This window comes from Equus asinus, chromosome 20 (assembly GCF_041296235.1).
Source record: "Equus asinus isolate D_3611 breed Donkey chromosome 20, EquAss-T2T_v2, whole genome shotgun sequence".
Lineage (NCBI taxonomy): Eukaryota > Metazoa > Chordata > Mammalia > Perissodactyla > Equidae > Equus > Equus asinus.
Genome location: NC_091809.1, coordinates 104,516,853 through 104,588,941, shown reverse-complemented (window position 1 = coordinate 104,588,941; position 72,089 = coordinate 104,516,853). Strand labels below are relative to the sequence as shown.

At 40.7% G+C, this 72,089-nt stretch overlaps 1 protein-coding gene across 2 annotated transcripts; it reads right to left on the bottom strand.

Annotated features, from left to right (window-relative positions):
- Window positions 1–39,273: 39,273 nt before the first annotated feature.
- On the bottom strand, window positions 39,274–70,921 carry SLC17A6 (solute carrier family 17 member 6). Of its 2 annotated transcripts, none has more exons than XM_014841459.3 (12): window positions 70,011–70,921; window positions 67,129–67,381; window positions 65,559–65,677; window positions 54,504–54,618; window positions 53,319–53,406; window positions 52,699–52,785; window positions 49,776–49,918; window positions 46,976–47,125; window positions 43,101–43,233; window positions 42,573–42,683; window positions 41,973–42,100; window positions 39,274–41,263 (listed from the first exon to the last, which is right to left on the bottom strand). In XM_014841459.3, the coding sequence occupies exons 1-12, from the start codon at window positions 70,094–70,096 to the stop codon at window positions 40,928–40,930; spliced, it is 1,749 nt and encodes a 582-aa protein (XP_014696945.1). In that variant the 5' UTR covers window positions 70,097–70,921; the 3' UTR covers window positions 39,274–40,927. The 2 variants fall into 2 exon arrangements, with proteins under 2 accessions (XP_014696945.1, XP_044608861.1); XM_044752926.2 differs by lacking the exon at window positions 70,011–70,921 and adding an exon at window positions 67,572–67,690.
- Between the last annotated feature and the right edge of the window lie 1,168 nt (window positions 70,922–72,089).

Sequence of the window (72,089 nt, the reverse complement as noted above, 5' to 3'; positions counted from 1 at the left end):
GAAACATAACCAGATCTAACTGATATATTCCTCCTGTCAAAATGCAGGTATCTAGCCAGAAAGTATTGCACATTCTCAAGTCTCTTTAACAGTGAGTTTACCAAGAAAAAGTAATGGGGCATTAGTTTTGATGGGGCTTGAACAAGCCTAGCAAATACAGTGCTATTCCGAGGGGGCAGCCAACAAGGAGGCACCACGTGGGAGAGATTTTAGATGTTCAGACCAGCACGAGGCATTGAACAGTGGGGGTGCTGGAGGTGGAGGTGTGGATATGTATAGTCCCTAAGAGGAGGGAAGTTTATTTGTCTCTGGTCCTTAGTCCATAATTATCTGAAATCATATACCTAGGGCCAAGTTTATAACTTCTCTCCTGCAAGTCATTTATTATTCACCCCATTATTTCTAATAACAAGTGTAGTATTTGAAGATGAAGGACACACCTGTGAAAAATGCATCATTAACAATTAATACACGTTGCAAACCCTGGGGTAAAATCTTTCTGTGTTCTATTTTATTTCCAACTTGTAACAGCTCTGTACGGCAACCTTGAACAACTTAGTGGTTTTCTCAAGGTTACAGAGCCAAGAGGTAAAGGAAATGAAATTCAAACTCGGCTTCGTCTGATTCCAAAGGCCGTGCTCTCTCTTCATGTCCCCTATTATGCTTTCCTTCTAAGATGAAATCTTGAAATTGCCAATCATAACCTAGGGTGGGAAGAACCAGATAATAGTAATAATAAAATATATATATCTCCTGACTAATAAAATGTGAATTTTCAATGAAATCAACATGGTGAGCAACATTTTTTCCTTTTTCATACATACACCAAAAAACCCCACATCATCTAGGAATGTAAGATCCCTTTAATTTGTCCTAGCTTACCTCCTAGTCTCATCTCTTCTTCCCTGCACCCTGCACACTCCACAGACCAAGAGTTACTGATGTGCCATGTTTACTGGAGTGTACACATACTGTTCTTTCTGCTCAAAATATCCTTCCTCAAGTGCCTGCATTTTTGCTTAATCATTTCAGGGCAAACGGCTCAGTTCATCCTTCCCTTGACTAGCTCCCCACAGTGGATAAACTCAACACCCCCCACCCTTCGACAGACATCTAAAGTGTTTGTGTCCACCTCTGACACAGGCCCTTTCAGTCTGTGTTATATTGGTGGCTCACTTCTTTCTGCCACTAAAGGGCAAATTACGTGAGTCTAGAAACTGCATCTATTTGTCTTTAAATTTCAGTCCCTATCCAGCACCTGGACTATATTCAGTATCCAATAATTACCTGTTGGTGAATTGAACAATCATTCAGTAGTTTGGAAAACTAAAATGGTTTTAGCCAAAGCCTAATAAACTCAATTTAGTATATGATAGGATGTTTTGGTTAAACAAATAATCTGTTAAGAGATTATCTATACCATAAATGTTATCAAAGAACCATCATATCGTGAAATATATGAATACCGCACTAAACATAACTTAATTTCTCCTTGATGAAATGATTTTGGACATTATGATGTTTGGGGACATTGTAGGCCCTCCTTGGTTGTCATCAGTAGGTGTGCTTCAGCATCGTTTAATAAAGAGATCTGGTTAGCAGATGTCAAATGCCAGGGAACTTATATAGTGGTGTCACTGTTATTATTCCAAATATTGATTCAACAGTGTTTCTAAACCTAGAAAAAAAGCTTCTTTTGGAAGAGCCTGTAGAGATTATATTCAGTTGTTCTCTGAATATCTTAATCTTCTGATGCTGTCACCCTGATGCACTCACCTTGACAAGAATATCACCAATATCAATGTTGTCCTAGGCAAAAGCTTGGAGGCTAAGCCAACAACCTCCGGCCCATATATTCCCAATTTATTTGTTCTATTTTCATCATTCAAGGCACAACTCTTGGTTTGATATCCTGACTTGGTATCATATTTTCCCCCCTCCCATTTTATAACCTTCCAGACTCTGTCCCTGGCATTTAGGACTTCCGTAATCAGGAAGGGCTTTGGCTGTAGTCCCTCCTTAACCCTTAACATTCCCTGTTGCCTCTGGTGGGGACTCTACTCCAGCTCCAGCGGGCTTTTCCCTTTGCCTGGACCACTCCTCAGCTTCCTCCAGCGGGGTTGGAGGGGACAGGGATTAGGCAGGCCAAGTTTTGAGAAGTCTGTTATTCCCTTTTGCCATCACAAACATATGACCAATCTCTCATAAGAGGAACCCAGTTGACTCCTGGCCAACTTTGAATGACAGGCAATTAACACTGAAGGTTGCTTGGGGAAAAACTGTGGTCTCAGCATTTCCTAAATTCTAATTCTTACTCTGAATATTTGTGTATATGCACAGGCAAGACAGTTATCTTTTGTGTCTTAATGCCACTACCTGTAAAATTGATTATAAGAACAGCTATCTCCCAAAAAAGTAGATACCTAGATTAACTTTTGTTTGTGAAGACAGAATGAAAAAGGCTTCTATGTACTAGAATGCTGGTTCTCTCCTATTTCATTTGGGGCAACACCAGGAAGTCTTGACAGGATTTTAGTGTGTTCTGTGCATATGTGTGCAGTGCCATGAAATATTTGTATATTAAATTATGTCAAATGCACTAGACATAATTTTTTAGCAGAAAATATGACTCTATTATATGTCTGCCGTGAAGTCACAAGCATGGGTGTCCTAGGGTTGGGAGTGGAGCGGGGCAAGGAGTTAAAGCAAGCATGAATTTCCATTTCTCAGTTTTCCACATGCTCGTTCCTCAATCATTCCTTTTTTTTTTTTTTTAAAGGCAAGCTGTAGAAAGTATCAAATATCAAGAAATATATATGGAATAAATTTTAAAATCAGAGCCAATGCTTGTCTCAGAAAATCATGGCTCACTTTGGAAGCAGAATGTTCCAGCTTAGTTCAAGGAGCTCTTAATTTCCATACCAGAGTAGTTTCAGAACCACCGTGCTCACATCCCAAGACCAGCGTCTAAAGCAACTGTTCCCATTACTTTTTTCCTTAAAATGAACTGCAAGTTAAAATAATATGGTTTTACTCAGCTGGGGCTTGACATTCTAATATTTCCAAAGAGAATGAATCCAGAGTTTAGCATAAATACATAAAGCGTACATTTCTCATTTTTAATAGTCTTTAAATGTTAACATAGAACACTCACACTGCTCTCATTCACAGAATTGATGCCTAATTTGAAACATATTTTCCATTAGAGAGATGATTGTATATAGAAAAGGAAATAACTCCTTTAGTCCCTCTGTGTATATCGAAAGAGGAATCTGGAGCCATTGTATAGTTTATGCCTAAGTTTTATTAAAAGATGCCATGAAAATTGCCTGAGAGCTCAGCCCAAGGCGGAGGCTCTGGCTCAAGCATATTGGAAAAGGATTGGGTGCCCACATACCAGTTTTAAGTACCTTTTCTTACTGAAGTATATAATAAACAACTGCATGAATGTAAAAACCAGCAACTCCCTGAATAATGGTCACATCTGTTTTCCAGTCAAACTTAAATCCCCTATCTCTAAATTTAGTGAATAATTCATTTGAGAGCTGGAAGAGAATTTGGTCCAATTCCCTCATATTACAGATGAGGAAATGGAGGCACAGAGAGATTTCTCCTTAATAACCCCTACTAATCCTGCCAGCCTCAGCCTAAGAGTCACTCCTGGGGGAGCGTTCTCTGATTCCTGTCGCCCCCAAACAGTGAAGTCCTGCAATGACAGACTCACAATTCCATGGCGTTTTTCCTTCTTAGGGCTTAACATACTTGTAATTATGAAGTTGTGTGTCATGACTTTTTGGTTTGGTGTCTGTTAGCACAAGGGAAAGCTCCAGGAGGGCCCACGAGCTGGGTGCTCACTATCACATGCCAGGTGCATGCATGGTGCCCAGTAAATACTTAATCAATGTTAAGTGATGTGTAATGACACAAATATATGTTACTTCATTTAGAAAATGAGGAGTTAGACTAGATGGTCTTTAAAATTTATACCAACTCAAAAAATTTTTGAATGCTCTGTTCTTTCCACTATGCCACAGATAGCCGACGAGATGTGTCTTCTTACTATTCATAGTTGCTTCATTTACTATCTGTGTGACTGGGCAAATTTATTCTCTACATTGAAGCTCAATTTCTTTGATGTAAAAATAATAATAAAAACCTCTCTTCCAACCCATTTTTTAATGAATTTATTTTTTAATTGTGGTAAAAAATATGTAGCACAAAATTTACCATTTTAACTATTTTTAAGTGTACCCTTCAGTGTCATTAAGTACATTCACATTGTTGTGCACCCATCACCACCATCCATCTCCAGAAAGTTTTCATCTTCCAAAGGAGTATATTTCTATACTTCCTCTTTATCAAGCCTTCCCTCTTGCTCAGACCTACAATCTTTTCCCCTTTCTTACCTTTCATTACTCATCTTTAGTCTATCATCTATTGCTATGTGACAGGCCATTTATTAACTCACAATTCTGCTAGGCTGTTATTCTGGTCTAGTCTGGGCTCAGATGATCTTAGCTGGGCTTGCTTATGAGTTTTCAGTCAATTGGTCAGTTGACTGGGTCTTGGCTGGTCTTGGATGGCCTCACTTGCATGTCTAGCAATACGTTGACTGTTGGCAGGTGTGACAAGAATGACTGAGTTATGTGATTTTCATTCTCCCATTAGGATAATCAAAGCTTATTCATATGGTGGTGATGGCAGGATCCCAAGAGCACCAAGAGGTCAAGCCCTAATGCTCAAATGCATTCCAAGCCTCTGTGTATATCACATTTGCTAATGTCCCATTAACCAAAGCAAGTCAAATGGCCACAATCAGTGTGGAAGAGACGACTAAAGGGCATGGATGCAGAGAGGCCTGGACAAATTGGGGTAGATTACTACAACAATATATCACACCCTTGTTAACCAAACTGGATTCCATGCTCTATTATTTTACTTCTTCTTAAACATTATCAACTCTTTTTCCTAATTCTCTCGCCAAAGAACTCAACTGGAAAAAAATCCAAACTCTGCTCAAACCCAACAAATCTGTGTACTCTTGGCCTATATTGGAGCAATTGTACGTCACGGAAGAAAATCACCCAGACAGAGTGCTCTCACTTGCAATTCACGATTACAAATCTCATCCGGGTGCTGAATATTACTTATCAGTCCCACTTATTTTTCTGATTAATTCACTTTGTTATTCTTCTCGATGATGAATGATCATACTTCATATTGTATATCACGTATACACACACAGAAAGAGAGAAAGTATCAAAGAGTCATTTGGGTGTATCCTTACCTTCCTGATAACAACTCAAACGTCCTGCATCTATTGGCATATTCCTTACCTTCCTTCTAGATGCCTTTCAAATTGATTTTCCAGTCTTAATCTCTTTCTCGTGCTCCCTTCTCATATATCCAGCTGCCGACCTGGCATCTCACTTAGATGTCTGCTAGGCAGATCAAACGTAACATGCCCAAACAGAACCCTTGATTCCGTTTGTTTCTTCGCCACCACCCTCCAACACACAAACCTCACCTCTCTTCCAGTTTTCCTCGATTTATAATGAGACTTAACAATGTTGCTCAGGTCAGTAGCTGGGAGTCATTCTTCTTCCTCTTTCTCACTACCCCTCAGGGATCCATTAGCAAGTCTTGTCAGATACCAAAAATACATATCACATCCATGTGCTTTTTTATCTCTGTGCTTCTACTACCCCTGCCAGGCTGCCATCATCCGTCATCGCCTGCAAGATCTTCTTAACTGCTTTCCCTCCTCCCCTTGAACTCTTCAGTCTGTTCTCGACACAGCTGCCGGAATCTTTTAAGAACATAAATGATCATATTGTTCCTCTGCTTAAAACTCTCTAATGGTTTTCCACTCCACGTAGAATTAGATCCAAATTCTTTACAGTTGTCTGTGCGGCTCTGCTATGGTCCCTGCCCGCCCCTCCCCGACCTCACCTCCCACTGCTCTCCTGATTCTTATGCCTCAGCCACTCGGGCCTGCATTCTATTGCTGGAACATACCAGGCCTGTTCCTGCCTCCTGGCATTGGCACTTCCTGTTTTCTCTATCTGGGATGCTGTTCGTGTGCTGAGGCTTTGTCATAATTCAGGTCTCACCTCAGTTGTCACCCGGCAACCTTTCCAACATTGCTTCTCACCTACTCCCCACACGTGGTGTATACCTAAGCCTGCTCACGCTTCATCACACCATCCTGCCTTTTCCTCTCAGTGTCTGCATTACTTGAAGTTCTTTGTTCATATGTGTCTGTTCCACTAGAATGCAAAATCCGCAAGTGTCGAGGACTTATCTCTCTTGTTCACTGTTTGATTCCCAGCTTTTAGGACAAAGCATGAAAAATAGTAGGCATTCAATAAATACTTTCCTAATAAAGAGAATAATTAAGTTCTTTATACTGCATGGTTTCTGTGAGAAATTTTTTGAAAATGCATTTAAAAGACTCTGGTACATCATAGTAACTCAATAAATATTGTTCATCTCTTCCCTTACAGTTGAAAATAAGTATTTTTTTCCATCTTGTACCTAGATGGCACCTAGCAGTTTCTAGAAATAGTATGCATGTGATAATGATTTTTGTACCAAATCTGTGATTTCACAATAAATAGCATTAACTTTGGCTAGTATAGATTCCATAAGATATATCAATCAAGTCTTTTTTGGTGACAAGTAGTAGAAATCCACATAACTAACTTATATACAAAGGAAGAGTCATTATAAGGACAAAAGTGTCACCTTACAGATGCACGGAAAGTATAGCTATGACCTTCCAGGGCCTTGGAACCAGGAACCAGAAAATCATCGCATGCTGTAGTTATTTCCTCTGAGGTAGCGTGCCATCTTTGTCTGCATCATGCCCTCTCGGTAGATGGGCTCTTGCTCATTTTTCAAGCAACAGCTGTCCCAGCCCTGGCTTTATATCTGTTCACAGTTCTGGTGACCACACGAGAGTAAACTAGTGTCTGAGAATTAAGTTTCCAAATTCCTGTGGAGAAAATCTGGTTGACCCAGATTGGGTCAAGTCCTTATCACTACTCAAACATGGATGGCCAGGAGTTGTGGTCGTCCATCAGATGGCTTTGGCAGTCACACCTTTGTGTGTGCAGGCATGTGGAGGAGAAGGGAGAGTAGAGTTCTCAGAAACAGTGGATAAATAAATAAAAACAGTCCCAAATGCATCTACCTCGCAAGTCCTGTCAGTTCTACTTACAGAGGAGTGGGGACTCCGTCTCCAGTGGCAGATTTGGCTTCAGATCTGAGTTGATTTTCCTTAACTATGTCCCATGCAAACAGTGGAAAGTCCACGGAGAGGGGAGACTCGGCCCTGGCGTGTGTGGACACTTGGCCTTTGTTTCGGTTGCTAGTGAGACTTCACCCTCCTGAGGCCTTAGGGGGAGCCGGTGTCTGATCCGTGTAGTTACTGGTCAGATACACAACACACTCACAAGATGGGGCCAAGAAATCTTCTCTGTTAATGCTGAAGGAACCAATGTAATTGGCATTTTGATAAGGATACACATGTTCCCAGGAAGAACCATTGTGAAGCAAGCTACTCAGTAGATGCTGAAACTGAGATGCAAGTAAACACCACTTTCATCTTTGACCTCAGAGAAGCCTGATTTATTAAGAGCGTAGGAAAACAGCATAATCCAACTCCTGGTGTCAGCACAGGAGCTGTAGTAGAGTCATGCAAGGAAAGGAAAGTAGATTTGCTTCAATCTGTTTCTCCTTATCCCTCTACAGGCAAGCCTACAGGTTTCCCATCCGAAGAGAGAAGTGTTTATCGAGTTTTAGGGCATAATTCTTTTGCCTGCCACCTCCCACTCTGTCTCTCTTGTGAAGAATGAACACCCTTTGAGTTAAGAGACAGGCAAGAGTGAGAGAAAGGTGAAAATTGGATTGACTTCTTTGAACACAGAGAAACGTCAGAAAGATAAAGATAAGGATTTGTGACTGAATCCTGCCATGAGTTATGGAAAGTCTAGATTCTGGGGAAAATATTTGCTGTGTTCTTTAAGTTAGGTCCAGCTTTATTTTAGCACCAATCAGGGAACAGTAGTTCAGAAGGTATAAGTGTTGGATACGCCTAGGCTATTTCTGCCCTGAGCGAGTAAAATGTTATACAGAGATTATCATGGTTACCACTCATCCCTCAGACCTCAAACTTTACTTCACAACCACGTGTTCAGAGCCGAGATCGTGGACCAGGACAAGAAGACAGGATGCACACCAGACTCTATTTGTCATTATTCAACATGCCATCCAGCCAACCTCATTGGCCTTAACTCTGCCAGCCATTTTGAAAGGTCCATATATCAGCTGTTTGCAAGCAGCTACATTTTTAGTCATTCATCCATTCAATCTTGCATTTCTTGACATATTCATTTTCTCAAAAGACTTTTTTTGAGAACCTTTCAAGTTCTGGCTACTGTTCTAGAAACTGAGGCTATACTACGCAAAAAAAAAAAAAGAAGAAGAGGAAGAAAAATTAATTGGGACTTTGCAGAGTACGTTGTTTTATCGAGCACTCAATCTGAATGGTGGTTAATTTTATGTGTCTGCTTGGCTAGAATATGGTGCCCAATTGTTTAGTCAAATACTAGTCCAAATGTTGCTGGGAAAGTATTCTGTAGCTATGACTTAATGTTTATAATTAGTTGTCTTTAAGTAAAGGAGATTATCCTCAATAAATTGGTGGGCCTCATCCAATCAGTTGAAGGCCTTAAGAGCCAAAACTGAAGTTCACTGGGGAAAGAAGAATTCTGCCTCAAGATTGTAATATAGAAGTTTTCCCTGAGCTTGCAGCCTACCAGCCTGACCTACAGATTTCAGACTCAGGATCGGAACATCAACTCCTCTGAGTTTCCAGCCTGCTGTCCTGCCCTACAGATTTTGAATTTGTCAGCCTCCACGATTGTGTGAGCCAATTTCTTAACATTTCTCTCTCTCTCTCCTCTGTATTAGGCACTTTCCTAAAGCTTTACAGTTACTCGATATCTGATCTAATCTCTGTAAAGTCTGAAGGTAGTCAATTTGGGAGGCCTATTTTAAGAAAAACAATACAAAATTAGATACTAAATTTGAAGAAAATCTGTACAAATGAAGCCTTAAAATTTCTCCTTTTTAGTGTCATGGTAAATCCACCTCTTTTTAGAACAACTTGTAAGGTAAGTACTATTATTTTTATCTTTCCCAGCTGCTCTATGAGAGAAATGAGATTTAGCAGAGGGACCGGCCCATGTCTTAGAGCTCAGGATGGGGCAAGGGAAAATTCTAGGATAAGTTGTACGCCGTGCTTGAGGCTTAAGGCTATTTATGGTAAGGATGCTAGGCAGCATTTCAAGCAGGAAGCTTCTATTTCTGGTTCAAGAGAGGCACTTCTGAGAGGTCTGTGCCTTCCAACTCTAGCTCCAAAATGTACCACCACCACCCCTCACCAAACACACAACACAGAGAAACAAAGCACTATATACCCAAACGCTTGCAACCCCTGTGGGGCTGGAACATTAGGATTTATGGGCACAAAATGGTAAAAGTGCATTGAAGAACACTGAAGCAAAATGGAGTGCTTTTATTATTTGTGGGAATGAAAATACATTTCTTTTTCTCCTGTTCTTCATTCCCAATCGAATGTTGCATATTATATTCAGGATACTTGGCTTTAAAACAAACACCATTGTATCTACAATAAGCCTTATATAACTCAATGTTTTCCCATATTTGCTTCACAATTTCAAAATAAAGTATCACAGATAAAAGTGAAGCCACCATTGCATCCCATTCTCAATCACATTTCTCTCCACATCCACGACTATTTGTTGAATTAATGAGTAAACGAACTAACGAATGAATACCCTCGCAATATCTTCCCCCTTTCCTTCTCAAGAAAGCCATCCCCTAGTCTACTAAAACGCCAGCAAATGAACATACCCTGCCGATTTGAGTGAATAAATTTGAGGTGGAGGTTCCAATCCACCCAGAATGTCAAAGAACATCATTGGTAAATACATCCAGCAGTTATAAGACCCTATTGGGAAACCTTGAATCAACTCAGTCGTGGTCCATTCCTTAATCTGTGATCAACTTGCAGGCACTGGATGCATCTATCTTTTAAAAATTGCCATCAGAATCTCCCTACATCTATTTTTAGAATCATAGAATCACTTCTCTTTATTTGCTAGTGAGATCTGTACGTTTAGGTGAGGACTAACATCACTAAAGTTTATGAAAAATCAGCATCCATATGTGAAAGTTACTTTTAGCATGAAAGGTGTGATATTTTATACTCTGTTGGAAAGAGGAAGATGATATAGACGTAGGTAACAGAATCACATCAAAGCTGTGTGGCTTTCAACATCTAAAGAACTCCTGGCTTTGAGTTCTGCTCTGGCTTTCATGTTCGTGGAAGAATCGCGTACAATCTCTGGCTGGCCCTGGACACTGGAGAGAGAGAGGAGAAAGCTGTTCTCACCTCACCAGGGTTCAGAATTCTTCTCCTCAGTGAAGGGAGGTGGAAATCTGGTCTGTAGCTAAAAAGAGACTTTTATAAAATTAAATGTCCATCATAGTCAACAGCTTAAACTCTGAGGCTGGCAAACCTGGTTTGGTAACCTGGCTTTTCACCTGACCAGCTAAATGAAGCCTGCACAAGTGACTCAATCTCTATAACTTAGTCTCCTTATCTGTGACATGGAGGTGATAACAGTAACTCCCACATTAAGCTAATACGTAATTACATATTACATCTAACAGTCTTCGTGTTGTGAATGACACAGAGAAGTGCACCAAATGTACGTAACTTTCATTACGTTTTTTAAATTTGTTTTTTGGTGAGGAAGATTGGCCCTGAGCTAACATCTGTGCCAGTCTTCCTCAATTTTGTGTGTGGGGTGCCACCACAGGATGGCTTGATGAACGGTGTGTAGGTCCATGCCTGGGATTCAAACCCCTCAACCCCCAGCCGCCAGAGCAGAGCACATGAACTTAACCACTATGCCATCAGGCCAGCCCCTAATTAGTATTTTTAAGAACTAGGGACTGAACTGCCTCTCTAAGTCCCTTCCCCTTCTGGAAACTCTACCTCTACCATCAGTCATTTCAGGAGCCATCATGTGAATACATTATCACCTCCTTCCCTGGCCACAGTTGATGGTATTGGGTGGGCATCGGATCAGTCCTTTCCCGAGAATTTTGGAACCAGAACTGAGAGAAGCAAACTCTCTTTGAGTAACTTCTGTCAAAGAAGTAAAACTCAGAAGCTGACTTTCTTGTGGGCCATGATCATCTATTATGACTAAAATACTGATGTTCAGAGGGAGGGAAGCATAACATCCATGTGCAAATGGAATAGATATGAGAAGCAGCAGTGTCCTAATGGCATTTGGATTTCTGACAGCAGTTGGTTCTGAGATGCACCCACATCCCTGCGTTCTGGAAGGTCCTCATGCTCTGTGGCACATCCCAACAACCTTCCAATACATTGCCCGTTATACTTCACCGGCTTGAAGCTGAGTCTACATCTCTAGCTAACGATGGCAGCACTTTACGTATATTACCTCTTTGACTTTTTCAGTAGTGCTGAGAGGTAAACATTATAATCCACATTTTATAGACAAGGAAACTGAAGTTCAAAAAGGTGAGTGGTTGCCCAAGGTCAAGTCACTAACGAATGGTAGAACCAGGATGGGATGCGATCCCCCTGCCTCCAAGCCTTTATTCCTTCATCTCCCTTCCACCCATCATGTTCTTGCCTTTTGTCTCTGTTCTCCTCTCTCCCTTCACCTAACTTCTGTTGCTCCTTCAGGTGCCAGCCTATTGTTTCTTCAGGAAGCTTTCTGTGACTCTGAGGACCTGGTAAATGTTTCCATTCTAAGCTCCCTCACTTCTAGGCTTCCCCATATAACATATCACAACATGGATCACCTCGCAACCTGAACGTCCCTCTTCCTTTCTGTACGCTCCTCTACACTGTAAACTACCTCAAGGACGGAGGGGTCTCTTTTCCATCTTGGTATCTCATACCAGCACAGCCCCTGGCATAAAGCAGGCCCTCTGCACATGTATTTTGGATTGAACAGATACAGGATACATTCAGAGGAAGAAGAAGGTGAGTTCTCCAGGGCCCCAAAATCATACCACTGAGGGAGCCACCCACTTTCCCACACAGAAGATCAGCTCAGCAGTCAGAACCTTCTTTTCCTGGCCTTGGTGCTCCTGTCCTATAAAATAATACAAATCATCCTTGTGCTTCGCAGCTCCCCGTTCCACCCCCTAATCCTGGTCCTAATTCCCTGAGCTTTGCACCTCCGCTCCAATTGGGAGGAGAGAGCGAAAATAACAAAGAAAGACAATTTAAATGCTCTGTGTCATCTCATGGAAATTCTACTCATGGAAAAATGTGTCGGGCTAATAATGTTCATAAAATTTCTGGCTTTAAATTCAGTCATGCTGTCTCTGTAAACTTCAGGAATAGAAGCTTTGTTTTTCATTGTTTTACTTCAGAATATCAAAGTTTATCTGGTTTTTATATTTTTTCCTCATATCCAAGGAAATTTATGCATAAACATAGTATACACCCACCCACACACACATACAGAAAGAGAATGTATAATTAAAATAAAATAAAGTCTAAAATAATTACAATATTATCAAAGATTCTTCAAAATTAAATCAATCATAATGAAGAAAGTTGAAAGAACAATATTTAAGGTAAATTTTTAATGAGCATGGTCTGCAACTAATTAAATTTTTCTCCCCAAAACTGTTCTCAAGCAAAGGAAGAGCCACTGGAATGGATGCTAAAATGAGCCATCCGATAGGAGACTTCTTTTTGGTGTTTGACTTGGTGAGCCTCACTTCTCAGCTTGACAGAGAAGACAGCGTGTCTTTTTGTAAAGACCACACTGAAATGGTTTTGAATTATTAGGACTTCTGGTAAAATGTGCCTATTTTGGACAGGTGAACTGTTCTGAAGCTGTGAGTCTGTGACCATCCTCATTAAATAAAATCCCGAAAGATCAAATCCTCAGGCAGGTTGGGATCAGAAGGTTTCAAACAGCTGCTGAGCAGTGAGGGGCTTACTTTGTGGCCAATAGCCATCCCAGCTGTTCTTTGAAAGCTTTGTCTCCTAAGCAAATGGAAGGAAGGGGAGAAGAGCTCTTCAACACTAGAGAGGACACAGCAAACAAAGAGCAATGTAGTGTGAGTGCTTTCAGAGTAGTGCAGCTTAGCTCCAGATACGTGAGATGTCGCCTTTCTTCCTGCAGGTTGGGGGGTGGGGGGTGGGGGGTGGAGGGATGAAAGAAGTCACTGGGGCACAGAGGGTTAACGTAACCAAACCACAGCTCTCCAAATGTGGGGAATCGAGTTTGAGTGGAAGAACATGTTCCTCAATCACTGTCAAAACTATTTTCCACAGGGAATTTTTTGGTTCTCAAACCGATAAGACTCTACAAGCTGTGTTCACCTTCCATGAATCTTTTCTTACCGAAAGTGGCTATTTCTAAATTTTGGTGTGATGGAAGAATTGTTCTGCTGTAGCTCTTCATCTGCTGCTTATAATAAGCAAAGGGTTAGTTGTTCTACAAATACAATTTATCGTGAAAGGTGCTAACTCAAAGAGATAAATTAAATTGATGTTTGTATTTATTGACATGAAGATGAAAAAAGTTACTTGGAAATAAGCTGCAAACCTGCTCCAATCAGAATGCAAGTGAAAATCAATAATTCATTCTCATACATCTTCCTGTACTTTGCTGGCAATTGCAGACAAAATTAATGACAACCCAGACAGCCAAAAGGAATGACTCTGCCATGTTCCCCAGGAGGGCTGTGCCATTTCAGTCCCACACTACATTTTTCACACTCTTTCCTCTGGGACCTTATGAGTCAGATATTTCCTGTGACTTAAGTTTTATCTATAGTCTGGGCAATTATTATTTTTACGTCCCCAAAAATAATGTTTCTGTTTGCATGTTCCTTCATGCTCAAGGAATGAAACTGTCATTCCTTGGGCATACCAGAACCAAAAGTCGATAAAATCAAATTAGTCAAGACCACTTATGAGCTGTAGGAAAAGCATCAATATTTTACAAGGTGTGCGAGCTAGGGTAAAGGAGGGGTCATCAGGTGTCATAATCAGAGATCGCTTGGCTGCCGAGAACAGAAACTCATCAAGGCTAGTCTAGATAAAACAGAATTTAGGATAAGGATATGAGAAGCAATCTCATAAACACATAAGGACAAGAAGTGGAGCAGATCTATGTCCTAGAGTGACAAAAACGGAGTCAGAAAATTGCTCTCTCTCATTCTCTTTCTCCGTTGAAGTCATCTCACAGAAACAGAATGGACCTCTGTCCAAAATTTAGTTCAGATATTGAGAGTGATAATACTACAAATACACCAGAGACTATGAAAAGATTTATTATTCACATAATAAGGCTTTCTGGCGACAGTAGGGCAGGGTCTCAAACAGATCCAAAAATGGCTTGAGAAAGCAGCGATGTGCAATTGGCTTTGTGGTTTATAGTAGTTAGTGGGTGGTACCAGGTGGGGGGGTTCTCAAACGGGGTTTTGCATGGTTTGGACTTCCCAGCAGTGCCAAGGGAGGGACACCTGTGCTTTCCCACCAGCTTGCCTAGATGTGGGGCAGAGGAGAATGGAGGAAGGTGCTTATAAGCTGTCAGTAGTCAAATGTTAAAAATGTGGTCAGACTCTTCTACACTCTCCCTGTCTCCTTCGGCCCAAATATTCTGTGATCGCAGATTCTCTCTGCACATCTGTTCCTTTATGTTCTTTGAGGACCTACTCCCTCTGTAAGTCTCTTGACTTCTGTGTGTCTCTTAGGGTTCTGTTAGCAATAGTACAAACTGTAGCCATACTCTCAGGGACCTGTTAACCTTAGTGCCTATCATCGTATAAATGATTAAACTTCTGTATCTAAGTCCAGAAGTGAGAGAAAGAAAGGGAGATGGGGAAATAAAGAGACAAAGATAGAGAGAATGAATCCTATGTTTGAACTTCCTCTGGGCAAGGTATCCACTCTGGCCCATTCGATTCTGTCCATTGAGGTAAAGTCATGTGGTCCAAATATGGCCACTCAAGTGTCCTCTTTCTAAAGGTCCTATGGTTGGGGTAAATTTTAATGAAAGGAGTACCCACAAGGAGACTATTATGCCATCTTTAATATACTGAGTCAACATCAAGAACTGCATTGTGAGATCAAATTGGAGGACCGCTGTACGAACATTGATCACAGAAGATGGGAGAACAGAAAGAGATATGGGCAACTGAGGGTATGGTAGTTCAACACACAGCATGGTGTGCTGTACAAATGAGACACATAGACAACTGATTGATTATTGATTGAATGACGTCAGAAATAAGTGAAAGGTCAGTCATATTAGTAAAGAGAGACAGATAGATCCATCATTCAATAAATGCTTATTGAGTACCAACTATGTTTTAGGTATTTTTTCTAAGCACTAGGGATCTATCAGTAAACTACACAGAAAATATCCTACCCACAAGAACTACAGTCAGGAAAGGGAGTTACAAAACAAACAAATAAATAAATGACTTGTCATATAATGTTTGTAGTGATAAGAATATTTTTATAAAACATACACAACAGAATTCTATGCCAGCTAACAGGGTGGTTCAAGTCAGCAGCCTTCAAAGCCAAATGGAATAATCCAGACAGAGAACCAAACTCTACATCACTCGGAAGCCCCTTTTTGTACTCTTTTTGGAAGGAGACTCTTAAAATCATTGTACCAGGGTAAACAAGTTATAGCTAAATTGGAAAGAGATGAACTCTTGTTAAACTTGCCCAGAGTCCTTTGGGATTTGGGGGAACTGATTCATTACCCTTTGGCTTCTTGTACAGGGCTCTAAACAAAATTGTGAAGTTGACCATCACATGGACGCTACACACACGTTCAGAACTTCCCTTCCTCTTCCACTGAAATTTTCCTCTCCCATAATTGATTCTTTACCGACTAACTCCTCGCCTGGTGAGCTGACAGTGTTAAGAGGACAGAAAGTACTTCCATTTCTATCTTTTTTTCTAAACAGAACAACTAAATAGAACATATTTGTTTGAAGGCAATGGTGAGCTGCTGAGGCAGCTGGAACTCAAGGTACCAAGATCTCGGAAGATGTGAAGTTCATTGAGGTGAGTCCCTATTATTCCTCCAGTTACAATATGACTCCTAGTCCTTTCTGAATTCAGGCCTATAGCCTTCTAAGGAAGACGAACTATTATTAAGATAAAATACAAGTGAGTGCTGCTGTTGGTCCTTAGGGATTTCATCTGGTAACGTTTGTCTTCTTTCCCGAGTCCTTCATATGTCATCACATCCAGGCCCAAGGCAGTCATGCAGAGGCCCTCATTTGGACCACAGCTCCAGGGATGTCACCCCCCAGGGATGCTGCTCAGAGTTTCAGGTGCACTCCACGATGTCTACCCGACATACATCAAGTTTCAAAGAACACACAGAAGATTTTTTAAAATCCCTATGCTATATATTTAATAACAATCTAATTAAAAACAAGGAACACAGGATATCAGAAAGCAATACTAATCTTCCCACAAAATCTGCTACCTTCCCGTGTTCCCATCTCAGTGAATGAACTTCCATCCAACTAGTTGCTTATGCCAGGAGCTTGGGAGTAATCTTTGATATATATATCTCCTCAACACTCAACTCTCCATTACAAATTCCTGTCAATTCCTCAACAAAAATACATCCAATTTTAATAAAGTCCAATTTATCAATGCTTTCTTTTATGATGAGTGCTTTTCGTATCCTTTTTAAGAAATATGTGCTTAATTCTCCCATATTTTTTTCTAGAAACTTTATTGTTGAAACTTTGACATTTTCTATTTAGTCAATTTGCCCAGTTTTGCTTAATCTGTTCTCTACTGAATTGAAAGCAGCAAACTTTGTAGTAAGCCAGATGACTATATATGTGTGGATATGTTTCTAGGAAACCTGCTGTGTTCCACTGATCGGTTTGTCTATTCTTTTGTCAATACCACACTGTCTTAGCTATTGTGGCTTTATAGCAAAATCTTGGTAACTGCTTGGGTAAGTTCTCCAGCTTTGTTCTTCTCAGTCTGTCTTGACTATTCTAGGTTCTTCGCATTTCTAAATAGAATCAGCTTGTCAGTTTCCAGGAAAATATGATGAAATTGTAATTGGGATTACATCACATCTACAGGTCAATCTGAGGAGAATTGACATGTAAAGAATATCAAGTCAATAAGGTATATACTTCCATTTACTTAAGTCTTCCTTAGTTTTTCTTATCAAAAGAAAAATTTAGGGGCTGACCCAGTGGCACGGTGGTTAAGTTTGCACATTCTGCTTCAGTGGCCCAGGGTTCACTGGTTCAGATCCCAGGTGTGGACCTATGCACTGCTTGTCAAGCCATACTGTGGCAGGCGTCCCACATATAAGGTGGAGGAAGATGGGCACAGATGTTAGCTCAGGGCCAATCTTCCTCAGCAAAAAGAGGAGGATTGGTGGCAAATGTTAGCTCAGGGCTAATCTTCCTTAAAAAAAAAAAAAGACAAATTGAGGGAAGTAAACATCAAAATATAAATGGGGTGAAGCTATTTATAATTCATATATCTGACAAAAGATTGTATCCACTATATATAAAGAACTCCTCAAATCAACAAAACTAATTAAAATGGACAAAAAAACTTGAACAAGTACTTCATAAAAAATATTCATATGAGGGGCCAGCCCCGTGGCCGAGTGGTTGAGTTCGAGGGCTCCTCTGAGGCGGCCCAGGGTTTGGATCTTGGGTGCGGACATGGCACCACTCGTCAGGCCATGTTGAGGTGGTGTCCCATATGCCACAACTAGAAGGACCTGCAACTAAGATATACAACTATGTACCAGGGGGATTTGGGGAGATAAAGCAGAAAAAAAAAAGGTTGGCCACAGTTGTTAGCTCAGGCGCTGAAAAAAAAAAAAAGAAAAAATATTCATATAAAAATAAATATGTGAAAGGCTCTCAACCTGACTAGTTATTAGGAAATGCAAATCAATACTGTAATGTGAGATCACTACCTCCCCACCAGAACAGCTAACGGTAAAACGTCTTAACAGTACTACATCTTGGTGAGGATGTGAGGCAACTGAACCTGTTTCTTGATGATTGGAGTGTAAATTTGTACAGTCACCTTAGAAAGCCATTTAGCAACATCTACTAAAGATAAACATATGTGTATCATATGACATAACACTTCCACTCCAGAGAATATGTCCAACAGAAATAAATGCTTATGTCTACCTAAAGACATGTACTGGAACATTCACAGCAGTGTCATTCATAATAGCTAAAAACTGAAGCAAGAAAAACAATTCACCAATAGTGGGATCAATAACTAAAAGATGATATATCCATCCAATGGAATACTTCACAGCAGTGAAAAAGATTGAACTATTGCTACACTCAGTAATGTGGGTGAATCTCACATAACTAACAGTGAGCAAATAATCCAGATACAACAGAAGGCATGCTATATGATGTCATTTATATGAAGCTCAAAAATAGGAAAAACTAATCTATTGTAATAGCTGTCACTAACTTTGTAGGTGACCTGAGACGGATGGAGTATGAGGAGGTGTTCTGTGGTGCTGAAAATGTTCTATGTCTCTAGCTGGGTGGTAGATGCATTGTCTACATATATGTAAAAGTCACCAAGCTGGACACTTAAGTTTGGTTCTCTTTTCTGTGTGTCAGCTATATCTCATAAAAATTATATATGATAATTTATATATATAATTTGTATATTACACAGTCCCCACTGCTCTCTGTTCACAAAGCCACTTCAATACTGCACTTGCTCTATAATAATTCATTCCTGTCCCTCCCTCTAATCCAGTAGCCACAGTGGTAATTTTAAAATAAATCAGTTACTTGACCTTGTCCCTAAAATCTTTCCATGGCTCCCATGGAACTTAGGATAAAAACCCAACATTTTAGCTTGACCTATTAGGGCTTACCTAATTTGTCACCTGGCCCATAGTAACTCTAGCAATTCTTTGTAGGAAGGGCTTTGGTTTAAGTTTCATAATCTGTTTTGATCTGCTCGTGTAAGACTTACGCATGTTTGATAAAATGTCGAGAAGAAGAAATGGTTAGTGAAGATTATAAGGTGTGGCAGATTGGATTACTGGCTGTAATTCTTCACGATGTCCTGTATTTACGCTCTTTGCCATGTAATTTTGGAGTTCCTCCCACAAACGTTGGAGTGGCCTCCTTTTTACCCTTGGTCTCAGCTATGTGACGTCCTTTGGTCAATGAGATATTTAGAGGCGATCAGGCTTAAAATTTGCGTGGGCAAGGGGACTTACCCTCTTGCACTTCTGCCATCACCCTGAGCTTGCTTGTCCTAGAGGGAGGATGAGAGATATGGAACATATCTGCCCAGCTGGCCCTTAGAGCGAAGCAGAGCTGCCTCAGTTCATTCATAGACTTGTGAGCCAGAAATAAGTGTTTATTGTATATGCCACTGAGCTCTTATAGTTGCTGGTTGAGCAGAATTATTGTTGTAACGTTGGCATGAGAATTAAACCCCATCCCAACCCCCCTTTCATTGCTATCATCCTTGCTTACCTGGCCATTCTTGTTTCAGATCATTCCTTCCTTGGGTCCATGTCCCAACCACACTGACTTCCTTTCAGCTTATAAAATTTGCAAATTTCTATTTGGCCCAGAGTTCTTAAAATATACCATCTCTTTATTTGAACTGATTAATGCCAAATATTGACAGAGCAATTAAGTTTAAATATCATTGTTAAATTTTAATAATATCCATTAGAAAATAGAAATAAACTATATGAAGGAACTCTCCTCTCAAAGTTAGTCATAACCAAGGCAGGCAGTGAAAGAAACAAAGTAAAAAGAAACAATATGAAAGCATGATGGGTAGAAACCAAAAATACAGTGGTCAAAAATCCCAGGAATAATAATAATTTTGAAAAGGTTAGATTCTCCCAATTAAACTCAAAGACTTAAGTCTCGTGTTATAAAACATCAGGCATATATCTACGAAAGGAACCAAAACAAAATAAAACAGAAAATTTGGAAATAAAGGATGGAAAAAATGATGTAAGTAAATGCTAACAAAGAGAAAATGGAATTGGCAATATTAATATTTCAAAAATATAATTCAAGAGGGAAATATTAATTAGACAAACCAATTCTTTTCCAAAGGTACAATTCAACAAGGAGATATGACTTCTGTGGACTGCAAAATTGTACTCCCCTGTCCTTTGCCTTCTGGTTGGATTTGGCCAAAGGAAGAGAGCGCAGGAGATGGAGGGTGGGAAGGGAGTAAGCAAGATCTTACACCCTCACTTCTTCCCTGCAGCGGTTGTGATGGATCAGGGTGTCCCTCTACCAAAGCCGTAGCTGCAGTCCGGTGGCCTCTCCCTGGGCCTCCTCCTGCAGCCACATCTGCGGTGACTCTCCAGTTCAGCTCAGTGCTCCTTCACCTTGCCCCTTAGGGTCTGAGGTGCTAATGCCTCCTTACCTCTCTGAGCTTGCTACCCCAGGAGCGCTTCGCCATCTCTTGGTGGTTTCCTTCAACCAAGCCCACATTGGTAAATAGATCTGTAATAACATCCTTTTCATTTATTTTGTTCGTGTTGCATCTTGATGTGAACCTGGCTCTGTATAAACATGTATAACATACATTTTAAATATATACATATATTTAAAGCAATGAATAGAAGTATCTGGAAATTATTGCTTAAATCAAAGAAAATGTTAATTTGACTTTCCACATTGTGTGGGATAAGTTGAAAATTTAAAACAGATTATTCAATTGTCAAGAAATACTTCCAATTTATAACAAAGTTGAATAGTAAGCTAAGCCTCTCTTTGGTTAGTCCTGACAGCCTAAGAGATCAAACCCTAGAATATAATATAGACATCGCTGTGCTAATCAGAAACACCGTTCCCAACAATAAATATGCTCAGCTGCCCAAACATTTATTCTATCTCACTGTGTCGCCATGTGCAGAATATCTGACTTATAGAATTTCTATTTTTCTATTAAATACTTTCCCCATAAATTCAAAGAATAGAGATATTGGTGAATTTCATTATTGTTGTTACTGTCTGCAGACCTAGAATCTTACAGAAGTACAGGGAAAGGAAAAGACAAGAAATCAAAGAAAATCATCGTCAGGCCCAGGCTCCAGTATGGCCCTCAGGAACATTGTGAATTTGACAGGGTCTTCTCAGCTCAGCCTGAACCACCCTCCCATGGTGTGCCTAACATCCTATTTTTCTCTCTACCTTTTCTCAAAACCTACTCCCGAACTTTTCACTCTCATTCAGATTTTATCAACTGATAAAACTTGAAATTCCATCTTAATTTATTCTGATCTTCTCCCCTATGTCCTTGAATCTTCTTTATACTGACCCATCAAAGACCCTGAAATCCAAGAATCTTGTCATTTGTCACTGAATCTCCAAGTCATAGCACTGTTTTATGCCAATGACTTTTGTGTCTTGAGTACCAACCATACGCCGGGCCCTGCTCTACGTCCTTGATGCATTCTCTCACATTTAATTTTCATAACTGCTATCACGTAGATACTCTGATTATCCCTGCTTCATGGATGAGGTTTCTGAGGCACCAAAGAGGTTTGTGGCTCAAGCTACACAGCTTTCAAGTGGTTGAGGCAGTAGCAAGGTCTGCTTAATGTGAGAGAAGGTGCATTTAAGTTCTGGGTTGTCTCGTGGTCCTGAGAAGGTGTCCAGTGCATGTATGAATAATACATAGATTCCAATCTCAATTACCAGTGCATCCCAATGAGAAATCTGTGGAAACCCTTAGCAAAAAATATTCTCTGTTCCAACAGCACCTGGATTTCTTTTCTTTATTCCCAGTTGTTTTTGCAAAGAAGAGCCAGAGCACCTCACAAGCCAGTGGACTAATTGTGAAATTTCTCCTGATCATGATCTCACAGGCAATATCTTTCACATCAAGTGGGTTTGAAAAATGGCTGAACTTTGTCTGTCTTAATCAAACTTTTCTTTTAAATATATGCTCTTCTCTAGTATTTAAAGAGCACATATTGCTGTGGTTCTTAAGCTTATCCAAAGGTCACACCAAGATAAATTATAAGTGGAAGAGGGGAGAAATGGCAAGGGAAAGGAGTGTGAATTTGTGGCAGGGGGAAAGTACAGGCCCAGCAAGAAGACATGTGCATCAGTGGGAGACAGTCAAGGTTGATGAATGAAGGAGGAAAGTAATCTAATTCCTACAATTGCCCATATTTGTAGGACTGAAAAGGGCAGGTCCAAAGCATAGTCCCTCCAAAGAAGGCTTTCTTAGAGTCTAGGAAAGGATCCTGCTGAAAAAGAGTCTGAATCCTCCTCATGTGTCTGTTTGCCGCCTGCCAGACAAGGTCTTGCCTGTGACGAACTGCATCTTACCAAGATGAGAGGCTTCATGTAAAGACCGTCAAGACCGTCACAGGGGCTGGGAGGCAGCAGTCCTGGCTGAGGGGCTTCCCCTTGTTTCACCTTTCTTGGCTGCCTTTTATCTCATTTCTTGGTTTCTCTGAACCTCCCAGCTAAGAACTTTGCTCTCAGACACTTTGACCAATGCCACGTCAGCTCCCGAGTCCGCCCAAAGCTCTGTTTGCCTAATAAGTGACATGCCTAGAATTCATGATAAGAAAATGTAGTCTAACCAACTCCATTTATAGATGCATAGCAATATTCTGAAGATTTCCTTCCCTCACTCAGGACTTTGAAAGTCGTCAAATGCACTCTATGAACTTTTTTAAAAAAACATGAAAGCTCATTTTAACACAACAATATGGAGTAAACCATAAATAATACACAGCGTAGATTTAACTTAAAGGTTTCTCCCTTCTCCACTATTCTCAGTTCTTGTCCAATCCGATTCTTTCTCTTTTCTTATCGACCAGGATCTTTCTGTGTATATTGCATAATGCTAGTTAACTCCTTATACCTGTTCTTCCTTTTTGTTTGGCTTAATAGGAGAAATTTTAGTTGCATATATAGTCACTCAGATAAAGACTGCATTTTCCAGCCTCCTCCGTAGATATGCATAGCCATGTGACTGGGTTTTGGCTGATGGAATAGACAGAGCAACTTGTCTAACTTCTGGAATATGCCTCTTCCTGTGGACTGGTCCGTGGAAATGGAGGAGAGCCATCTGTGAACATCAGATAACGGCAATGCCCTTGAGATGGAAGAGCAACAAATGAACGGGCCTTGGTCCTCAGTACTGTCAAGTCATCTTACCAGCCTTGGACTCCTTCCTCGGAGATGAGCGGGAAGTAACCTTTGATCTTGCTTAAACATTTTTTTTTTTTAAGGATTGGCACCTGCGCTAACATCTGTTGCCTATCTTTTTTTGTTTCTTCCTATCCCCGAAGCCCCCTGGTACATAGTTGTATATTCTAGTTGTGAATGCCTCTGGTTGTGCTATATGGGATGCCACCTCAACACAACCAAATGAGCGGTGCCATGTCTGAGCCCAGGATCCGAACCAGCGAAATCCTGGGCCACCAAAGAGGAGCATGCGAACTTAACCACTCAGCCGCAGGCCGGCCCCTGTTTAAACCTTTTAAACCATCATGTTTGAAGTTGTATTCTTACAACAAGCAAGGCTACATCTCAACTACTGTTGCAGATGGCATAGAAAATCAAACCAATAAAGAGGAGCATAAAGTTTAAATAATTTCCTAATACCCTTTCCATTTAGCTTTTCTTAAAACAAAACTTTGTTTATAGTATATAACATTAGTTCATTGTCACCAAAAATTTATCTTAAATCCCACGAAAAATAATTTGCAATTACCAATAAGCCCAGTACCATTCATAGTATTTTGGTTTGTATTTTCCTGTTTCATTTGTGTTATTTTTCAAAATAAATGTAATAATACATAATTTTCATATTTAAAAACGCAACTATATATTATGTGTATTAGTCAGGGTATGCCACTTGCTATAACAAACAACTCCAGTTGCAATGCTTAACATAACAAAGGTTATCTCTCACTTAACTCATAGTTGAATATGGTTCGTTTGGGATATTTACTCCATTCGGTCATTCTGGGACCCGGGCTCCTTCCATCTCATGGCCATGCCATCTTCTGCTGCTTCAAAGTCTTACATTAGAGGCTCAGGATGTGGCAGGCAAATAAGAGTTAGCATGAAGGCATGGAGGATCTCATAGGAGATCACAGGATTAAGGTTTGAAAATGACATCCATGACTTCTGCCTGCATTCTGACCAAAATTCAGACATTTGGGGACAGCTAAATGCAAGAGGCTGGGGAGTGCAATTTAGCTGTGTGCTGAGGAAGAAAAGGTCACAGTTTGGGTGAGCATCTGCTTATCTCTACAACATAGTATTTTCCCTTGTGAGTAAATATTCTTTGAAAATGTGACTTTAAATGATTCCATAGACAGTTCCTGCCTATGCTGATGCTCATATCCCTGATTCTCAGGTTGCTGACTCTATATCCCAGCTTCCATTGCTGTTTTTGGAAGTATCTCATCAAATTTCCATTTTGTCTTCCCAGCTATTTCTTGATTCTGTTCTCTCTTCCCACTGCAGCATCTCGCCATAGTGTTAGTGAAGAATTTTCTACTCAAAACCTGAACCTGCAGAAACCTAATTAGCTCCCGAAGTTGGTGCGCATTTGGAGGAATGGGGAGCAGAATGAATATTTGGAAGCTGTCAACATTCATCTTTTCGTGTTTGTGAATGGCCTCCTGTTTCCTTTTGGGAAATCATGCCCTACACTGCTCTCAGGTCATGAACTCCAAGTAGAACTGACTGTCCCTGTGATTCCAGGGATGTGGTTTAAACCTACATCTGGCTGATTAGAGCATCATACTCCCCTCTCCAACGCAGTTATTTCAAAGTGGCTGAAATTTAGAGGAAAGCAAATTAGATTCCTAATTTCAACATTTTAATTATTGGATACATCTATTCCTGAAATCTGTAAACCAATGGATTTTTCCATTTTATATAAGCCAATACATTCCAATTAGGATTAGGCTTCTGTCTCTTTTAACAAAGAGCTTCAACTAATAATAAATCTGGAGATATGAGGAGTAATTTAGGTTTTACCAGTGCAAGGAAATGCCACTCCACAAAAAGAAAACAAAGTGACATCTAGGAAGCAACAGAACATATCAAAAATGAAAAAAAAATTTAAGAAAGCATTCTTATTGGGGAACTCAGTAAGCTGAAAGAGTACAGCAGAAGAGGAAGGGACTATTGGAACAAGTCTGTTGCAGAGAAGATAAAGTTTCAGAAATAGAAATAGAAGCGTCTCGGAAGCTGTGGAACTAGGGTGCTAAACTGCTTGATGTGCTAACATGAATGTTTGTTGATGTTGGGCTTAGCTGCATCTCTGAATACCATGTTTCCTTCAGAGAAGTTCTAATTTCCAAGTAAGGATTTAGAGCGGTGTGCCTCTGAAATAATTTGTGGAGCTATATGGGCTTCCTTTGGACTGCTTTGTCACAAGAGAACATTTGTCAACATTATTGACAATTTCCATGTTGCAAAACCTAAGCACTAATTTCTGTCCTCCTTTAAATTACTCTCAGCAGCATTTGACAGTGTGGTCACCCCTTCCTGCCTGAAATGCTCTTCTCTTCTGAATTCTGCACCAACTGGAAGGCCTTGGATTGCAAGTTACTAAATGATACAAGATCTGGTTGAAAAAATAAAGAAGATTTATTGGTTTATACAAATATGAAAAGTTCAGAGGTAGCATAGGATAGATTCAAATAGAATTTGATCCAGGCTCTGGATCCATTTATACACGGTTCTTTCAACTCTGCCCTTCTCCAAAAGTCAATATGCTCTTTATGGTTACAAGATAGCTTCCAGCACATCTAGGGTTAATAGCTTCCTCATTTACAACCAGGAAGAAAGGACAGCTTTTCTTTAACTATGGAAAAATAAAAACCTATGTTTCATATTGATTCGAACAGACTAGAATGGAATCCTAGAGTCGAGACAATGTCATGCACTACTTGACTCAAGCCAGGGCAACCAAACCAATTACTGAGTCAGGGGAAATGAGATTATCTTGAGAGATTCACACTAATTGGGGCATTTTCTTGGGACAGAGTGAATCCCACTCAAATTCCATGGCCACCATACCATGAAAAAGGGGTGAAATCAGTGATGGTTAACCAATACAAGGTTAGTCAAATACAACCTGGGTGAGATAGTCTCTTGTTCCACACATTTCCTTTGTAGCGTTCATGACTGGCTCTCCTCCCCTAGCCACGCTGTAAACATCGCATGTTCCAGAGCTTGACCCTGGGCCTTCTCTTCTCCAAACTCTCTCCCTGGCTGATCACACTTTCTCCCATAAAATTACATATCATCTATTGGCTACTGGCTCTCAAATTTATGTCTGTAGCCCTGACCTCACCTTGAACTTTAGACTCACTTATCCAACTTCTTATGTAAACTCTGCAGTTGAATGTTGAAGAGATATCTCATATTTAGCATGCCCAACATAGAATTATTCATTTCCTCCCTTTAAACCTTCCCTTTTTCCTGTCTACCCTATTAATTCAAGCTAATTAACAGCACCAGCACCTACCCAAATGACAAAAATTCTAGAGGTCATCCTTGATTTCTCTTTTTCCCTCACCTCATTATCCAATCCATCAGGAAATCTGTCAGCTTTTCCTTCAGAATATTTTGCAATTCTAACAGCTTCTCATCTTTTCTATGGTTACTCTCTCAGTCCAAGCCCCATTGTCTGTCACCTGCACACTACAGTAACCTAACTGGTCTCTTGCCTCTATTCACGCTTCCTCTACAATTTATCCTCCACAAGGTAACCTCAGGTCTTATTCTGAAATTTAACTTATCATGTCACTGCTCCCTTAAAACCTTATAATGAGTTTCCCATAGCACTTACAGGAAAATACATAGAGGTCTCGGTTCCAGCTACATTTCAGCCTACGTTCCCCATTCCCACTGAGCCCAGAAGCACTGGCCAAGCTTGTTCCCATGATAGAGAGGAACTCTTGCCTCTCTTCTGCCCCAAGCACTCTTTCTCCAGATATTTGCATGACTAGCTGTTTCTTACTTCCAGAGCCAAGATCAAATGTCACCCTCCATAGGAATATGGTTGGTGCCTGCTCATATCCTTATTGCTATGCACCTTTCCCCAGCTGTTGGGTATATGGGTTAACTCACACTCAAGTTAGCTCACAGCTGCCACCTTTTACAAAGAATTGCCCTCAGCCCCCTGGCCTAAGAGGATGTGCCCACTCCCCTTGCCCACCCCCACCACCAGGGGGCTGACTGAAACCAATGACTGACAGGGAGATAGAAGGGACCAGCCCTCTTGCTTCAAGATGGTACAAATTTTATGGTGCAATTCATGTTCTAAAGCTCCTGGTGGGACCAGGCTTAAGAGACCTATAGCTGAGACCACCTCCCTACTTTGCTTTCTTTTCCCACCCTCTTCTTTCCCTAGTTCCCCTGCTCCTGAGAGCACACTTTCAACAAAACACCCAGGAATCCCCTCTCAGGCTCTGCTTCTAAGGAACCCTCCTTAGAGAGACTTTCTTGACAACTGAATCTGAGGTAGGACTCCACCCTCCCACCATTCTTCTGTATCTCATCACCCTCTTTTATTTTTGCCCTATCACATACCATTCTGGAGTTATCTTTTATGCTTAATTGAGTATAAAAAAATCTGTCTCCTAGACAGGTAATTAACTCCATGACACACATACATATGCTTAGAACAGAACCTGCCTGTGTGGTCCACAGCCCATGTTTGTTGAATGAATGGAATGCAGGTTTAAACTTGAGTGAGGAGGGAAATGCTTCCTCTCTATGGACTTCTGTCTCTCAAGCCTGGCCTCTGAGGTGGGTCCATGTTTTGATCATAGCTGCCAGTGAAAGGGAAAAGGGGACCTCTGCCCCAAGGTCATAGGCTATGAACAAGGCAGGGAGCCAGCCCTAGACCTCGCCAGGAAATCAGGCCTGTAACGAGTGTGGGCCACCCCGCAAGAGATGCCTGAGGAATTCGCAAGTCACATGGCCTCTGGAACTGCCAGCCCAGAGATTCCCAAGTGTGAGCCTGAGGGCCAGATTGGCCTAGGGACATTTTGTTTAGCTCACATTGTTTGTTAAGGTGCCACCATGTTTGTTGATATTAAAAAAAAAAGTGAGATGTCGCACATATACCTGGATTTTCAGCCTCTCTTGAAAAAAGCGGCATCATTTCCAAATGGCTACAAGCAACTGGAACTGAGGAGCTGCTGCCTGCTTTCGGCTGGGCGTGAGTTTTCCCTCCACCACATCCCCACTAGCCTTCCTCCTTCTTTTGCATGCTGCGTTTGGTCCCTACAGGCCTCTGAGTTCCAAACACAGTAGCGACCAGGTGAAAATCTCTATATTGAAATCTTCTATAATCCTGCATCCTTTCTTTGATAAACCTTTGTAGAATCTTCAGCTTGTCTAGAGCTGTGCTGTGAGTAACTAAAGGAGAGATTAGAGAGGTAAGAGGGACAGACCGAGGGAGCCACTGGGGCTAAAACTCAGCCAGAACTCTGCATGCCAAGCCATGTACCCTGACACCAAGCAGCCGAAAGGAGAGGTGTCCCTTTCAAGTCTTATCTGCCTCTTTGTCATTCATGGGCCAAGGGCAGGACACATGTAGAAGCTCTGGCCATGCAGGAACTATACCCGCTCAGGCGAGCGTGGTGAAAGAATGAGGAGCTCCTGCTGGAACTTCTAGTAGTAGCATTGGTAGTGACCCATGGGTGGGTCAACTCTCTGGCACCAAATACAGTAGAAGCCCAGTCGGTGACTCAGATGGATATGGCAGTCCAAGGGGAGGTCCCCAAAAGGAAAGTTGCACATTGAGCCAGGAGTAGACTGCAGGCTTAACTGAATGGGATCGCATTAGAACCCAGAAGTAGAATGATCTAGAATTCTGATTTTATTTGATTTTCAAGCAACTTCTTAGTTTCATATACTCTGCAGATCTCACATTGAGATATTATTGATTCGTAAATAAATACTTACTCCAAATGATAGCTCTACCTTCTGCAGTGACTGGTGTTGCCATTACATTGGACAGCTTTACTGAATTTTCTGAGTGATGTTAAGCATAGACCGAGACACAAACTGCCAAGTGGAGGAAATCAGACTCTTGAGTGATTTGGGACACCAGTCACACAGCCAGTACACTTGTTTTATGCCCTTGTCTCCAGTGCTCATTTCATTTCTTGCCCTTTGATCTAGGACTTCTGCCATTTGATCCTTGAGGGGATCGACAACGTGTCTTGTCAGACTGACTCCTTGTCAGCAAAATGCCGTGCAGCGTCTCTGTGATGTCGTCCTCGCTGTCCAGAATGCATGTTCACTCTCCCATTTCTGGTTGTGTTAGTGGTGGGATCAGATGATCTCGTTCCTGCATGCCTTGGAAAACACGCTGGGAAAACAATGCCCACAACAAGCTAAGTGTACAGCATTTTGCAAGAGTCTTATTACCCATAATAACAGGGAGAAATGGAGAGATCATTAAGAGTAGATGCTTGGTGGCCACTAATCAAACAAGTCCTTAACAACTGAGAGCCTTGTAGGTTCTCTTAAGACCAGAGGGAGGTTGTTATGGGTTGAATTGTGTCTCCCCAAGTTCATATGTTGAAGTCCTAACCCCCAGTACTTCACAATGTGACCTTATTTAGAATTACGATCATTGCAGATGTAATTAGTTGAGTTAAGATGAGGTCATACTAGACTAGGGTAGGTCCCTAATCCAATATGACTGTTATCTTTATAAAAAGAATGCCTTGTGGAGAGACAGACAAGCAGGGAGAAGAATGCCATGTGAAAGTTGGAGTTACACCGCCCTAAGCCAAGAACTACCCCAAACTAGGAGAGAGGACTGGAACAGATCATGGCCTAGTGCCTTCAGCAAGATCGTGATCCCGTCAACACCCTGACTTCAGACTTCTGACCTCCAGAACTGTGACACATTAAGCTTCTGTTTTTCTAAGCCGCTCAATTTGTGGCACTTTCTTATGACAGCCCTGGAGAACAAATACAGAGGTGTTCTGAGTTACCCTCCACTTGATTCTTGATTTATTAGGAGGACAGCATAGGTTTGGGTACTGCGGGAACAGAAGAGAAATAAGACATGATTCCTACCTTCAGTGAGTTTGATGGGGAGCGCATATTTAAGCACAAATAAGAAGACAATAATAAATACAGGCTACATGGAAATAGAATTAACTTGCTGCCAGTGAGCAGAGAAAAGCATGACATACCAGCCTCCAGACCCACCCCTTCCTCCTCAGTGCTCCTTTTCTCCTCACGCTGCAGGGGATTTCCATTCAATCAGGTGGCTGCCCCTGCCCGCCCCCAGCCACGGGGGGCCCAACTGAAACTGCCCTCCCTGGGGAGCAGCTCTTTCCAATTACCACCCCTCTTGGGACTGACTTCTCTTGTGTTTATCCCATCCAAGAATGAGTACTGTGGTGTATCTGAATTAGCACTAGTTTGGGTTCAGCCCCAAACTGGACAAATCGAAGACTCTCTCTGTCTCTCAATATTTTTTATTTGAAAAAATGAGAATAATGACCCTTCCCCATTCTACCTCAAAGCATTGGCTTGAGGATCAAATAAGGGAGAATGTCTGGAAGCATTTTGAAAACCTGTAATGTGTCATAGAACATTCCTGGTTCCTAATGGTCTAATATGTTTACTTCTAGTTAAATAATTCCCTTTCCCAGGAGCCTCTGGGGGGGGGCTACCACCTCCACCCAAATGAACTGACTTGGAATCCTGCATTTGTTTGGCACCTTGTAAAGATTTACAAAGCTTACAAATCAAATCACGGCACTTCATTTTTATCACAATTCAGTGAAAGATGCGCTGCTAGGCCTGTTTGCCGAGGAGGATATTGAGCTCAGAGCAGTGCAGTGGTTTGCTTGTAAGTGATTAGAGGTGTGATGTGAAAGCCTAGTCCAGTGCTCGTCTCACTGCATTTGGCAAGCCCGAGTGAGGGGGATGTTTTGGATCACCCAGTCCTTTCGATGTTTTTCAAAATAAATCCTTAATACAGGCGACCACAATGTCCATTGTTATTGACGATGAAGTGCGATTTCGACCTTGAAAACCCTCTGGTGATACACCAAGTTCTCATTTATGTTTCTAAACACCCCATAAAGAACCATGCTCTGTGAAGAGCAAATGAAAACATACAATGGAAAAAAGCACACAAAAAAATGATGGGGCTGTGGTCAAAGGTTAAGGGGAATCTACCGTTAAGAAGAGTCTATTGTTCCCTGGGTTGAATGCATCGATTTCCTTGAGGAATCAGGTTAACTTGGGGATACCTCTGGAATAAATATGCCCCTAGAAATTAGAGAGAAAACAAAGCCAAAATTGAGACACTTTGTCTTTTCCTTGTGTATAACCTTGAGTTTCAGACAGGATTTTGAAAGAGAAGGAAGAGAAAGGGAGAATATTATTCATAAATATTGTGCATGGTTCTTTCTGTCTAGAGTTGTAGATGCCAAGGACAAGTGGACCACTCTGCCTTGGAATCATTATGCAAGGTGCAGAAAGCATGAATCACGTGTTTGTTGATATGTTTTGATTATCCACATCTTGCTCTGGGGTTTGAGTTGGGAGTGGGTGGGTATGGAGAGAGAATATGCCAAGATTTTGTCTTTACATGTGGAAAGACAACACGGTCTCCAGTGCACACCGTCTTCCCCCCATGTCTTCCTTGGTATTCTTGTACAGAAACTGCTTCCAGTCTCTCCCTACACCTGTGCAACATTCTGCAAGAGAGATCTGAGCATCTCAGGTCCTGCTTAAAACTCCTTCAACTATAAGACGTCATCTGACCACCTTAGTCTGGCATCCAGGGCAATGCATAGCCAGCCTAATCATCCTGTTCAGCCTCTGACGTGCTCCTCAGCACACTTGATAGTCCAACCACACTCTCTCCTCCAAACACATCACGATAGGTACCCCTCCACGATCCGCTGATGGTATGGCCTCTGCCTCTGTGCCTTCTCTCCACTTACAAGGTTGATGAACATCTACTCCACTTTCAAAGTGTAATTTTATGTCTTCTCTCTATCTTCCTCTGACTTCCCTTCTGACAAGAAGAATTAATTTAATTGAGAAGGATAATCTCATCCTGCCTACCTCTATAATTTTATGTACATATCAAATATGACATGCGTTCTTCCATTCATTATGCATTGTTTAGTTCCTTATCTACATTAGGCCTTAGATATAGTATGGATAACAAAAGATGTTCCTAATGGCATTTATGGTTTAGTGGGAGAAATATGTTAAAGTTCTAAAAACTAATAAATGTCTAACTGCAAATTGTGATAAATCATATGCAAAAGTATTCCGAAAACTTTAAGTGATACACTTACGTAAGGAAAGATTGTGAATATCTGTTGATACTCAGAATTTGCTGCCCAAATGAGAGATTCCGTGTATGTGAAGCTCTCTTTTATTTGCTCTGATAACATTCTATACCTATTTCTATTTATCTCCTTTGTCTCCTCTAAATCTTGAGCTTCTCAAGATCAGAGACCACACTTAATTCACTTTTGCATCCCCATAGTGCAGTAATAAACCTGCACATAACTTAACAGATATTGAATGAAGTAAAGCACAGCAAATATTATAGTTCTTGAAAAAATGTTTTGTATGCTAGGCTTAAGCTTCGCTGATTAGCGTTTCTGTATATTAAATAAATCCCACTCATTCTGTATGTATGCTCACTAACATTTGGTAGTGCTAACACTAAATACTGACCCAGTTCTTTCTACCTTGGGGGTCTTTGAACATATCAATTCCTCTTTGTGAAACTCTCCTCCTATCATGCTCTGCCAGCCTAACTCATACTCACCTTGAGGTCTCACGTCATATGTCACATCCTTGAGGGAATTTTCTTCAACCCATAGACTAGGCCAAGTGCCCCATTCGAACTTCTCCAAGCACCTGTACTTCTCTTTCACAGCATCTGTCACAACTGTGATTGATTTTTCTGTTCATGGCTTTGCCGTCCATCACCTGCACTGCATTAGGAGTTTTATGAAGGTGGGATCCATTTAGTCTTCTTCCCCATTGTCCCCCACTGTCCCCAAGTACCTGCCACATGACACATTCTCAATAACTACTTATTGCTTGATAAACTGCCTAACTTACTGAATGGAGGAGTGGTTCTTAATTTTCTCAAAAGCACTGTTGTGAATCCCAAGATGTATGTTCCAGCTTTCCCTCTGCCGCTGGTGAGTTGGGCAGACTTTGAGGAGTCTCTTCATTTTTCTAGCTGCAGCTTCCCCATCAATGAAATGAAGGGGTCTGAGCATGCATTTCCACCCTTTCCAGCACCAGGACTCTATAACTTATTCCATTAAACTAGTAAAAGTTGCATGTGACCTGTTGTTAGAACTTCGACATGTTTTTCACACAAGTATTCTAACCTATTGCAGAGTGTTTATTTGGTAAAGAGTTTCGTGAAATTCCCAAATCCAGAGTTCTTCCAGAAGAGTCAGGAACAAAGGAGCATCATGGAAAGAAGTCCATCAGGATGAAGGAACCTCGAATAATGTCCATCCTGTCAACTATCAGGACGGTAGCTAATTAGAAAAAAAAAAGGCAATAGGAGTGTAGGCAGAAAGTATACATTTAGTCTTAACATTTACTGGAATTCTGAGAAAGATTATAATACTTCTTTAAGTTGACCAGGAACTCAGCTATTTGTCAGTGAGAACAAAGTCAGGAAATTTCAGAGCTTCAGAGCTGGGGGATCTTTAGAAACCAATGATGCTAACCATTTCCTTTATTTTCCAGACAGGGAAGCTGAAGCCCAGAGAGCTGACGTGACTTGCCTTGGATTATATAAAGGAGCAGCGGCCGACTTAGGGTTTGAACCCAAACAATTCTGCTTTTTCTGCTGTCTCATTGCAACAGGAATTGAGAGAGTTGACATCCCTTGAGACTAACGGTGATAGACTCATGTTCACTCTGCATTCATGGAGATGGACGTGTCCCCCTACACCCCTTTTTTTCAATCTCAAGAAGCAGTCCCATCGACTCTGATGAGATCTGTCAGAAAGATGGCTTTTATCTGTGACATTTATTCTCATGCACACTTTTGTTGGCTTTGTGCAGAAGAACTTCATTTGGATTCATAAACCTATTCATAAATGTGGATAATTCTACCTTCACCTCGACTTTATAAGATAAAAACATTCTCCCAAAGCTGTTGCATTAAATTCTATGGCTTCAGAAAACTTTCAAATCCACTTGAAGATCATGACAATATCTTCATTGGCAGCTCAGAGATTAAAAAAAAAAAGCTGGCGAGAAATAGGAGTTGTGTTCTCTGGAGAAAATATCTTATTTGGTTTGCTTGTTTTTGTGTTTTACAGTACAGAAAAGTACCATGAAAAATATAATAAAAAGCTATATATGAATTCCCAGAATAAACAAATATTGATATTTTCCTCATATTTACTTCAGATCTTCTTTCAAATTAAAAAACGACAAATTTGAAGATTCTTTGATGCTTTTCCCAAGTCCACTCTCTTCCTTGTTCACCAGATGCAACCTCTATGAATACTTCTGTGTGTATCCTTCCAAACCGTGTCTTTATCTTCTTACTACACAGCATATAGTTTCTTATAGTTTTATAAATACATATATTAGATTTTACATAAATATCATCCTATAGTGCCTCTTGTTCTGCACATGTTTTGTGTCACCTAAAATTTATAAAATTTTCTTTCTTTTTGTTTTTTTTGGTGAGGAAGATTGACCCTGAGCTAACATGTGTGCCAATCTTCCTCTATTTTGTATATGGGACCCTGCCACAGCATGGCTTGATGAGCGGTGTGTAGGTCCACACCTGGGATCCGAACCCGCGAACCTCAGGCTGATGAAGTGGAGTGCACGAACTTAACCGCTGTGTAATAGGACCAGCCCCGAAAATTTATAAAATTTAAATGGAAAAATAATTTAGGTAACCAATCTAAATAATTTAGTTATGGTAAAAATAAAAAATATCTCAAAACAGTTTCCAAAATGGCCCATTTGATGAATCTGCCATTGAAGTTTTACTTAAAGAATTAAGACGTGCTTAGCACTGTGGGGAAAGGGCAAAGGGAGGTAATGTGCGTGGTGCACGGCTAAACACTTTATATGTTGTTTGATTTAATGGCAACACTAGCTACAAATGGGGTATTGAGTGCCATATCATAGACGAAAAAACTGAGCCTCAAGAAAGTTAAGTAACTTCCCAAAGCCACACAGCAATGTAGAGGCCGTGGACCGCAGTGAGGAAGAGCACAGGGTCTGGGGCCAGGCGGCCTGGGTTCACCTTCTAACTTGCCTCCATTAGCTGGATGAGCTTGAAAAAGTTACTTAACTTCCCTGGGTCTAAGCTCCCTCATTTATAAAATGGAGTTAACAATAGCATCTACCACAGAAGGTTATGGTGAAAACTAAATGAGTTAATATATGTATAAAACCCTGAGAACAGTGCCTGGCATTTCATAAGCCCTATATAAACGATTCCTCTTGTTATTATTATTGGATCCCTCAGTCACTACCCCCTCCAAAATAAAATCTAAGGTAAATAACACCTAAACAAACAAATAGTGAAAAAGAGACAGTAAATGAAAATGAGGAAGGAAAAGAAATCTAGAAATGGATTCCCAACGTGTGTCTCTACGCTTCCGGAGAAGGAGACTTCTAAGAAGGAGACAAAGGAGGAGCCGTGGGGCGCCGGGCCCTTTCACGTCTGGCTGTTGGCGGTGCGCTAATGCGGCAGGAAAAGCGTGGCTCACACGCGGAGAAACGCGGCGATTTTCATGCACTGCGCGCTGAGCAAAGTAATAGCACGTCCTCAGCTGTGACTCAACGAAACTGGCGAGGGTCTGCCTTTTGCTTGCTCCCGGTGAACGAGGACGGTTTCAATCAATAAAAGCTGCAGAATGTGGACAAGGGACAGCGAAACACGTCCACATTCTGCAGCTTTTAGGGGCCTGGCAGCATTCGGGACAAAGCTCGGAGAAGCCTGAGCAGGGGACTGAATGATGCGGACGAACCTTCACAAATAAAGTGCTTTTGACAGCAGCTGAATGAAAATTCAGGTTTGAGGTCTTGCCTGAGGATGGAGAGAAAAGAAAAAAACAGCCCTGCTAACTCTATCACTATAATAAGAATTAAACCTCAAAGGCCACTATTTGTGGTTAAAACTGAGGCAGGGAGCAATAGACAAAGGAAAAAAAATGGAAGGAGAAAATGCATAGGTCACTAGAGACCCAGAGGAGGAGGACAAATAGAGATCGGAAGGAGAACTGGAGAAGGCGCTTAAGCAGGTCAGCCCACCCATCTCCCATCATGCAGAGATGCTGATCTCCCCCCACAGCCTAGACTCCCTGCAGTGGGGGACCTCTGAGTCTGAGCAAAGCTGAAACGGAAAAGGAAATTGATGTGGGAACACCTTGAAGACTGTCCAACTTTCAACTTTGGGAATTTGGGGGATTGTGAAAAATCCTTTCAGCCTAGTGGTTAAGTTCAGCGCTCTCCACTTTGGCAGCCTGGGTTCGTCGGTTTGGATCCCGAGCACAGACCTACACCAGTCATCAGCCACGCTGTGGTGGTGAGCCACATACAAAATAGAGGAAGATTGGCAACAGATGCTAACTCAGGACTAATCTTCTTCAGCAAAAAAAAAGAAAAGCAAAAAGAAAAATCCTTTCTCAGGGAGGTTAGCCAGGACCCCATGTCCAAGAGCCTCTTCTTTTGGTCACATCTCTGTGGCCGAACTGGGCAGCTGCAGGTGCTGCAAACACCTCTGGGAGGGAACTGGACTCCCAGTCCCACAAGAGCTGGGACTGGGTCTGTTCACCCACCACTGTATCCCCAGAGACTTCCACAGTGTAGGTGCTTCATAAACGCCTCCTGAGTGAATAAGTGAATTAGTAAATGAACCCCAGAAAAGCCAATTGCCAGTCGTACTCTCTGTGGACAAACACAGGAATAATAAACTACAGATAGCAGCTTAAATGTCCATCATGGTTCTGGAGGTTAAAGGCGTGTATGTGTGACCTCGCATTTCCCAAAAAGATCCACGTGAGCAGAAAGAGAAAGGGAAAAGGCTGCAAAGATGAGGTGTTCATAAACAAGGTATTAGATAAATAGATTAACTATAGCTCACGTCACATGATAGAACATCAGACTATAGAGTTTTGTTATTCAAACAGGAAAATGCACCTGCTGTATTGTTAAATGGAAAAAGTAGTTTGCAACAGTATGTCAAGTACTGTTTCCAAATTTGCAAATTACAAAGCATAGTATGTGAGTTTTCTATGTAATTTTCATAAAAAAGATTCTAGAGATGTTAACAGTACTTATCCGTGGATAACAAGATTATTGTTTACCTTTATTTTCACTGTTTTTAATACTGGTCTTTACCTAATGAAGCTCCCTTCAAACTACCTTTATAATCAGAAGAGTAGCGAAGCCATTTAAAAGTAAAAATAAATTACTCTCTTGCTGCGTCCAGGGAGTCTGTGTTCTTGTTGTAACTTTGCCTGGGGTATCTTTAGGAAGTTAACTACACCCTCTTAGACTTGGTGCCTTTACTTGAGCAATAGAAATACTAATATTTATACGATAATTAGAAATTAGAAATACTAATATTTATATATAATTTTGCAAGGCAGATGTGGGGACAAATTGCGGGAATGCATGGGAAACATTTTGCAAATTGCAAAACACTAGATACATATAACAATCCAGATGGGGATGGGCATTGAGGTGAGGAAGGAAATGAGGGAAACGGAAAGACGAGGAGGAGAAGGGGAAGATGCATGACTGAGATACGAGAAAAGGAGTGTGGCCAGTGGTGATATCTGAAGACATCGTTAGAACAATTTTCTTACAGGAACTGTAGGCTTTTGTGTTATGGAATTGGGGGAATTATACGGTGTTAGATTCAAGACATTTTCATTTCTACCATCACGTTATGCAAAGGTGGCACGTGAGCCTCCGTAAGGACTGGGCTGGAGCTCTGGCCATTGTTTCTCTATGCAGAGGACTGCGGGAAGAGAAAATATATTTTCTCATCTCCTCCCTCACACACACACACACACTCTGAGGTTATGTGAGTGGTGAGTATGGGGTAACGGTTAAAGAAATAAATATTCTTTAATTAATTCCTTTAAAAAAACCTGATTTAAAAGAAAATAAAAACAAAAGTACAGCTAACCATAACAACTTCTTTCCAAATCCATAACATCCTCTGTGTCCTCTTGATCAAGCCAGTTTCCCTTATTGATCTTCAGCATCCTCATTCGTTCAATAAGGGGTGTCAAATACATCACCCGCTAAGTCCCCTTGAGCAGCAGAGTTCTATGAGTCTCAGATCCCCATGCTGCAGAGTTCCAGTCTCTCCTTTCCCCACATTCGTAAATTAGGGGAGCTGATCTACACGATCGGCTTTGCAGTGACACGGACCTTCAGTTGTCTGCCTTGATGAATCTCGCTCACTCCTCACTGGTGTGGCTGACACATTATAATATAATGTCATTACTCTATTTACCTTGGGAAAATTATTTAACTTTTCTGAGCTTCAGTTTCTCTATTTGCAATCTGGGATAACAAGACTACCTCCTTTGGAGGGTCACTGTGGAGTTACGGAAGATATTCTACACAAAATGCTTAGGGCAGTGCTCAGCATAAGGTAGGTGTGTGCAGCCAAAATTGGATAGCATCATTGACCTGGCAAGTTTTGAGGCTCTTCCTAAATTTTTCTTTATGCTTAGCAGAACTTGTGAGAAGACTGTCATTGAAAGATAGAGTTTGACTGAGAGATCTATTTCCTGATGTAAAACTCTCTCTACAAAAACACATCCTGTACAATCTAAAGAATGTCGTTTTCTTCCATTAAATCTCAGGTGGCTAAAAAGGCTGCTATTTTTGAGCCTAGATTTGGCATCGTTGGAGCATGCACATGCTCAATTCACATGAAAGCTACAAACTAAATGAAATAAACCAGCATTAATGTATTGTTTTCTTACAAAAGGATAAATAGAGCATTTTATTAACACTGTTTTTTGCAGCAACAAATGATAGTCCACATCTTTTCATTCAACACAGGAAAAGCTATGATCACATTACGTCACTCTGAGACACAAAGCAAAAGACACTTTTATTTTCTTAAGGTCAGGAATGGTTTGCGTTTTTAAAACAAACTTCATGTTTAGATTTGCAGTAGCAGGGCCTCCAGTGACTAGCACAATACAATAAACAGACCAAATATCCGGAAGAGACAATTAAATACACCAATAATATTTTGAGTTGAATCGGGAAATGCATTATCATTTTAGAACATTATAAAGAGGTCTGATGTTAACATTTTTAAAAGGAAAAAGATCATTCCAACCACCCAAACAGCTACCACAAGCAAAAAGAAGATAGTATACAGACAGGAAATTTTACGCATTGCACTTATTGCTTGGTACACAAATGTTGCAATTCCTGTTGAGTTATATTAAGAAATGACAAGCAAAATGCCTCGGCCCCATCTAAAATTCTATGACTCTAGGAAAGTAGAAATTGCAATCCCCTAACCCAACATTAGGTGTATGCTATTTTTGGTTTTTTGTGAAGAGTGTTTATTATGTTTCTGTGCATGAATATGTGTAAGATATACAGATATATATAGATATAATTTTCATATAATTTAGTGTCCTATATATTTAAGACAAATATCTTTTAAATGGGACTTTAAATAATAAAATTGTCTACTTACAATATGTCTATTTATCTTCTCATACTCTATATAGCTCTGTGGCACAAGTTTCATATAGTATTTAATTATTAAGGAAGAAGGAGAGCTAAATCATTTTCTCTTTTGTTGTTAATATTGCATTTTAAGGGCTATGTTTCCATAGTAAATTTCTTGTTAGATTCTTTACAGTGTGTGCACTTTTGTTTTTCTAATGCAAGTTACAACCAGTACAAAGTTGTAATAAAAAATACATTGAAGTCTATTTCTTTTTTATATTTTTTGCAAAAGAGTTATGTGCTATGCTACATGAAAAGTCAGATTTTCTTGAAACGTGAAGTGTTTTATACTGTTCGGTACGTGAATGGAAGAACATGAAGCATACCCCTCACTTTACAAGTTCTCTTTCACATATAGAAGCGTTTGTGCCCAAGCATTTCATATAAAACACGGCAAGATGTTCATTTTGAGAACCAACAAAATATTCCACATTATGTAATAACAATAATTATTTCGTACACCTTGCTAGTTGCTAGCCTACAATATTCTTCTCCGATTGAGAGATATCCCAACTCCATGGTTTACACTCAATAAATGTTGCCAACACCTGATGCAGCCAACATAGTTTTTTCCACAGGACTTCTGCCTGATATCTTGCAATACAGTGTAACAAATATACAAGTGCATTTTGCATGACCAAGTAGCTTTGGCTTCCTAACCTTTGTAGGACGGGATGTGCCAACTGTTTTAGTTGTGCTTTGTCAAATGGTGATGAGTTTTAGCTCATGTAAATCCAATGAGGAACTACTTGCTTCTACAGTTTCGACCAGTCAATCTTTAAGTCACAAATGCGAGGATGGATGACCTGAATGGAAATGATGGAATTTCACAACTTCTACAGATTGCACTTGATGGTAACTTCGTGAGTTTCTTTTGATTTCATTTTTACAGCAAGACTTGCCTGGTTGATATTACATGTTTACACCACGTTTTTTTAAATTTTTGTGCAATCACAATTAATTTAATCACAAACACTAAAAATAAACCCAGCAATTAGCTTTGTTATGAATAATCATTTCGATCCTTATAGGTGTATGAGCCTTGTCCTTCTTCTTGTACAAATTCCTCTTTCTTTTCCCAACCATTGGGCCAACCTCCATTGGCTTGTGTTGTGGCACCATAAGACTTGGTGGTACCATAATTTATATAATTTTGAGTAATGTCTCCTGTTTCTTCATCAAGCTCATCTTCGTGGATAAATCCACATTTTTCTTCACTTGTCTCCTCAGGGTCTGCCCAGGGTTGCTTCTCTCCTGAGGCAAATATTGCATAAAAGATTACTCCACCGTAGTGGACTAGGGCAGCGATCAGGAAGACATACTGCCACTCCTCACGTGACTGCAGGGACAAAAAGCAGCGCTGTGAGAACAAACTCCCCACGTCTGAAAAGCCTCACGTCTTCGCTGAATGCCCCACCATCGAGCTTTTGGTACAGCGCTATCTTCAGGGGAAACCTCTGTTCTGATTATACAAAGCGAATGCTGTGCTGGAAACTTTCTCTAATACTATGACTTTCATTATTTAAAAATTTTTAAATCTAAAATTCTGAAATAAAACCCCAAATATATCTATGGTCTGCTAATTTTTAAAGTATTCATAATGTCTCTTTTAACTTCCAATGATTTACTTATTTTTTCTCACACTTGTTTATTTCTTTTTGGTAAATATAATTTTTAAGGACAAGTAGCTAATAATAATATTCTTCCATCATTAACTGCAGAGAAGCCTGAATTGAGGTTTACAAATAAAGCTCAGAAGACTTCTGCTCACCTACTCTAACAAGCTAGGAGAAAAAGGGTTTGTTGTGGTTTTGCCACACCAGGAATATCAGGAATATTAAAAGGTGTTGAAAAGCATATAGTTTATTGTTTGGGGAAGAGGGCTCCTCAGTATTCTTCAAGATCTCCTTCTGAGCCTCGATTATTTACCCTACTCAGAGATACAGTGACTGGCCCACAGGGAGAATGCCAAACAGTAGGTATTAACACTTTTCCCAACCCTGAGAGAGAAGCTTCTACCAGTGAACATCTCTTTTGCTCTATCTTACCTTATTTTTCGTCATTGCACCAACAATGATAGGGCAAACCATTCCTGACAATGTGCCAACGCCATTTGAAATGCCCATTAGGATACTGGCATATCTTGGAGCAATATCCAAGTGGTTAACATTGAAACCTGCAACACACACACAAGCTTTGACTCAGAGAATCCTAAACCTCTTAGATGCAGATGCCTATAGAGCATCCTCCACCATACTCACCACCCTCCTTAAAAGATACCAGCTACATAGCATGTGCTTCACAACTACCTTTTGATAACTTAGGTCAGGGATAGAACGGGAATGGAATGAGGCATGATTTCTTCTCCAACACTTAATACGTGGTGCTCACTGCACAGAGAAGGAGATGTTCTCTTAACAAGAACACCAGAAAAACCAAACTTAAGTGTAAGCAGGGAAAGGTGAGTAGTAAAAAATCTAAATGATAATTTCTAAATGTTGTATTGTTTTTATTTCCTAGTGGAAATATGCTGAATAAACTTTCTCAAAAATCAAAATATTAAAGAGGAAAGTAGAATATATACAATTTTTATCACCAGAAAACATCAAGATGTTACAAGTACAAATAAAAAAAAAAATGTCTCTTACCGGAAATGGCAAATCCACTGAATCCCACAGCAAGAACCAAGAAGGAGATAGCGACCCCCCTCGTATGAGAGTAGCCGACCACCAGAAGCAGTGTTGCTTCCATGCCAAAACCTTCAGGAACAAACACATGGGATACTGCAGAAGTTTGTGTAAATTTTTTCAATGAGCCAAACCTGCTAAAAGTGCTCATGCTTATTCGACGTAGCAAACCACTTCAGGGAGTCTATCTTAAAAATAATAATAACAGTAATAATTTATGTGCAAGGATTACTGAAGGCTTTGTTGTGTTTTAATAAAAACATCAAAAACAACCTTAAGCTTCAGTGGTATGAAGGGTCAAGTTAGTAACATAGCTGTTTAAAATTAGGAGTTGTGAAAATTTGAAGTAGTATGGGGAGATGATCAGAAATGAGCGGTGAAGGCACAAATGTCACTGCAGATTTGATAGGCATAGAATAAGGTACTCACGCATGTAGATCAGAACTTCATGAACTAAAAACCTGTCCTCAACGTCATTTATGTACTTACCACCACAGTTCATGATCTTTCTTACTGTAGTAGTTGAAAGAATTTGTTTGCTTCTTAGAAAATCTGCAATCTGTCCTCCAATGGGCACAATAATTGTCATCACTAAGTGTGGCACAGCAGATAGCATGCCAACCTGACGAAACACAACACCGGGAGAAATACACGTGACGGTAAGTAACACGGGCCACTTAACAGTCTTGGTTTTTTTAATCCATGGTAAACTCTTTACAGACAAAGGAAGGAAAAAATACTGTCTCCGAATGACCACTTACTCATTCCTAGAATAAGCAATAACTTTCACAGAATAAATGAGAAAAGCTAAGTAAATTTGCTTTGACCTCTTTTTTTCTTCCAGGAGAATACATTTTTTTCTGTTATGAGTCAGTAAATTTTGAGTTTATGAATAAATTATCCTGAATCTTATTGCAGAGTGATTCACATTTATGTGCCTATTTTATATTCTTAAATGTGTTTGCAAAAATTCATCACTAGCAAGAGACGGGGAGACAGAGACAGAGTCAGAGAGAAGAGAAATATGTTCAACAAACCTTGAAGAGCCTGTCCTTTAAAATTCATTTCTTAATTCATAAGAAGGCTAAAAGCCTCAGTTGCATTTTAATTGTATATCTCATATGAGTTTTATATTAGGTTCTGTAGATTAAAAGCCCAGAAAATGCAGGTCACTTCTTCCATTTTAGGTATTTTTCTATGTCAAATATCAATATTCGGTCACATTGTCATACAGTGATGTATAGCTTCTGAACTAATTTCATACTAAGTGGCCCAGTCTAAAACCTACCCAGCCACTATCCATTCAACACACTTTTTTTTTTTTGAGGAAGATTAGCCCTGAGCTAAGTCCTGCCAATCCTCCTCTTTTTGTTGAGGAAGACTGGCCCTGAGCTAACATCTGTACCCATCTTCCTCTACTTTATATGTGGGATGTCTACTACAGCATGGCTTGCCAAGCGGTGCCATGTCCGCAGCCGGCATCCGAACCAGTGAACCCTGGGCCACTGAAGCAGAACGTGTGCACTTAACTGCTGTGCCACCGGGCCAGCCCCTCAACACACATTTTTTGATCAATAATTACATGCAAGGCACTGTTCTCTGGGAATCATGGGGGCAGAAAGAATGATAAAATGCTTTTTACTTGTGTATTACCACGTATCTGGACTTAGTAAATTTTGAATATAAACACATAAGGGAGTGTTTACTGAGTATATTTTGAGGCACAATTCCTGGCAAACGGTAAGTACCAGAGAAATGTTTATTATTTGTGTATAAAGATATCTTACCAATTAGACCATTGGAGTGTGGAGACAAAGATTCTGCTTTATTTTGCGGTGGGTATACTGTGGTGTCGCCACCACGGACTGGGCTGTTGTAGCGATTAATCAAGATAGCAAGTGACTCTAAAATAGCTTATGTCCAAGCTATTTAATTCTCTCTTTCACTCTGGATGGAAGCTTTTTACATTATTATTCCCATTGTATCGATGAGGAAACTGACTCAGAAGGGCTAAGTGATTGTCAGAACCAAGTTTTGAACCAGTTCTGCCTGAGTGTAAAAACTGAGCTCAGCTTCATAGAAATCCCAGGTTATCAGACTTGGCCCACCCTCCACTTTGCTTCTCTGGGTCACAGTCTGCATTTCTCTCCCCGATCTGTTCCATATTCTGCTCAGAAACTGGCAGTCTACCCGTCAACAAAGAGCAGCCACTCAACACTGCTCTCCTCCACTCCTAAATGTGAAGTTCAAAAGGAATGAGTGTCTCCTGTCATTTGGCGGGCTTCTGTGATCTGAACTCTCAAAGAGCTGGTTAATCCAAGCACTGGCCCTCCCTGGCTATGCCATTTTCAAGGGGCTGAAAAATGTTATATATGAGCATAGGCTGAGATAGATCGATCGATGGATAATGAAGATTAAGCCACTGCACTTGTGGTTTTGTCCGTTGGACACCCAACTTAACTAAGGTTGGAGAGAACTACCCTCCATGTAAGTATTTTAGTTCACTTAAATTTCACTGTACTTCTGAAAAATGCAATTAATACCATTATTTATAGAGAAGAAAACTGAGGTTGACAATTATTCAGAAACCAGCCCAAGGTTATGTATCAATAGTTTATTGTAGAGCTCGGACTCAGAGCCATGCCAGCCTGGACCCAAAGCCCATGCTCTGTGGCCTCCATCACTTCTTTTACACATTTCTCAGGTAAGTCAGAGATTTTTGTTTGTTTGTTTTTAACCGGTATAATTAAAATCTTCAGGCTAATCTGTGTGTGTAGAATTTATCCAAAATTTAGTTAAAAATATACTAAATGAATCAAATCAACCCATCTGGTTACTATATTTAGTTTTTGCAAAATATCATCACTTTCACTGAAGCATTTTCAATTAGTTGGAGCTATAGGGTCAGAATGACCACAAGGTTTCATTAACATCAGTTGGCTCCTTCTCTCTCCCCCGTGGGACGTGACTTTATTAATAGCCTCTCAGTGTCATATTTGTCCTAGATTATGAAAATGGACTCACACCTCCAGCAGCCTTTGTTGAGAAGTATAGCACCTCTCAGAGCTCCCGAAGGCTGCCCCACAATGTTTGATCAGCTCCAGAGAGAAGAGGCCTGTCTAAAGCGGCCATTCTTCTCGGGGATGGAGGAAACAGTTTCCTTAGAAACGGGGATTACAAAAGAGCTCTCAGAATAGCTACTCCTCAACTCAGGTTTTCCTCAGTTCCAGGCCTCAGATAGTCTTTCAAGCAGAGATATAATATGAATAGTGAGCCCAGCTGGACTTATGTAAGGACATGAAGAGAAACGGCAAGTCCATGGCCAGGACAGACAAGTGTATTCAGGACTCAGCAAAGTGCTTGGCACAGAGACGGCATTCAACAAGTACTGGCTACGAGTTTAAAGGAACATATGGTTTACCTGGATTTAAATGGCGCAGCAAAAGGACTTGAAACATAAATCAGAGGATCTGGGCTTAAACTTCATTCTGTCATTTACTATCAGCTTGGCCTTAGCAAATTTAAATACCTTCCCTAGTTTCTGTTTCCCCATCGGTCCCATAGAAATGAGACAGTTATCTAGCTGGTCAGCCAAACGAGGTTGTGCATGAATATCAAAGGACCTTGTAAATTTCAAACCCTTAAATAAAGTATTATTTTTATGTACATTTCAACCTTACAGCAAATCTCAAAATGATTATATTTTCATAGCTAAGAATAAATGTCTGTAGCATTTAGCATGCTGTGCTGTGATTGGTAACGCTGTTTTTGTCTACACCACCAAATTGTAACTCTTGAGGACAGGAACCATGTTTTTATTTCCGAACTAATACAAAGCTTCATATAAATGTTCCACAAACGCATGCTAAAAGAATAAACTGGATAAACAACATACAAGAAGGTTTTCAGATATTTTTGCTATCCTCGAATCTTTTAGCCAGACGTATTTCTGAGAGCATTGAAGAAGAGTTAGATTGGTAACTATATAAATACAATTCCACTTCAATAAAACACTTTTTCATTCACTGTCATATTGTTTCCGACCTGAGATGTAAGAGGAGTTCTGTTTATTTACAGGGAAAAGGCTACACTGCTGGCCACGTCGACTGACATGGAAGCTGCGTGAGGGCAAAGACTGTGCCTGTTTGGTCTGTGTTCCCAGCAGCAAAGAGCAGCTCCTGGCAGACAGCTGAGTGCAGGAGACGCTCAAATACCTTATTAGTCTTTGTTTCCCAGAAGTTATTTGTTGAATGAATAAATAAATAACTCATGAAATTTAGAAGATAAAATCTTGGCAGAGGAACTTACTAGTCACTTAAAGACAAAAATAATGCACTAGTTGAATAAGGATAATTTTTACATACCTTGCTGATTTCAAATCCAAACACTTCCTCAAAATATGCTGGCTGACTAATAAGCAATAAATAAAACGTCCAGCTTCTGCAGAAGTTTGCAACGATTATTGCATAGACTGGCATAGATGTAAAAAATTTCCTCCATGGAGTCTTGAATTTCTGAAATTCAAAAAAAGGAGCCATTCTGCCTATTTTAAATATTTTCTAACTTAAGTGGGAATAATAGGCGCTGTAGATACAAACTTCTAGTGACTGCATTATAGATGGATTCAAAAAGTGCAGGATTTTTTCTTAAAAAATTAATATGTTCTGGGGAAGTGACACCAGATAAATATACTTATTCTCCAGAAAATAAAAATAGCCAATACAGGAATATCTACATTATCATATTATATTTGTACAGGAAATAACTTCAGAAAATTATTAGAAGGCAATAACCTGCTCCTGCTGGGAAGGTATTTCTTTTATTCATACGAGGATCATCTCCACTGAGAATTTTACTCTTCAAGTCACAAAACACTTCATCAAATGTGAAAGAAAAATATCTAATTTTATATGTTAAAAAATAGTTGGGGGCCGTAGGAGTTATGGTATTCTGATAACATTCTGCTTATTAAACTAGCTGTTTCCTGCACAAGTGTGTTTAGTTTATAAAATTCAGCAAGCTGTTAGCTTATGATTCATGCATTTTTTCTGTATGTTGTGTTTAATTTTTTTAAGAAAAGAAGAGAAATTTAAGACATACTACAGTCAGCTACAATGTGTGACCTTTAATTGGATCCAGATGCAAAACAAAGACACTATTATAGACTAGGTATTAGAATTTGGACTGAGTATTAGAAATTTGAATATAATCTAGGTATTATATAATGTTGGGATATTATTCTAATTGTGTTACATATGATGATACTACTTCAATTGTGCAGGAGAGTATTCTTATTTTTATAGAGATATATGTGACGTATTTACGGGTAAAGTGTTATGATACCTCATTTACTTTGAAATCATTCAGCAAAAAGAAAAACAAAATAAATAAGGGAAGATGCTAACAGCTGTGTGTCTGCAGTGGAGACATGCGTGTTCCTGTGGGTGTTCTTGCTGTTTCGCTGTGTTCTGAATTTGTTCACAATAAAAAGTTCCCAATAACTAAAGTACAAGTTCTATTCCCACCTGACCTCAGTCTTAAAAATTTCCTTTGAAGCTACAGGAAAGTATAAAATATCAGCAAGAAGTGAAATATTGTGTTTAGAAAAGCAGTAAGGAATAGAAGATAGGGAGTTTGAGATTATCTAGGCTGTGTTATCAACCTCGTGGGTGTTCTTTTGGGGTCATTTCCAGAAACTGGTTTTCAAAAGAACTAAATTTCTGATTGTTTTAAAAAACTTATGCCTGATCTGGACATACAATCTCTCAAGAACAGGTAAATAAAAGAAGTATATTTAACTAATGAATCTATAGGCTGATCCGATTATTTTTGGCTGGAAATTGAAGCTCAGTTCCGAACTCACCACAGGCCAGCCTATATTCAGCTTCTGCTCGCACAGCTGCCGCTGGTGGGCACCAGGGCACACTACCAACACCTCCCACCCTCCCCCTGCCACTGCCACACCACCACTTGTTTCTGGAGTAGCCATTATTAGAAATTATCAGTCCATTTACAGAAGGAAGCAGGAGGGAAAAGTTCCAACGCCAGTCTATTCAGTTCATGGAACAACTAGAATGTAAGGGTTTTCCTTTAAGTATGGAAGTTCAACTTCTGAAAGATATGCAATATGGGATTTTTCTTATTAATTAAAGGCCAAGATACCCTTGGCAACAATGGGTGATGGATCTTTTTACCTAGGATGAGATGTCAAAGACAGGTTTTCTCTAACAAATGAAGCAGAGAATCAGAGCTGGAATAAAATACAATTAGGATGACGGCAGGGGCCTTGAAAAGAAAGAGGAGAAGCTTAATGTATAAGGAACATTGGTCCTTAGCCAGTGTCTGGTATCACCAACTCTTAGCATAAGGAAACTGAGTTACTGATTATGTGCTGAATTACTGAAACTGTCTAAATATATTACTTTTGCTTACCAGTTTTTTCTTTTTTATAGTATCAGATGGCTATTAATAACTATTTATGATATATTAATGTCACATGGACTAAAATATCTGCATTTTTGACATAGAACTGCATTTTTCTTTCCATAGGTGGATCCTGTCCAAGAAATCAAATCAGAATCAGAAAAAGACTTCACAACATTATCTTGATCTTCATGATAATAATCCTGAAAAATGGTAACATTTTATCAATAAACGGATTTTATTATATTAAGAATATTTTTGTCAGCTATCTATTATTGGCATTCTAATGCTTTAGTATTTCCTAAACTACATATAACTAAATATGGATGTATAAAATTTACATTTAAAATATTCAACAAACAAAAAGTAGCCCTTTTTATGACTGTATTAGGGCATTTAGCATTTCCTACAGTCTAAAATGAACAAATCTTGACTGATTTTTTTAAAATTATGGGCCATATCGAACTGTTGTTAAAAACTTGTTTAGGTTTACAGTCATAGTCATAATGCAGGTAAAATCTGAAGATGCTTAAGAAAAGATAAATTAAAAAAAAGAAATTATAGATGAAGGAAGTAGCAATCATTTCTAAGTCAGGGATTGTGGATGGAGTAAAGAAAACAATAACGATTGATATCAAATTATTTTTGTTGAATAGTGAATCATAAAATAGTTTGGTTGGTTGGAGGGAGGTGAGATGGAGAATAAGAATAGGAAAATATACACCATAATAAAGTTCTTACTTCCATTGCACCTAAAAGATTTGCACTCTCTCCAATGCTTTCTTCTATGTACCTACGTTCTTCATCTGTAATAGTAGGATGCTTTGCAGGACTCTCGTAAGACACCAAAAGCCAAAACATGTACCAGATCATCCCAAAGCTTCCTGCAAGGAAGAATTCAAGAGGAGGACATCAGAGAAAACTGTCACAAGTACCTTCCATTTAACGTCATTTGCTGGAATAAAACTACAATAATCATGTGACAAACATTCTAGAGAACGTGAATTCCAGCTTATGTTTCTCCAACTGACTTTAGCCATCTCTTCTTGTCTTTTGCCTTTAGACTTCAAGCTTCTTGAAGGCTGGTCCTGTAGTTTTATCTCTTTGTCACTATTAAATAACGCTAATACACAAGAAACTCACGATAAAGAATTATTGGATGGTGTGGTCTGGAACATGTTCATACATCCAACAACATTTACTGAGCAATTACTGTCCCAGGCACTCTGCTAAATGAGACAGTTATGAAGAACAAGACCAAATTCCCGTCCTCAGAGAACTTTGCTGGGGGTGAGTCCTTTTATTATTTGCCTGCCTTGAATATATGAGACTAGTCTGTATTTCCAGAGAAAAGAAATGCTCTTTTCCCTCTCCTGTTAGCACTTCCATATCTAGTAAACAGACTATTAAATCAAATCTAGAAGATTATTTTAGCTTAACTGGCTATGGTACATGAAAAAATGGGCTTCTGTTATTAATGTAGTAACATTTGACACTTGATGTGACTGTATACCATATTATTTTCAGTACATACTATTGCCTATTGATTATTCTTTGGATAGATGAAAGTTATAAATTCCAGTGCAATAAACTATTTGCAAGTCCTTTTTCAGTCCCCTCTTTATTTAGCACTTTCACCATTAAAACATACCCCTATTGTGCAATATAAATCAGAAGCATTAATAATAGAAAGAATTTCAAGTGATTTATTCCGGTTTCCCAGCAGCTGGCCATTTCACTCTTGCCTCCTACTGTTCTCTTTTTCCCTTGGGTAACAATCTAAATGCTCCTGATCTCTATAATACTTTTTCTTTTGCCTGTTCAATCTCCAAGAAGTATTCCTTAATCTCAGAGCTTCTGATGTGCCATGCTCCTTGTAATTACTGAACATGACAGCGTACACACCTGTGGATCAGAGCGTGTGCGGAAATTCGGTCTCATGTAGTGGTTATGGCCTCGGACTCACCCAGGTTCAAATGCTGGCTGTGTCACTCATGAAACCACACGGTCTGATCACTAACTGAAGGTCTCTAAACCTCACTATAAAATGAGAGAATAATTCCTTTTTTATGAGATTGTGGCAAAGAAATGTTAAAGGAGATAATGCATAAAGCAATGATCACAATGGACGGCACAAAATAAGCGCTCAGTAACTGAGAGTTCTTGTTCTTGTAATTTACTAATCATTATCATTACCATTAACTGAATGCATCCACCAGTCACTCAGATTATATGCATTGTCTTTTTTAACTTTAGCCAGGTCTTATCTTATTAATTTTTAAAATATCAATATTGAATGTGTGGCTCAAAGATCCAATTTTTGCTACAAACAGCAAGTAGGCAAGTGCTATGATCTATTTTCAGATTATCTAATATTTAAACTTTGTACCTCTCAATGATAAATGAGGTATAGCTCGAAATAATGAGACTGGTTTTCATGAGTGCTTTGTGGAAATTGATATCCTTACTTTAAAGTCACATTATATCTCCAACTAAGTAATGGACTAAGGCACACATCAGAGGATTTAATGGGTGGCGATCCCAATTTGTACTATACACCCTATAAACAAGTGTTTTAGTTTTCTTTGAATTATGGACTCTTGAAAATTTAATGAAAGATATGGATTAAAATCTGATAAAAATTTCTCCCCAGAAAAAAAGAAAATGTACAAATGCATGTGTGGCTTACTATTTAGGGCATTCATGAATCCCAAACCCATCCATGGCTTCTGAACCAGGATAAGAGGCCCTACTATAAAGTACACTTAATAACATCCTGCAAACAGAATTTTCTCTGATGAGAACATTTCAAGATGGGAATGCATCATGGGAAACGTGGAAGCAGCCGGATACCATTCTGTTCTACTGCATGACTTCATGAATCTTTCAGATTCTCACGCCCATGCCCAAGATGCTAATGATCGTGACCACATCAGCTGGACTCCACCTCCCTCACATTTCTCCTTTCTTCTTTATTGAGAAAGCGTCTCTTAGAGAGAGACTTTAGGGCTAACCTGAAGTGGTAAGCTGTTAGCTTCTGGTCAAAAAGTGAACAGAAAGGGAGTCTGAACTTAGGGTTTCTTGTAATTTTTTATTCCCACTCGGGGGCTTAATCGCCTTTAGTTCTGGGGAAATGAAGACTAGCACGCGCTGCTGCAGCAGCTGACTTGCTAAGACTTCACCCCAGAATCACACTGCCACATCCACACTCCGCTCACCTCCCAGCCCTCTGCCCAGATTCAGTCTGGAGGAGGCACGATCCCAGAAATGACCAGGAAAGCAGGGGCCACAAGGAGAAGTGGGTGCTGCCCAGCTCTTTCCTCTGAATCAGCTCTGAATCAAGAGCTAATTTAATCCTCTTCTTCGTAATCAAGGACAATATATGTTACACATCACAAAGTTCCCATCAGTAACGTGGTTGCTTTTAGAAATCCTAAGTTACAATGCAGGGAAAATCATAGAGATAGAACATTTTCCCTGATCTTCTCAGAATATAAGGAGAAGATATAAAGAATATAAGGAGATAGAATATAAGGAATATAAGAAGATATAAGGAATAGAAAAAAATTCAATGAGTAAACACAGAAGTATATTCAGTGAGCTATCTCACTGTCTTAGCTTATGCACACTTCTTTTATCTTTATTGTATAGAAATGCAACATACCATAGACATAGAATACTGAAGACCAGCCGGTGTACTGTACGAGAATGCCAGCCAACGGCATTGCAATCACAGCTCCAGCATAGGAACCTAAAGTAGAAGGAGAATGGGAGCAAGGTAAGTAACATCGACAGAAATTCTTGACTTCATCTCATGTCCCTGGGTTGGCTCACAGAAACGCAACTTGCATGCTCAGGTACATGTGTACTCACACCCATATACTTCCAAACACACGTATGAATGCTTAGCCAGGAATACAGGACAACACAAGTGGATATAACCTACTTCCCCAAGACTCAACAGAGGTTTAAAAATAATAAAAGGCTATCATAAAAAGTAAACTGAAAAGACTATAATAAAAACCATTCATGAATATATTTGAAAACCTAGATGAAATGAATGAACTAGAAAAATATAAAACCCAAGAAGAAATAGAGGATTTAAGGAGACTAATAAGAATTAAAGAAATTGACATGGGTGGTAAAAAACCTTCCCTCATGTACACACACAGACATACACACTCCCCAGGTGGTTTTACAGGTGAGCTTTACCAACTTTCGATTCTTATCCAAGTTAGTCCTGAACTTTTAGCCCCCAAGACTACATCTGCGCACAGTGCTCACCACAGAAGGAGGTGGTTGCCAGTCTACTCCTCTCGAGAGGTGGCGCCCATTTGCTCCAGATGCCATGACATGCTGGGTAGGTGACGCCCTGTGAGGGGGGAAGATAAATATCACTATTCAGGATCCAGGATCACTGCGAAAGAAGCACATTCCCTTCTCTGATGCTGTTTCCTTAGGATGGGCACCAGGGTTTAGGGAAAGCTGCTACCTATGGCCTGTGCTGACTCCCTGAAATCCCGTTTTAAGAACTTTCAGCCCGGACCAGGTAAGACATGACCTCTTTTTAGTGATCTGTTCAAATTCTCCCCACTCTTCAAGTCTCCCTTCTACTTCAATATTCTTGTGATTAATGCAAAAGCAAAGATTCTACATTACTCAGTTCATCTGTAATTCGGAACAGTTTGAGAAATTTGGGAGACCCTTCTGTGAGGCGTTAAACTCAGTGATTCCCAAATATAAGGAATCCATATAAAGGAAGGCGAAGCTGAAATTCTTGAAGCTCACACTTCCTAAAAGTCTTGCCTCGAACTTAACACCTTTAAAATAGCTATCTTTTTTCTATTATTTTTATCCTCTCATTTTTCTTTCTTTTTGGAGAGAAAGAAGATTGTTTTCAGCACCTTAATACTTTATCTGATTTGTCTATTCCCACCGTACTCCATGGAAAGAGAAGAGGCAGAAGGTAGGCCAAACTTAAGTTTTTAAATGATATTCTTTCAAAGGATATAGGTTGATGGAGCCAAAGTCACTGATTAGAGTCAGATGGCCAAAGAACACATTCAATGAAATATTCTAGTGAAAACTCAAATCATGATTCAAGGCCAACAGGGACTTTGTATAAAACTCACAAAAAGTATTAATTCAGGGTCAGCGTCAGCAAAGGACGGACTCAAAAATTCTTATCATGACACATTAATAGAGGCGCTGTTCTTTTTTTTTAAGTCAAATAGTCACTAAACATTTCTTTAACATCACTCAATTCTAGAGAAAAAGAAGTAAGCAATCACAGTTGTAGTTTAGCATCATTTAAAGACAGAACATCTGATCGCCTAACTTTTCCAATTTTTTTAACACTACAAGATATAACCTAATAAAATATATTTTTTTGTAGATCAAGACAAAGATAATCTGCTGGTTCTTATTAACATGCCAACCTTAGGATGATGTCACCCTGCAGTGCCATACCTCAACAAGTCCCTGCAGTATCCGAACAAAGATGACACACCCATAATGCACTCTGGCTGCTGACGGGATTAGCATATTCAGGGTGGAGGTAAGAAGGATGGCAGCTCCGAAAACCCTGGAAAAGAAAAGGAGTGAATAGATCGAAATTGCTCAGGTCTAGCTAATTACAAGCAATTTTAAGGTACATTATTTTTTCTAAAAAAAAAATAAGATACATTCGGGACTTGATTGGACAACCATTGCAAATAAACACTTGGACTATCCTGAAATAATGCATTGTTTGAAGCGCAGGAAATAAAAGAAGGCTCCAATAAACCTGGTTAAATGTACTTGTATTTATTTTCTTCATAGATATAATGAAAAATTGCAAATATTCAAAGAATCATTGTGTATGTTTTTGGTCTACATCTCAGGCTACAACACAAGCTGCTTATGAGCAAGAGCTGGTTTTTCAGATACACTGTTCCATCCCCGATACATAGCACAGTGCCTGACACATAGGAGATTCTTATTGAAGAGTTGTTGAAAAAATAATAAATGCCTGAATGGAATTGTGCCTCCCATTCTACAACTATTTGCAACTTCCCTACAAGCAGCATATACATACAAATTTTATGAATGGAATCATATTTTAAATGCCCCAAGAAATCTCACGATGAGATCCCACAGCACATGTTTTTATGACAGAAATAACTATTACTTAATATGTCTGTCTCAGGTTCTCTTTCTTTTTTTATTTGTGGGTGGGTGAGAACTCCTGTCTGAGGCCACCTCTAGCTGCACACACATACACAACAATTCAAGAAAGAATTGCCGAAAATATGGCACAAACATCTTTATCCATCTGCAAGTAAAAATTCCATGCCATCGTTTAAAAATGTATATTCCATGATGTTTTTACTAAGCAAGAGAAATACGCCCCTAACTGGGTAACTTTAGAAGGTACTTGCGGAGAACTTTGGGGACACGCTATCTCTAATGAGCTAAGCTGTGTTCTGTGCAAGTTTTCTCAAGTCGAACATTGAGTTTTGAATTCAGTCAAGATGGTTGCTTCGTAGACGCTCTAATTCTTCCAAGGGGCACAATTAAATGTAAACTGTTAAAGACTTGAGTTTCTGGAACAGGCCTTGAACATTATTAACTTGCTACTGAAATCTGAGAAATGACTTTATGAAGAGCTGAAGTGGATCAGCTCTTTTTCTATGAATCATAGACCAGGTCAAATATTTTTGTTTACGTGGTGCAGCCTAACATCCGCCTGTCCTCAGTGGCTTCTCTTCACTGAGGTAAATAGTCTCTCAGGAGGTGAACGTTCTGTTCCATTCTTCCTCTGTGCTAGTTGCTGAATAGGTATCTTTGGGTTTGAGTCAAAGTATAACTTATTTCCTAAATGTTTCGCACAAAATAGAAGCTTTCTATTTCTAGAAATGATTACTTCCATTAAAATGCCGCACACTCAGTGATATTACACTTCTGCCAAATATGAATTTATTTTTCAGAAAATAAATGCAAAAATACCATGACCTATCTTTATAAAGTAAGAATCCAAACTTGTTATAAAAATTGATTTAAAATGTATTTTATTTTATTCATTTATCTTTTTGCTGAGGAAGATTCATCTTGAGCTAACGTCTGTTGCCAGTCTTCTTCTTTTTTTTGTCCGTGAGGTGCCACCACAGCATGGCCGCTGACAGACATGGCCCAGTCTGGCTTCATCCTTAAGTCTTCCAAACAACGTTATAGAATCTCCTGAAACCAGCTGCCATTATGCTTTCTGTTCATCATGGCGTCTTCATCAGCCTCTGAAACCACTGTCTCTGAAGCTCTACTCTCAAAATTAGGTGGTAATGCCTCAGAGGTGATATATGGTCCTCTTGAAGAATCTCACTGTTTACCAGTACTTAATGTAGTTGTGTACACTGTATTACGCTCTACAGTCGTCATTCCTATTTGGCCTGATGTTACAAAAACAAACAAATAAAGGCTGGCCCAGTGGCATAGTGGTTAACTTTCCATGCTCTACTTTGCCAGCCTAGGGTTTGCAGGTTCAGATCCTGGGTACCGACTTACACACTGCTCATCAAGCCATGCTGTGGCAGCGTCTCATGTGCAAAATAGAGGAAGATTGGCACTGGTGTTAGCTCAGGGGCAATCTTCCTCATCAAAAAAAAGAACCAAACAAACTAACATAAGCATTGAATATACTTTTGATATCTCAACAGACAGAAGGAAATAGATTATACACCAAGAAACATTTAATAGTCCTGTGTGTTTTATTATCCCTAGCACTGGTCCCAACTTTGACACATACTTGTGTTTCACAGCAGTCCTGCCCTGAAAACAATACCCACCAAAATAGGTTTTTCAAGTTTACCCTCTGATCAAAAGACTTGTCTAAAAATCAAAATTATGCAAATAAATACATCTTGTAAATTATTCTACAGTCATGCTCTTTCTTGTTGACCAAGCCCCGCACCAAGTAATACAGTGAATTCTTTTAGAAAAGCGCACACAATAAAGCTACTCGATAGGAGAAATGTGCTTACTAAAGAAGCATATTATTTGAAATCAGATATACCAGGGTTAGTGGCCCAACTCTTCCTCTTGGCAGCTGGTGATTTTTGGGAAAATAACATTGCTAATCTGTGTTCAATTCTCTCATCAGTAAAACAAGCATAAGAGTGTTTGCCTTACAAAGTCACTATAAGGAAGAAATGTGATGTACTATATAAAAAGTTTAGTGATACATATATTTATTATTCTCTTCAATTCTAATTTCATCTGCCTCCTGAAACGGAGAACTAAGGCAATTATGAAGATGATTTATGATTCATATCCTCTCTCTCCCCACCCCCAGCACAAATGTACTATTTAGGGAGAGGAGGAAATTTTATCCCTGAATGATCTGCTTCACATGGATTGAAAGCCCGGCTGATAGTCACCACCCCCGCCCCCACCCACTTCACACGGTTAGAGCATCTCTTCTGTGTTTCCACTCAGTTGAGCTGGATTTCTGTATTTCCCCATTTTAATCCAAAAGCTAGATTTCTAGACTCTTTTTAGCTACAGGGAAGGAGAAGGCTGCCCCGTACTCCATCATGAAAACCAAGCGACTGAGTTACTGCCTGACATCAGTGGCCTAAAGAGAACATTTGTGCTGTTTTTTTGGTTCATTTTCATAATCTTTTTGTCTTAAAATTCCACTGTGGATGTTTCCAGGTGCATTTTCAATGTTTCCCCATAAGATAAATGTTAAATTTTATAACATACCAGACAATAGTATAATTTATCTGAGGACATTTTAATGAATTGGTGATGATCCCATAGAAATTTAAGGTTCTATTCAATACAATTAATCAATTACACATTTGTAAAATTAACCTGACTTCTGATTTATATTCTGGGTTTTTGCTTTATTTTGTTTTTTGCCTTATAGTCCATTTCAGTTAAGAAACTCACTCAAGGTCTGATCACGGCTTCTTCCTGATAAAGTTGAATAATGTATGAGAAAATAAAGAAATACTATACTCACATAAAAAAACACTTTCTAGAAATAAATAAATTTCCCCGAATAAATATTTGTCCATTTTTTTTTACTTTTGAATTGTAAATCTAGGGTCTTTATAACATCAGGCAGTATAGTTCTATCAGCGTATTTATATTAATGTTAGTACTATATATAAAAATAAATCATTAATGAAAATTCTAGCAAGTTACACAAATTCTTTCAGCAACAAGCTAACATATCGCTTTTGCTGAACAAATCATCAGACTGTGCAGTTATCAATTAGGTAAATATTGCTGAACTTGAAGTTCCAAATAGTAAGTTGAAGCTCAACTAGAATGACATTTCATTTTGCTTAAAGTCCTTCTTTTCATAGTTGGCAACTAAATTGCTACCTTAAAAACCCACTCCTGGTCTCAATATAAGTCAGAGATGGGCCATCAGTAACTGGGCTGAGAAAAAAAAGCAAAGTATCTGCAAACTAAATGTGAAACTCTTGGCTTTTCTATGCCTTAACAACAGAACTAGAAACTGATGGGTGCTCTCGATTTCTCGAAGAACATCATTATAATCTCCATGAAATAAAATAAGGGCCATTTGCTTATTAAGATCGTTTTCCAAAATGATAAACCACTTGAAAGCTACTTAAAATTGTTGTTTTCCTCATGATTTCCTCTGCAGCAAATGAAATACTAAAATGAATTCAATCTGCTTATTTTCAAGTTAAAACCTAATTTCTACTTGTTTTTCCACTGCTTGTTACACACACACACACACACTCACACACACATTTTTTTCCCTCCTTTGTCTTCTAGTGTGAAATGATTATATTCCCCTACAGAGAATCACTTTAAGAGCACTGGTGTGTATGTGTGTCTGTGTGTATGCATGTGTTAGGAGGCTCAATATTACTAAACAGATTGTCAAAATTGAGAGGCATACAGTATCCCCCCAGTACAGAAATATCTGGGAAAGCAAATGTAATTGCTGCAAACCTGCCTCACCCCTGCCTCAAGATTAGCATCCAGTGTGGGCCGGAGCGAGTGAGCTCTGAGATTCCCAGTCATACTCGTCTTCTATGACCCACAGCCACAAACACCCTCACGTGTCAAGCCCACCCGACAAGGTCTTGCCCAGAAGAGGTGACAAACACTGGTGACCTGTCACTTCTACAGATGATATCCATTTTCCCTGAATCAGTCAATCAGTTTCCATTTGGGCAATGGCTTGTCACCTAACAGGGAACTAGGGTGCTAATCCCCTCCTGGAGGGTGTGTAGGAATAGACTGGTTCAGGCTGGTTAATCTATTTAATCTAATCAAATCTGGGCTCAGGCACCTCCCTTTCTCACATCTGATGCCCCCTCTTCCATATTAAAAAAGGAATACACAAGCACAAGCCAGCCCTGTGGGTCCCTCGGTACATTATTAAGTTGTAAAAATGACTTCATCACTCATGACAGAGAAATGAGGCAGCCCCAACAGTGGCATATGGCAGCGGGAGAATCATTCTACCAGCTGCCCACCTGACTCTCTCCTCCCTCAAAATCATGTCCCTCCCCTCCAGGGGCTCCCCCCCTGCCTCCCCCCCCCCCCCCCACACACACACATAGGACACGGCAGCAGCCGCAGGGGAAGCCAGAGCTATAAAGGGGTGAGAGGAGAGGAGGGGGAATGAGAGAGAAGCTGGTGTCAGCAAACCACGTGCAAGCCCTTGGGGACCCCTCCCGCTCTCAATCCCTCTATTCATCTTGCAGAAAGGGTATTTTCTTTTGTCAGAAAAAGGAAGGCCTCTTCTGCATTGCCCTAGATACCTACCCTATAAGACCCACAATTGGAAGGTGGCTAGATGTTTGATAGGTAGCTGGGGGAATGAGATAGAGACAGTCACCTCTGGCCTTAAAAGACTGGATGCTATAAACTGTTTTTTCCACCATAGCAGGATGGTGGTCCCTTGCAGCAGGCTTTATGTTCATAGCCTGAATTATTTTCTCACACAAAAGGAATCTGCAAATGTTTCTCACTGGAAGGGTTAAGGAACCCCTGATTGCAATGGCTGTTGCAATGGATAGGCAAGCAGAGAGGAAAAAAAATATAGATAGACAGATAGATAGATAGATGGAAAGATAGATAGATAGATAGACAGATAGATAGATAGACAGATGATAGAGTATGTTGGTGCACGTGTGTGTTTGGTGGTGAAACCTAAGAATTCACTTCCAATGCTTATTCCAATAAATAAAGCAGATCCTCATTGTTTTATTTCTGGGAAGGAAAAAAACAGAATAGCAATGGCAAAATCATTTATTCCTGGGCTTAAAATATGAAGATGTCGCGTTTTAAATCTCTTTGTACCTCTCTTCTGAAAATCATTCTCACAGGAGGATTTTTCATAATCGGGCAAGCCAGAATATTTACCTAAAGTATATCAAATTTCACTTTTATAAATGCAAATGCACATTAGTAAACAACTTTAAAATCCATGCATTTGAATTTGTTCATTTTTAAGTATAAATTACTCTCTCTTTTATCATATCAGTGGGATGAATTGAACTTTTTAATCAAAATCCCAAGGATGCACCCTTCTTCTTTGCAGACAAAAGACCTAAATCGCTCCCAGTCATGCTCAAACCCCTGCCATCTTCCAGGAGCCCAAACTGCCAAAGGGGCCAGGCAGGGAGAAAAAGTTCTAAATACTATGTTTTCTTCTACAGAAAATCAGACTCTTTGTTTAAGACATCACCACGTTTGGGTTTTGCCTTCTGCAGAGCAGAGAACAGAACCACTCATGTTGTGGCCGAATATTTTGGGAGCCTGTACACACACAGAAATACAGTGCTTCTCCTGCCACAAAAATCTAAGGATCCCTTGGGCCTGCTAAAGGCTTCTCTCTCTAATTCGTGGATTTCTGTCCCGGATTTGGGACATGATAGATTGTAGGTGCTCATTCAGAGAGCAGATGGCTCAGCCACTGCTGAAAGTGAATTTGGGATGAAGCACATAACGCCAGGCAGAGATGTTAAATTTCAATGTAGCGATAACCTGTGGTCATGTATTACTGCACACCTGATTTTAGTCACAGTCTCTTAGTGACCTTGGGTAAGTCACCGCCTCCGTGATTCTCTGTTTCCTTTCCTGGTCTGTGAAATGAGAGGACTGGATTGGAGGAGCCCTGTGCAGCTCTAACACAGGTTCTTTCTGTTACCAGAGTTTATTCTATGCTTCAGAAACATGGGACCCTCAGTCTCTTATTCAAATAAAGAACTACTTTTCTTTAGCAAAAGTCAAGTTAGAAATCCAAGAAATACCTAAAAAGACAAAATGGTGCCCTAGGAACTGAACCCTCTCTAAATAAAGGGTAGGGACGGGGGATATAAATTGTAACTTCCAGCAGAGAAATCTAACCTCAAGCTTAAATGGATTTCTCTAAGTGTATTTAAAATATTTGGCTAGAATTCAAAGATTGCATGCACCAAATTACTAGCACTCTCTATACTCTTGGTAAAAATATTTTTTAAGCTAGCTCTTTAAAAGCTTTCAAATGAGACTTATGGCAATATCAGTGACAACAATTTTGATTGTGAATAATGTGTATGGGAAAATAACTTTAAAGGCAAAAATTTGACATGTGAAAAGAGGTAGGCTTTTATCACAACGGAAAAAATCGTTCTTTTGCATTACTAATACTTAAGGCAAATTTAAACACAAGTAATGCTGAATGGTCATAAGAGTTTTTTTCTTTCAATTTTTTTCTGAATTTAAGATTTTATTAATGAGAAATGACAACAGCCAATAGTTATTGAGTGCCAGGCACGTCTAAGAACTTTACACACACTTTCTTACTTAGCTGTCATGATAGCTGTATCAGACAGGCACTTGGATTAGCGCCCTGTCACAGAAATATAAACTGGGGCTCAGAGAGGTTAAATAATGTTTACGTCATTCAGTTATTAAGCGGCACATTCAGGAATCTGAACCCACACAGCTTAGCTGGACATCCTCTATCTCAACCACTTTGCCATCCTGCCTTTTGTTAAAAGCCCAAAACACTTTGTTGTGATGTTTGTATTATTTATCCAATGAGTATCTACCCTGGGCCAGGCACTATTTGAAATGCTAGGGACACAGCGTGATAGCAACGTGGACAGAAACTGTCTGCAGTCCAGGAGCATGCATCTTACTGGAGAAAGGCAGACATTCAACAAACAAGTAAACAACTAAAATATTGGTATGACAAGTAGCAAAACATGCCATGTAAAAAATTAAAGCAGAATTGGCAAATCAGGAGGACAGTAGCAAGATCGAGAAAATGTTTAAGTAGGGTTTAAATAAAATTGCCACCTAGACAGAGGCAGGAATAGTCTTTGTGAGCACTATGCCATCCATTAACGCAATGTTGCCCAAATTTCCTTTGGTAAATCTGACCTTCTTTGGTTATGGCCTTTGCAAAAATTCTGTTGTTTCTCCATTAAATACTTGCCCAGGCTCCTCATCACTCTCTGAATGAGAGGTAAAAATAGTCCTTGGCAAGTTCAGATTTGTAAATATCTGGATTACTGTAAGCCCCATATCCTATATTGTTTAAAGACAAAATTCATTTGCCCCAACACCTTTTTATCACCTTATTATACCTTATTAAATATGTTCTCATTTTAAAACATCACAGATTTTGTGGGGAATCTCCCTTTGATTCCACCCTAAGGCCCTCCACGGAGGTGAGCTGGCCCATGAATTGCAATAGCCCTTTAAAGAAAGACAAAGGAAAGAAGTAAAGAGCTCTTCTCAAGACTGACTTTCCTCTCCTCACTCCTCCCCTCCATGAGCAGGAAAGCATGAATACTTAGACTTTCACCAGAAAAAGAACCAAGATTCTGTATTCTGACCAAGAGTGGGGCTATGTTTGCTTAATCCATAAAGTGGAGAAGCCAAGTTTTTACTGTTTGTTTTTCATTGAGAAATTTGCCAGGAGGTGTAACCAGGAGCCCTTCTCTCTTGAGATGTTGTCTCCACACGCCTCTACTCCAGTTCCACCAGGAACAGTGATGTCAAACACTTTCCAAAGTGAGCTGCTTTTACATCTAGAGGGAGAGCAATCTGTCCCCAGTACCCACCCAAGGGAGATCTTGTTCTATGATTAAATGATCTATGGGGAGAAGCTTATTTGAATGGCCATCCAATACTTATAGGCGGAAAACTGATCTTGCTGTGTTGCTTTCACTGCTTTTAAAAAACAGATCATAATAGGAAATACATATCTTTCAAATCAATTCTAAATAGCACTCAGAAGTTGTGTTAAAAAAGCCTTCTGAGATAAAATTCTATGTAGCACGTGTAGGACTAACTGGCCATCTCCCAACATGTTAATAATAGATGTCTCTGGGTAAATACATTACTTATAATTTTTATTGTCCTTTCTTTTTATATCTTTTTCTTATTTAGTATGTAATACTTTTACATATTCAGAAAACGGAATGTTATAAACTTTTAAAACCTGTTTTCACAAGTGCCTTCAATTGTATTTCTAATGGCTCATCACATTTTAAAAAATGAAGTGAATATGTCAAAATCCTAAGATGTGATAAGAGTTAGTCTATAGTCTTCTATCTGTTCATATTTTTTACAATAAATTTTGATTTAACTTTCTCCATCTTGTAGAACACAAAACATTGTATGTGAAAATATTGTCTCTCTCCCTTGAATACCCATCTAAAGGTAAGGTGAATTCAGACCCAAATAAGAATTTTAAAATTCAGAAATATTTTCTTTGAAGAAAATCTATCAAATAAATTAGACCCTGAGTCAGTATCAGTCTTTTCTTTAATAAACATGACACAAATGATAGCAATGAGCTTGCATTTTTTTTTTTTTTCCAACCAGGAAAACCTGTTCCTGCCCTCCCAGTGTTACAGAGAGGGAAAGCCAGGCATCCCTGGTGTTTTTTGCTGGCAGGAAAATGTTAGCATTTTAACATTTGGCAAGCTGAAGCTTTTGACTCCAAAGAAAACTTAAAGGCACAGCCATTATATTTCCATTTCATACTATATTGAGTTTCCTGTATCATTTTGGGGTTTTGGTGAATTATTGGATGTTTTCTCCCTGAAGTAAAAATATTTTATATATGTATATTTGGAGTTTCTTTCTGGGAAGTTTACTTTGTTTTAGAAAATACTTTTCAGGAAAAAAAGGTTCAAGACACTATGCATTAGGGATATAAAAGTCAAAACTGTAACATGTTCATTACCAGTAATATTTAAGGGAATATTTCCTTTACATTTTTCTGCCTAATAATTTTTTCCTTGATCTATCCCATCCGTAAAATTGGGTTCTCTACACAGTTAATGATTTTCGTTTTAAACTGATTCCTTTTTTAAAAGAATATTTTGTCCCCTGTTGGGTCTGTGCGCTAACCATGGTGCTGTTAGGGTAAAGATGACGTTCAAAAGGTGCTACTCCTAATCTGTTTTGCTCTCCTGTTGACATTTTGAAGGACTGTCCAAAAAATCCTCGCCCTAAGATCCTTAAGCCTAAAATCTATTTCCAAGAATTCCTCCCTAGGTCTCCGAGACGACTGAGAAACCTTGGGCCCGAGACACCTCTGGGGAATGGGATTGTCCTGACAGAAGCCCGGGAAAGGGGGCTGGGAGAGTGTTCACCCAGAGATGAGGAGAGACCAGTTTATAGAAGAGGAGAGAAGATCAAGACTAGAGAGCTGCCAGTTTTAGATCTCTTCCCGCAAAATTTGACTTTTGGAGGGAGGGAAAGGGGTGAAGTCCTAGGTACAAGGTCTGAAGGAAGCCTGAAGTCCTTATTTAGGGTCTCTATGCAGCAATACCTGCAAGACGCGTGCTTTCTCAGCATAACAAAGACTTAAGGAGCATTTACTTTCATTTATCATAGTACACGCAACGAAGCTGCCTCTCATCGCGGTGCGAGGGTGTGCTCCTTGACACCCCCACCCCGTCAGTCCTCATGCCCACACTTCGGGTCGTCGTTGCAGGGGGCGCTGGGGCGCTTCTGCAGGCTGGCGCTAGGACCTCGGCTGCAGCCACCGCAGCAGGGCCGGAGGCCGCTGGACGCAGCTGAGCGCCCTCCCACCCCCGCCCCTGCTCAGCGGAGCTCATTAACAGGTGGAATCGCACCCCAGGCGCCTGAAATCCCGCCCGCCTCCATAGAAACAAATCCTACAGACCCAGAGCACCATCTGGGCGGGCTCCCCGCCGGGCTTTCGACGCGCCCTGCCGGGAGGTCTGCGTGGCAGAAAGCCGGGGCCCCGCGGGACGCGCGGGCGAGGGAGCAGCACGCGACCCCCAGCCCTCGGGGCACCCAGCGCCCTGGCCCTCCCCGGCCTCCGCTCTCACCAGGCTGTAAGGCACGTCGACCACTGCACGAAACGCCGGCTCAGCCGCGCAGAGAGGGCGAGAGAGCGTGCACTCGTCACCAGAGCCCAAACCCTAGGAGACTCCGCCCAGGGGTTCCCGCCCTGCCCCAGCCCTGCTGCCCCTTCCGAGGGCACAAGCCCACGGCCCGAGCCCCCGCCGCCCGGCGCCTTACCTGTTGGCGGCCAGCCGAGACGCGATGTAGCCGCCTGGAATCTGGGTGATGATGTAGCCCCAAAAGAAGGACCCATGGATCATCCCCACGGTTTCCGGGTCCCAGTTGAATTTGGCTTTCTATGGAGGAGGAAGAAAACGGGTGGAGGGAGAGAGCAGAGTCAGTGCTTGGGCTGAAGATGCACGTTCAGTCATTCTCGGACCAAAGAGCCTTCAACCCCCGGGTCTTCCCTGCATTCCAGCGGGGAGCGGCTTAACTTTCGTTTCCTAACAAAATTGAATCTATACCTTCTTATCGAAAATTGAAAAACGGTGCTCGTTTGAAATGTATTGTGATTAATAGCGAATCTGGGAGCCCTGGCTTTGCTCCCCGATACTGTCAGGCAGGTGGGACCACCTCGATGAATGCGGCATCAGCAGGGCCTGAGTTTGGGAAATCTGGACCCTCCAGGAAGAGATTCCGTTAGCCGCCTGGCCGGGCCCCATTGAGCTGACGCCGGGGTGAGGGTGCGGAGGTCGGAGGAGCTGAGGGGGAAGGGCGGTCCCGCAGAATGGCAATGGGCGTGGGCCAGAAGATTTGGAGTGGCCTGGGGAGTCGGGGGAGAGGGAGGGGTTGCCCAGGGGTGGTTCAGAGAGCCGGCGAGGGGGTGTGTCTGAAGGTCGAGGCCTAACTCCGCCCTTGCCAGGCTGGGCGGCCCCACAAGGTGAACCTCAAAGTAAACTGGAGCGACTTATCTGCATCGCGGAAGGGAAAGAGAGCGAATCTGCCAGGGAACTGGCGATCCTTCTCCCCTCTTTGAGTAAAATTTTGAAGCCTGCACTTTGCAGGGCCTCCGGGAATCTCCAGGGCCCAGCGGCTCTCACCGCTTCTCATCCACAGTCCTCTCCCTTTCTCCTCCCAACCCTTGCTCTGCCTGGCTTACCGTCTCTCATCTCCCTGAACAGGAAGTCAAGACCCACGGGTTTCCGTGACCTTGACGTTGACCCTCATTCCCCGGGCGTCTCCCCAACACACGCGCCATAAGACCGCGGGCCTGGACTCCCCGCGACCCCAGACACCTGCGCTGCCTGCGGGTCCTCTCACGGCTCGTTAGGTGGTCTGCACCTAGAGGCCCGTGGGCGGAAACTGCTGATATGCGCACAGTTGATTTGATTTGTTTTTTGATTTGTTTCATTTTGATTAAGAATATTTGGCGGGAATTGGAGGAAGCCAGGGGGAGGGCATTATAACTGATATGCTGTCCTATTCCTCCGAGCAAAAGAAAAATGTTCCCATTTAGATTTAGCGGACATTATTAGGCACCAACTTCTTTTATGAAGTCACACTTCACAAAAACCTAGTGAGCTAGACGCTATTTTCCACTTTGCAGATGAGAAAGGAAGGCCCAGAGAGCAGAAGCGACTTGCTTCAGGAGCGAACAGGGAGGCGGTACCACGACCGCGGTGCGTTCTACAAGGGCAGTGCGGAAGGGGGCCGAGGGAGCATCCAGGCCTTCCTCATTCCCCAGAAATGGGCTCAAACAGGTGATTTGGCTTTGTGGAAACCACAAGGCCAGTGAGCAGGTGCCCACCTCCTTGATGACCTTGCCCCCGCGGTGGATGGTGCTGTTGTTGACCATGTCCACGATGGCCACGCCCAGGTTGCAGCGGATGCCGAAGGAGATGCAGAAGCCCAGGCCACTCATGATGGCGATGATGTAGCGACGCGGCAGGCCGAAGCACGTGCAGTCGCACATGGGCGCCTTCTTCTCGGGCACCTCCAGGGGCTTCCCATCCTCCGTCAACTCGATGGTCTCCCCGGTCTCTTGCTTCTTTTCCAGCACCCTGCGCAGCAGAGCAGGGGGAGGCAAGGACGCCGCGGGTTAGGCACCTCCGACGCCGGCCCACTCCCAATTACCCGGACACGCCAGGGCTGGAGGGAGGGTACTAGGGGACACTGGGCTCAGGACCTCCCAGGCTCTCCAGCCTTCGGCCGTTGTCCCTCCCCGCGGCGGCCTCTCTTCAAATTTAATACCTTCTGGCCTAAGGAGGGCAGTCCCCAATCCCTCAGGATACTCCCACAGCGCCCGGGTTCCCCTGCACGGCTTGGGCCTCTTTTTCCTGCAGGACTGCGGCTTGCGAGGGAAGGGGCTATGCGGGCGGGCCTTCTCAGCACCTGCGTAGACGCCTCCCACCTGCAGGGGTTTACCCCAGCGACAGGCGGTTTCATCCAGCCGCCCAGCCTCCCGCGGGCCCTCTGTTGCGGGCGGGCCCAGCCTCAGCCCTGCCCCGCGCGGCCCCTTCTTCCTTCCTTCCCGGGTAGAGGACGCGGCGATCGCGCCCAATAGCGGAGCGCGGGCCCGGGAGACCAAGGCCGCCCCGGTCCAGAGCCCGCGCGGAGAGGGTCTGCGAACGCCCTCTGAGGGTGTCACACGCTCCACCTGCCCTCCTCCAGCCCCGGTGCCAGTGCAACTTTTACTCCCCAGTTACACATCTTACTTTCTCCCCCCTTGTTACTCGAGTTTGAAACAAAGGCCTCCGCAACATATGGCCGACACCTAAGCTTTCTACCGCCAGAACATGAATAATTAATTATTCACAATCTTGCGTCATTACTATCTCGGTTACCAACACCGAAAGATGTCATGGGCCGTTTCCAAAGACGTAAAATGGTACTCCCAGATAGACAAACGCGCCCCCAAATCAACTCTGGCAAGATGTTCCCCACCGGGGTAGAAGATCTCACATTTGGCTTTGGTTTTGTTTTTAAATTTGCATAGTATTTCACCCGTCTGATTCAATTCCTTTTAGGTTTTTGTCCTTGGCGGAAGGTGGAAGGGAGGAGGGGAAAGAGGAGAGGCGGAATGGTTTTACTTAAAGCTGGTAGTGTAGTTCTAGTTCACAATAGATCCTTGGAATTTCTGTTAAAGAAGAAGGTGAGCCGGAACGTCACCCTGGGCCCTTGAGATGGAGACTTTCGATATTCAAACAAAGAACCTCTCCGTTTACAATTTGCAGATCTTTTCCAGTCCACCCTATAATTTATTATTATGTGTGCCTTTTAAAATTATATATCCCCACACAGTTGTTTTCATTCACATGGTAAAGCAAATGAAATTTTAAGATCTATTCCAAGAATACACAGTTTGGGAGATGGCTGTCAAGCAGTTTGCGGCTACCAGAAAAAAAAAAAATCAGACTTCCAAATTGTGCAAAATATCACCTGGAGAATAGGTCATAAAGATGTTTGGGGCTATGTTAATGCTTAGTCCTAAAAGCCAGTTCCAATGTTAGAAAACATGGCAATTTATTTATTCTGGGATAGAAAATTTCAGCTACTGTGATCTTTTGACTATTGGCTTCATAGGCTCATATATGCAAAATTGAACTGGGCACCTGAACTCCCCACCTGATGGCAGCTGGGCTGGGCAAGAACTGCTTTCTCCAGGGCAACTGCGGACTGCAGGGCCCTTGCGGTATGTACTGCCGCATAGGTGCATGATCCTGCCTACATGAAGCCCCCCAGAACCTAAGAGATCTGGAAAATTGGGAGGTGCATTTGTCATTTTCTTTACATTTCCTATACATTTCTACAGGCTTCAATTTCCCAAATGTGAAAATGAGCGCTCTCTTGGATTCGTTTATCCTTTTGTTTCTGTCCCCTCTTCTCGATTTTGCTCATGTTACTAAGAAAAAGTGTATTCACGTAATATTCTTGAAAGAATTTAAAAGTTGTGAAACTTACAGCATAATTAGTACAGTTACTACAGGGAGGATAAAACAATTAAACCATTTCTAGTACTTTCAAAGTCATTTTTTCTGGTTATTTTTTGTGGTTTTTCTTATAAGCACTGTGACATTTCCCATGCAAGAAACAGACTTCTAGGATGGGTCAAATAACTCAAAATGCATATACATGGTATTGGGTTCAGAAAGGAATTGCTTCAGCATCAATTATTTATATATTTTGATTCTTCTTCCTTCAGTGCAGAGGAAGAGTCCACTGGGGGGTTCTCTACTCGAGTGGTTTTGAAGCTGGGATCTAAATTCTTTTTGCCATTATTCTTTGAAATTTCTTGGTTAATTTTTTTAGAGGGTTGTATATTTTAATTTGTCTGCATCAAAGGAATTTAACTTGGTGTCACTATAAGCACCAAAAGAAAGGTTCTTTGAACAGGTGCTCGTCATTTCTCAATTGTAAAGGGAGATAAATCCTGGAAGGAAAGGATGAGAATCTGCAGGTACCAAAACCAAAATCACACACACATACATACACAAAGAGGACAGGTTCATTTAGTTCAACATTCCTGAATTAATAAGCAGGTTTCCAGAGCAGCCCCACTCCAGCAATGAGCAACAAAAAAAGACTTTCTGATCGTATTACAATCTCTCTAAGCAACCAGGATTCACGGAAATAGCCCTGCAGATTTTTTCATGCTGAGCCCCAGGCAAACATGGGTTTGCTTTCTCTTACCTGTAGATCTGGCCAAGGGACTTTCCGGCAAAATTCTTTAGCCCCTCTTTTCCTGGGGTCAAAATCCTTTGTTTTACCGACTCCATTCTTGCAAAGACTGGTGTCGGCTCTTGCCAGATTTAAATAGTGATCGCTATGAAAGGTGAAAGGCGAAGGTTGCGCATATTGCCTTAATCTCTTAAGGTAGTTGTGGGCTTTTCCTTCTCAGCAGAATGGTATTGGTGTGCCTCCAGCCCGAGAGTGAGTGAGAGAGGGGAGGGAGAGTAAGAACGAGAATACAACAGAATAGCTGCATGCAACCCACGGGGTTCCTAATAGGAGAGTTGGTAGACACAATCAGAAAGTCTCATTGGAAGGGGAGGATCCGGCGGCGAAGGGCGCACGCAGTGCCATGGTATTTGGGCGGGTGCAGATAAGTCCTTGTCCTGGAAGTCAGTCCACGGAAAAACAATGTAAATTCTCGGTTTTGAAAGCCTTATTGCTGTCAAATCTTCTGGCTTTTAAACGGATGGCAGAAATATCACAGAACCCTTGTGTAAGGGCAAAGTCAAAAGAATAGTACTTTTGAAAATGGTGTCTTTGCTGTAAGGAGCAGAGCGGCTTCCAAAACTCACGGGAGTATCTTAGGTCTCAGGTGAGCAATGCTGCTGTTAGTTTTTCCTCCTTGCCTGTGATCCCCTCCCATCACGCCGGCGCAACTCTGCTCTGCGGTAGAGTCGAATTAAGATGGAGAAAGCTTGCTGCTCTTTGAGGACGTGAGTAAACAGCAGATACACTGCTCTGATTTGGGCAGCGTCAGGAAAGATTTTTTTTCAGCACGGCTGACAGCGCCCATCTGGGCGCGTCTCGGCAGAATGGTTCAGCACCACGGACAGAGTAAGTTTCAGCAAAAGGGAAAGCTTCTTTGGGCTGGCCAGGGTTCCAACTTTCTAGGGGAGCTGGGCGGATCGCCCTGACCAAGGACCATTCTGGGGATCTTCAGGAACGGATGCTATGGAAACCAAGTGGGAAGATGTCATCATCGCCAGAGTTTGTAGGGAGAATGGTGCATTTGGCTCTGCAAGGGAGGAAGACTTTATTAAAAATTGACAAGTTACTTCTAGTTTCCTACGTTCTGTCCAGCACTCTGATGCCAGCTCTGAGAGGGTCACAGGGAGGGATGGGTACAGCACATTACACTTATGTTTGTGGTCTTCTGGGGCACCTGGGCCCCCTTGAATACAAAATATATGTACACAAAATGCATAATTATATTGTTCATGTGTTTTGTTTTAAGCCCTGATGAAGAAAGAAAGAAGGAAAGAAAGGAGGGAGGGAGGGAGGGAGAGAGGAGAGAAAGAGAAAAAGAATAGCTGTAACCTCAGCGCCCTTGGATAAATAAAAGACAGGCAATTTAATATAAATTCCTTGGAATTTTGTGATTCTTCACTTAAGTAATTTACAGCACACTACTGAAATATCAATATACTGATGAAATTTGTGGCTATACCTTGTGCTTGTCAGCAAATTATCACTGACGATATTTTCAAGATTGATTTTAAATTACTCATATTCCTTTAAAATGTGACTTTTTTCCTTTGTGCTATCTTCTCCTAAAGCAGATATTCATGTAAGACTCCTGTTTTCACATATAGGTATCCCATCAATGAATCTATTTCATTAATCAAAGCAAGAAAACTATGCTAGCTTAGTTTAATTATTAATGCATTTGACATGAATCACAAACCATTTAGATGTAATTCAGGCAAATGATTACAAAACAGATTGTCCTTGAACCACATTCTCAAGGTCGAAGTCCTTGGATTTCACTTAAGCCAACAGGGGGAGTAAATTTTTCTTTGGGATTCTGGGACCAAATCTCAGAAGTATGGATCTAAATACAGATTCATGTAAGAATGCTTCCTGAATAGGCCAAATAATATAACGGATATGTATACACTGAACGGATAGGTGGAAAAATTATCAAAAGTAGCTAAAATGATCTGCCATTATTAAATTTGATAGTCATATTTCATTATAAATTATGATAAAGAAAAGGACACTAGAGGCATCTTTCTAGTATTTTGATAAATACGTATT

What these genes read in the sequence shown, in the direction of transcription:
- SLC17A6 (XM_014841459.3), bottom strand. Translation starts at nt 70,096, where the DNA reads ATGGAGTCGGTAAAACAAAGGATTTTGACCCCAGGAAAAGAGGGGCTA. An exon ending in TACTGCAGGGACTTGTTGAG is followed by an intron (nt 53,407 to 54,503) that starts GTATGGCACTGC and finishes CCCCCCTCACAG; the next exon opens with GGCGTCACCTACCCAGCATG. An exon ending in CAGTGGATTTGCCATTTCCG is followed by an intron (nt 42,101 to 42,572) that starts GTAAGAGACATT and finishes TGTGTGTTGCAG; the next exon opens with GTTTCAATGTTAACCACTTG.